The 72,089-nt window shown below is 45.3% G+C and overlaps 2 long non-coding RNA genes across 3 annotated transcripts; one reads left to right on the forward strand and one right to left on the reverse strand.

The window, feature by feature from the left end:
- Nucleotides 1–17,618: 17,618 nt before the first annotated feature.
- LOC148162441 (uncharacterized) lies at nucleotides 17,619–47,414 on the reverse strand. The gene is made up of 5 exons (XR_015766858.1): nucleotides 47,347–47,414; nucleotides 33,095–33,183; nucleotides 22,126–22,233; nucleotides 20,365–20,470; nucleotides 17,619–18,356 (listed from the first exon to the last, which is right to left on the reverse strand). It is a non-coding gene; the product is annotated as an uncharacterized LOC148162441 (long non-coding RNA).
- On the forward strand, nucleotides 32,490–47,772 carry LOC148162442 (uncharacterized). Of its 2 annotated transcripts, none has more exons than XR_015766856.1 (3): nucleotides 32,490–32,601; nucleotides 32,869–33,145; nucleotides 46,670–47,772. It is a non-coding gene; the product is annotated as an uncharacterized LOC148162442 (long non-coding RNA). The 2 variants fall into 2 exon arrangements; XR_015766857.1 differs by having other exon boundaries at nucleotides 32,983–33,145.
- The last annotated feature ends 24,317 nt before the right edge of the window (nucleotides 47,773–72,089 follow it).

Here is a 72,089-nt window from a genome sequence, read left to right on the forward strand (position 1 = left end):
AATCATAAGTGGTCTTATCTCTTGAGTTTTCTGGATCTAGGGGGATAGGCAGATCCAGGTACTGTTGATATAATGTGTATATTGTCTTAGAAATTTATATGATTTATTATTCTATGAAATGTTCTCTTTAGATGGACAAAATGGCTTTTGAATCAATGGAGTAAGAGAAAATTGTGCTATAGAGGGGTCCAGCATGAGAGCTGGAGTCCAAGCTTATGGAAAAATTGATTTATTTGGGGACACTCGTTTAGTTCTCAATGTTGTTGTTTTTACCTTAACACAGCAGAGTCTACTGCATAAAGGCAATGACGAGCTATGGAAACGGAAGCTCTGTAAACAAGCCTGTTATTAATTATTATCATAATGATCTGAACAAACCTGCTGAGCTTTTTGATGTTTGCTCAACTCCAAGGATTAAGATGCAAATCGGGGTGTGATTTCTATCATTGCTGCATTAGGATCTATGGTCCATTTATCCCAGCTACGAGTGACCAAAGGTAACCTCAAATAGTCACCCCAGGAGGTGAAATGCCCCCTCTCCTGCCCCCTCCTCTAGCTCACACAAAACCTGGGGAAAGGTTTTCTGGATGGAATTCAGCCAGAATGGTGTACTTTGCCTCTACTCCAGAGTCATCAAAAAGATTTTCTTAGTGCTTCCCTTCAAGTTGAATCCCCAGTGGCCATGGGAACTTGCCAAACAAGATACTTTCCAAGAGGAATATCTTCACAACAAAATTTCTAAAAGATGAAAGAAAGTGGGGGAGGGGTACTCAAACATAAAAACTCCGGGCATGAACCCAAGATCTAAACACATGGCAAAATGATGTCAGGGGACTGCTTTTAGTCCTTTAGGAAAGGAGACCTAGGTTCAGATCTCAGCCCTGTTCCTGCTTTGTGTATCACCTGAATGAATGGTGGGGTAGTTAGGACCATAGCATTTAGAAACAGATAAATGTCTGGGTTCTGTTAAGTGCTCTCATGGCCTGGCTCACAAAACCTCATTTCTTGAAAATGAGAATATTAATATATATGTTCCTTGTAGGCTGGTTGTGATATAACAATATATCTGTAACCATTAAGTATACATTGGAAGGAAGGTGTCTCACAGATGGGAGTTGTCTGTGAGCTCAGAGCAAAGGTAATGGAGGCAAACACACCACAGTTATAAGCCCCCTGTGACCTCTGCCCACTCTTCTGCCTCCCAGGGGCATGCAGCAGGATTTCCCTGCTTTCCAGACTCTATCACTCAATTTCACTTGTACTGGGGATCTGACCATGCTGATGGGCTAGCCTGGGGAATAGGGTCTAGCCTGGGATTTGAACTCCTCTGAAGTGCGTAAGGTGATAATGTCAGGAGGTCAGATCCTTAACACTCTCAGGGTCTTTCCCCAAAGTAGATTCCTTACCTTTTACTATCTAGATCAAATTGTTTGTATACTTCTACCACATCCCCTGTGAAAAGCTTCCCCAGTGACTCCAGTCTCCTTTAGGACAGACATCAGCCAGTGGCCAATAGGCGTCTGTGATTTTATGGAGTCCTGGGAATACCATCCTTACGCCTGCCCCACAGCGACCCTTCCCCACAGCGACCCTTCCCCATGCCAGGCCTTTGTTTCAGAGACTGAGAAACAGTCCACGACCATGAAAGAAGCCCAAAGAGGCTAAGAGAATTGTTAGCGGAGTGTCACGAGGAAATGAGAGGAAAACATAAAAGCCATACGAAACAAAAGCGTAAGGGATGCCCCATCTCTTGGCGCACCAGTGAGAGTTTTGTAAACTGTCAGGTGTCTGTGCAGATGGATGGGGGGCGGGAGGCGGCTGTTACATCACGTGATGTGAGCTCTCCTGGTCTCCTGCATCAGGAGTCTGATGGGGCAGGCTCCTTGGGAAAACCCGGGACTCTAGTGGGCAGCTGGGTTGCCAGTTGTCCTCGAGCCGAGGGGAGATGACTCATTTCAGATAAGCAAAGGGGGTGTCTCCAAGGGATTTATCTTTTTGCATCTACCCCACCCTCTCCCCAGGCCTAGCAGAGTACCTGACACAAAGCAGGCAGCCCGTGGACTAAGAATTTTCTCTCCTTCTGTTAGTTTCCTGGGTACTCCTAAAGATCCTCCACATTATCTTTTATTCCTCTAAACATCCTTCAACAACCCTTTTGTGATTTTTTTTTTCTGAGAGAAGGCTACAGCTCACTTTTGAGAGACCACGGACCATGCAGACTGTGCTATGCCTAGTGGCTCCTTTAAGACAACCAGGAATCTACCTGCCGCGGCTGCTCCCTTAAAGGAAGTCTCTCTTTAAATCTTTCGGTATACACAGGTTGCATGTGTGAACATACGCTCAGGCCCCATGTTTGATGGAAACGGCACTGAATCATTTTGCAACAAAGGAAGGGCTTTGGATGCTTTGGGGGGGCGTGGCTGAGTGGCAGGATCTGGGCAAACCAGTTGAATGGGTGTGTCCTCGAAGCAGCCAATGGCCTACTCTGGAAGGAACTGGCCCAGAAACCAGAAGGAATTATGATTACAGACGATCTAAAGCATTTCTGCCCATAATGCTGGGATGCCGCATTCTTTCCAACACACGGAAAGAGGATCCTAGCCAGTGGACGGCCTGTTGCTCACCAGACAGAGCTACCCACACCTTTCCACTTCGGCCCTCCCAGCCAAAGAGCTCTTCACCGAGCTTCTGACCAGCCATTTCAGGTCTTCTCTTCAAGGAGCCCCAGTGGTTCCCAGAGTTGCCTTCAGGTCAATTGTAGGAGCAAGGAGACGGGAAGAGATGGTTTTCGAAGTCCCGACTTCAGCTATATATAGCAGCTCTGATTTTGTTCTGTTTCATGTCTTGGGATTCTTTTAATGATTTAAAAAAAAAAAGAGTTCCTCTGCTTTAAAAACATTCGAAAACAATTTTCTTCCTTCTCCATTTCTTTCTTTCTTTCTTATTCATTCATTCATTCATTCATTCATTCATTCATAGACAAACTGGGTCCAAGAGATGAAGAGTGAACCTGATCCCTTCAAGGTCACCAAAGATTTACATGTTACCAAATTCAACCCTCTTCCTAGTATATCTCTTGACAGAATTTGACCCAGTTTACCAATCTCTTTGTTTTGAAACATTTTCTTCCCTTGGCTGCCAAGAACATATCTTCTGGAGTTCATCCTTTCACACTGGCTGCTTCCCTGGTATCTTTTGCTGGGGCCCCCACAAGCCCCCTCCAAATACGGTCCTTTCCAGGTCTCTGCTCTGGGATCCTTCTTTGACTGTATGTTCTTCCCAGGTGATTACACCTGCCCTCATAGCTTGAAATGTTGTGTGAATGCCAGTGATTCCTGCTTGCATATCTACAGTTCTGACCTCTTCCCCTGAACTCAAGACTTGTATATACAACTTCCTGTCTTTTCCATTTGGGTATCTACTAGGCATCTCAAACTTAACATTTTGAAGACAGAAGTCTTGAATCTCCCACCTCTAGTCTATACCTGCCCCGCTGTCCCCATCCAGTAACTGGCAGCCTTCCATGCCACCTGGGGCATGAACTGGAGTAGTATTCCTCAGTGTGGAACGTGTTGCCAACAGGATTGCCTCAAACACGGTGGGCAACAACTTAGGAATGCTTGATTCTCCTCTTTCTCTAACCCCTACATTCAATTGATCAGCATCAGGACTCGCTCATCAAGTCCGACTTCCCAGACACCATCTGAACTCGTGCTATTCACAATGGGATGGCCTCTTATCTGGTCTCCTTGCTCATTCTCCTGCTTCTACTTATCTCACAGTCCATTCTCTCTTAGACTCCTCTAAGAATGTAAGTCAAACCGTATTACTCTCCTGCTCAAGACCTTCCAGTGACTACCTGTTGCGCTTAGTCTAGAATCCATGCTCCTTCCTTAATGACCTCAGGTGGTTTTACTCTTACCCTCTCTTCCCAATTCCCAGGCACAGGGGCTTTCTTCTGATCCCTGGAGCACTCCAAGTTCAGTTTCACAAGGGACGCTTGCAGTAGCTGTCCTCTCCGCCTGGACCCTTCTTCCCCTAGGCCTCAAACTCCCAATGTTCTTGCTGGCCTTCAGAAATGCCTTCCTTGACCTACTTTTTAAATGTAGCCTTTCCACGTACTTTCTCACATGTTTTCTCATTTTATTTCAATCACAGCATTAAATTATCCAACTTTTTCTGCTTTCTGTTTCTCTTATTCACTGTTTGATGTACTATCTCCCTCCACTTGAGGTCCCTGAAAATAGATAGGAACCTTGCCTACCTGGTGCAATGCTTTCTCCCTGGTGCCTAGAACAGTACCTGGCACATAACTGATATTCAGCAGGAAAATCCTTAGCAAATGAATGAAAGTGACTTGTCTGAGGACTCACAGCCCCTGGTAGAACTAAGACTCTGAATCAGGCTGCCAGACTCCCACTTCACAGAGGGACTCATGAGACTGACTTCAGGTGTCTGTTCAGGACAGAATGTTTTATGGATTTACATAATGTCTTCCTTCCCATGGAGCTAAACAAATAAATAAATAAAGTTCCCTGAGATATAATCTCTGGAGTCATGGGGATATTTTACTGCCTTGAAAATAATCTACTTGTTCAATAAACATTTATTGAGGGCCTATTACACAGAACTGTCAGGTACCAGGAATATAGCCATGACTAAGACACAGTCCCCACCCTCTTCTCTAGACAAGGAGACACCTAAGCAGATGATGACAGTATTCAAATTTTAGTGGACAGAATAATAGCTACCACACACTGAGCATTTATTATGAATGGGCACTCTTCTGAAAGTTTTGAGTGCTTAACACATCTATTTCTGACAGCAAGCTTATGGGGTATTTACTACTCCTCTCCATGTGTTACAGCCAAGGAAACTGAGACATAGGTTAGGTGATTTGCTCGGGATCAGAGAAGTAGCAAGTACTGAGCTGGACTTTGAACCCTGTGGAGTGCATCTTCGTAGTCACTATGCCGAACTGCTTCTCTCATGGGGGTGTGTGGGAAGTGAGCGTAGGGCATTGTTCCCTCTATCCCTGGTGGCAAGGGAGATGCAGGGAAGGCTTGACTGTGGAGATGACATTTGAGCTTGGATCTTGAAGGATGAGAAAGGACTCCCCCATGGGAGACCGTGAGGTAGAGGGCACTGCCCCTGAGCTGGGAAAGGACCTGATGGTCTCGGAAATCTGATGGTGTTCCAGGCAGCTGGTACAAGGTGAGGGGGCAGGAAGGGATGGCAGGTAAAGCTGGAGAGAAATGCAGGCGCCAGGGTGAGAGCTTGCTTCTCCTGCAGGGGAAGGAGTGTAAGTTTTCAGTCCTTGGCAATGCGGAGGGCAAGTGGGGATGGCCAAGCTGGTGAATTACACCAATTCCTGCTTTGGAATTGGAAGCCAATTCCAGGCTTGCTTTAGAAATGCTGCAGGGTTCATGCAAAGGAGGGCTGAGAGAAGTGGAGAAGGTGATAGCAAGCCTAGGAAGTGCTTGCAGTGGTCCGGGCAGCAGGTGCAGAGGGACTGCCCGGCTCTCGCAGGGGAGGTTGGGGAGTCTGAGACTCCCTGTGGAGGGACAGGAAGGACAGTAAGCTCAGTGTGCCTGCCTGAGGCATGTGTGGGCCATTTCTCCAGCCACCAGGGAGGTTGGCAAAGTCTCACCGGCCCCTGGCTCAGCTGCCCCACCCTCTGACTCCGGGCTCTGGGGACACAGCCTCCTTGGCCCTGCGGTGGCTGCAGCCCTGCTAGGAACCGGCTACCATCTTCCAGGTTATGGCTGCACCTTTGCTCAGCCCAGAAGTGATGTCAGTGCATTTCTGTCCCGCCTGTCCGTCACTGTTCTTTCACAACAGGATTTACAGACACTCTGAGGTCATACAGAACATGTTAACATATTTGGTAGATTAGTATCATTCTGAGGTTCCTGTGTTTGGTCACAGGGGATGAGTTCTTTTGGCATTTAGACAAGAAAGCACCAGAATTACCATGTTCTTGCTCCACATTTGATACATGGAAATGACCAGAGAAGAAACTCTCACTACCCATGGACCTTGGCAGACCACCCCTTGCCTTCAGGAAGAGCAGTGGTTCAGACTTCTCCCATAGCACTCAGGATCAGTAGAAAGAAGGGTTTGGGGTTATGAGGTTTTTTTAAATGGAGCTATTTCTGCCTCTCCAGTTTACTCTATTAAACTGGTCACAATGAATTTATTTTTTATTTTTTTTAAAGATTTTATTTATTTGAGAGTGAGCAAGAGAGAGAGAACATGAGTGGGGGGCAGAGGGAGAAGCAGGTTCCCCACTGAACAGGGGACATGATGTGGGGCTCGATCCCAGGACCCCAGGTTCATGACCTGGGCTGAAGGCAGACACTTAACCGACTGAGCCACCCAGGCACCCCATAGTGAATTTTTTATAAGAAAAAAATCCTAAATATAAAGAATTCCACTGACCTTCCGGGTGTAAGAGTTGTTCTCTGTGGTGAAAACCTGACTGGAGCCAGCTGTGACCAAGATGTTTCCTTATCAATTGTCCTGCCATGCATAGAAATTGCCCTTCCATCACCTTCCCTTACCCCTCCTCACCTGAGCATTTCAAAGAAGCTTCCCTGTGTCACAGGTGCGATCATCTGGGACTTTAGAGGAGGGAGGGCTGACGGTGATTCGCTCTCAGTATACCCTGATAGTTTTAAAGAACCTCTATTTTTTTTCTACTAACCACCTGGAAGATGGGATATTATCTTTATTTCAATTCCTGAACCCAATGCCTAAAAATATAGTTGCTATCAATATGGTGATTTTAACAAAATCTCACTGTCATCAACTTGGTTGTTTTTGTGAGTCAGTGTTGTTTTGTGATTCAGCCTGTGCAACACATGCTTGCATGGAGCTGCAGAGGTTTTCAGACTTGGGCACCTTTTACCAGCCTGGGGATTCCACAGATCTTACCACATTAGGGACAGATGTGAGCCATGATGCTGGAGCTCAGTGCGCTGGGAGGCTGTTGCAATAGATTAAACTGGGGTTGGAGTTGTTTAAGGCAGAACTTTTAAAAACATTTAAAAAGTTTGAAACACAAGTTGTAGGAGACGTTTTAAGGAAAAAAAAATTCCATTATGTACGATCTTGGAGATATGGTACCTTTTTTTTTTTTTTTTTTTTTGGTCTTGGAGAGTCACAATGCAATAAAGAAACTGTGTTTTGTCCAGTTTTCTTTACACATGGCATCTGCTTATACTTGTGATAACCATAGAACTATGGTGCATCTGTGCATCTGTGTGGGTAACAGTGCGAGAAACTTGCATGAATGATTTTTTTTGTTTTTTAAGAGAGAAAGAGAGGGTGTCCACGCTCAGCATGGACCCTGAGGCAGGGCTCTATCTCACGGCCCTGAGACCACTATCTGAGCCAAAATCCACAGTCGGATGCTTCACCAACTGAGCCACCCAGGTGCCCTGTAATGAATGATTTTCTAATGTTTGCCTAAAAAATGCAAGATGCAAGACCACTGTCCTATGTGTGGATGTTCCATTCAGGTTGTATTGCCATTAGTTCTTTTCCTATGGGTTTTTCGAAGCTTCAGGTCGTAGGTTGTAAGTTCATTTTCATGACTCTTTCTAGTCTCACTACCTCCCATACCATGGCATTCTCCTTCCTCATCAAATCTGTGGGACGAATGGTCTAGGTTTTCTCGTATCTCCTAGTCACCTTCCGCTTGCTGGTTAATTACACTGCGCCACCAGCAGGCGCCTAACGCTGCTCTCTTGTGCCACCAAAAAGAAGCTTCGTGCCAATTCCAAAGATTCTTCTAAGGTGCCTTTACCCTTTCTGAGCCAATCAATAATGTTACAAAATAATTCAACTCTGGGAATGCCATCCTCCTCAAGCTTTTAGGACGTTAAATTAGCTCTTCCTAGTATCTCAGCTGTCCCTTCTTTGCCTCTATACATCCCGCTTGTCTCCTCCCTCATCCACATAGTACATGAGCTACCTATTAAACATCTGTTACTCACTTTATACTTTATTCACTTTCATTTCACCTTCACAGTGGAGATTGGCTGTAGTGCTCCATTTTACTGTTGAGAAACCAAGGTTCAAGGGCCTCAAGATAACTGCTTAAGGTCACGCAGCTAATAAGTGGCAGATAAAAAAAACGTATTTGGATTTGTCAAACTCCCAATTCTGTATTATTTTCTCTACTCCTGTATCTCAAACTGGGGTATGAGTATCCTGGATGAGGGGGCAGGTAAAATTGTTGAATCTACTAGATTATCTATACCGCTTAAGCATTATGGGGAGAAAGTAAGTACTTTAAAGTATTTTCATGGTAAAACAAGCCAATCCATAATATGTGCTAAAATACATATTTCAAAAGAACTTTTTAATTAAGTAGGCTCCATGTCCAGTGTAGAGCCCAATGCAGGGCTCGAACTCATGACTCTAAGATCAAGACCTGAGCTGAGATCAAGACTCAGATTAGTTAACTGACTAAGCCCGCCAGGTGTCCCTCAACAGAACTTTTAGGATGAAACTTGCAACTGCAATGAAATGTGCCCTTTAAAAAAAAGATTTTATTTATTTATTTGATACAGAGGGAGAGTGCAAATGGGGGGAGGAACAGAGGGAGAGAGACAAGCAAACTCTGCACTGAGTGTGGAGCCTGACACAGGGATCACTCTCATGACCCTGAGATCATGACCTGAGCTGAAATCAAGAGTCAGATGCTTAACCAACTGAGTCACCCAGGCGCCCCTGAACTGTGCTTTTTGAGTTAGCTTTGAGCCAAGTACCTAGAATCCCAAGGATATCAGTTTATTCTTATTTACCATCCAGGCTACACCACAGAAAATACACTTTGCTCATACCCCGCTACTCCCCATTGCAAGAACCATTATGTAGGGTTCTAAGCTCAGTTCTTGTCCCTAAACATTCCTGTAGGGACTTCATTCATCCCATGGTTCTATTGCTAGCTTCTATTCTCTCTTTTGATGTATGCCACTGATTCAATTATTCTTTCCTCCATGAGAACTTTACTGTACATCTTTTAACTTACAGGACATCTCTATCTCCCTGTGTGTCCAGAAACAGCAAAAAAACATTTAAAAATGACATTCCTTATGTATCCCTCCCAACATGCTCCTTCTCCATGAGTTTTGCTGCTGTTTTCCCAATCATTCCTACTTGAAACATTGCACGGACTCCCTGGTAATCCACATTGGCCTTATCCTAACATCTGTAGAGTTTGGAACATCAGTTCCCTGGTGGTTGGCCACCCTCAGTCAGTCCCTCATTAGTCCTTGTTTAGCTCAGTGATTCTCAAACGGGCAATTTTGTCCCCCAAGGAAGAGCTGGCAATGTCTAGAGACATTTTTGGTTGTCCCAGTTGACATCTGTTGGGTAGAGGCCAGGGATGCTGTACTGCTAAACCTCCTACCATGCACAGGACTGCCTACACAACACTGAGCTCCAACAGTCAAAATTGTGGTTGAGAAACATTAGCCTGGTCTATGAGAAAATGTTACCTTTCTCATAGAAAGGAAAGGGTTCTTTCCTTCTGAAGTATCACCCTCCATTTGGTTGCCGGCATGGATCATGCCACCATTGAAAACTTTCAGTGGTTCCTAGCAGATCTCTCATCCTGTCATTCAAGAATCTCCAAAATAGTTCTACTCCTTCCCTTCATTGCATACTGCCATACGGCACCTCTTACACTAGATCTTCCCCCAGCTGTGTTCTCTACTGTGGATGCCTTGATTTTTTTCTCCCTTGCCCTCACCCCTCCTATCACTGCCTATGAAAACCCTGCTCCTCTTTCCAGCCCAAATCCAAAGACTGCTGTACTTTCTAAAGCCTCTCCGGATACTCCCAAAGGTGTAACATCTTTCTTAACTCTTCCCTGGGTGGGATGCCATCATCAACAAGTTGTATTTCCTTGTGGGTGGCAACTGGGTCTGGCTGCTCATACCTAGATTCATACAACACTGAGCCTCATCTGGCATGTTTCAGGATTGCAATTGAGGAGGGAGAAGTGGGAGAAATGTGAAGGGAATGGGCATTCATACAGAGAGGAACAAAGAAGAGTGTGGAGAAGGAGAGTTAATAGCCCCATCACTGTGCTGAGAACTGGTGCCTTGGCATCATCTGCTTTTCCAACTGCCATCTTCCATCAAGGGATCTCTACAGCTTCTCCAATTCACTCCTTCTTTCCTGCCCTCCTTCCTTCCCTTTCTACTTCCCTCTTTCATTTCTTTTAGGACATTCATTCTCAAAAGGGGGACTAGTGATATCACCACCAAGGGGCTAAAGATTGCTTCTTGGAATGGGCAGAAGACATGAACAGACATTTTTCCAAAGAAGACATCCAGGTGGCCAACAGACCCATGAAAAAGTGCTCAGCATCGCTCGGCATCAGGGAAATACAAATCAAAACCTCAGTGAGATACCACCTCACACCAGTCAGAATGGCTAAAATGAACAAGTCAGGAAATGACAGATGTTGGCAGGGATGCGGAGAAGGGGAACCCCCCCTACACTGTTGGTGGGAATGCAAGCTGGTGCAGCCACTCTGGAAAACAGTATGGAGGTTCCTCAAAAAGTTGAAAATAGAGCTACCCTATGACCCAGCAATTGCACTGCTGGGTATTTACCCCAAAGGTACAAATGTAGGGATCCAAAGGGGTACGTGCACCCCAATGTTTATAGCAGCAATGTCCACAATAGCCAAACTGTGGAAAGAGCCAAGATGTCCATCGACAGATGAATGGATAAAGAAGATGCGGTATAAATATACAATGGAATATTATGCAGCCATCAAAAATGAGATCTTGCCATTTGCAACGACGTGGATGGAACTGGAGGGTATTATGCTAAGCGAAATAAGTCAATCAGAGAAAGACAAATATCACATGATCTCACTGATATGAGGAATTTGAGAAACAAGACAGAGGATCATAGGGGAAGGGAGGGAAAAATGAAACAAGACAAAACCAGAGAGGGAGGGGCACCTGGGTGGCTCAGTTGGTTAAGCGACTGCCTTCGGCTCAGGTCATGATCCTGGAGTCCCGGGATCGGGTCCCACATCGGGCTCCCTGCTCAGCAGGGAGTCTGCTTCTCCCTCTGACCTTCTTCCTTCTCATGCTCTCTCTCTACCATTCTCTCTCTCTCTCTCTCTCTCAATAAATAAATAAAAATCTTAAAAAAAAAAAAAAAACCCAGAGAGGGAGACAAACCATAAGAGACTCTTATTAATCTCAGGAAACAAACTGAGGGTTGCTGGAGGGGAGGGGGGTGCTCAGTGCAGAGTTGGCTTGTCCCTCTCCCTCCCCTCTGCTCCTCCCCCTTTTTGCATGCTCTCTCTCACGAATAAATAACATCTTCAAAAAATATTAAAAATATTAAATTCTTTCATTTGTAAATAATAAAGAAAATATAAAGTACTTCAAATTTGGTTGTGATTTTCTCATGTATTACTTTATTCATTTTGTCTATAAGGAAAATGAGCTTCAGAGAAATGAGGTACATTAATTCATCAAGATCTCAGTGGAGTGCCTACTAATTCACAGGGTTTCCAAGGTTTAAGAGAATTACTGCAAGGAAAACAGGAGCAAGACTGGTACATGCTTCCCACAATGATACTAGCTACAAGAATCAGCAGCAGCAGCAGCACCACCACCACTACTCCTGTTTTTTACCTCATTCCAGGTTCTGTGATTAGGTACTGGGAATAAGCGCACGCTCTACGGGTGAAGCAGGAAATCACCATAGAATGCATAACTGCAAACTCTGGTAAGTGCAGGGAGCCATGAGAGTGTGTAAAAGGAGGAACTGAGGTAGTGGTAGAGAGGCGAGGGCAGGAGGAATGAGGAAGGCTCCCAAGGGCAGTGATAATAAACTGGGATCTGAAGAATGAGTTGAGTTAAGTGGGTGAATTAAGATGTGAAAAGTGCTCCCTGGGGAGGACCAAAGTATGTCAAGGTTTCTGAGCAGAAAGGAGCATGGAGAGTATTTGAAAGACAGAAGCACCAGCATGCCTGGAGCCTAGAAAGCGAGGCAGAAAGTGGCTCAGGGTGAGTCTGCAGAGGCACCCTGGGCCTCGTAGACCATAGCAAGAGATTTAGTTTTATGCTGAGATAAATTGGAGCTGTTGAGGGTTTTGAGTAAGGGAGTGATGTGCTGTGTGTGATGTGCTGTGACTTAGGCTATTGTGGGGAGAATGGATTGGGGGGAGGATGAACAGCAAAACTGGAAGGGAGGTGATCAGTTGAGAGTTCTTGCAGTAGCTCAGGCCCAAGGTGATAGTGGTGGGGACAGAAGATACTTAGAAGGCAAAACCAGTGAGAATGGATTACACGTAGAGTGTGAGAGGGAGGCGTTGAGGACAACCCCTGGGCTTTGAGCTGCATGGATGGTGGTGGCCTGTCAAAGGCCACCTAATTAGCAAGCAGCACAGGCAGGCCTGGGATCCAAGGCTTACACCAATGACCCATGACACATCACAGCTGCTTCCCAATGGCTGTGGTTGATCGACTTCTGCCCCATTGCCTGTTGAAACATTATACCCTTGGATATGGACCTCATAGAAACGTTCTTCCCAAGGTGGAAGCTTCTAATAATCTTGGACTTGGAGTTAGGGGAGCTGGATTAAAATTTCTGTAGCATGGGCAGGCCACTCCAAATTGCTGAGCTGACATCCTCATTGTATTAAACACAGATGGTCAAAATACCCACTTCAAAGGTTAGTTCTGGGGACAGGGTGGTAGAAGGGAGCCAGTCTACAATGAGTACATTTGAACTTGAAGCCTGGGAGCTGCATTCATTCTGCTTCTCAAGTTATGGTTGTATCTTTTTCTCTATAGGCTGTTTTTGCGACATGTGGGCCAAGAGGAGCTTTTGGTTGGATATTTTTGTTCTGGAGTCCCAGGTGAAGTCGGCTGTTAGAGGCTCAGGAAATGTGTGCTGCAAAACCTGCCCCCCACTCTGTCCCTCGCCGTCAGCAGGTGGGCCGCTAAATTGTTCTGTGTTTGAGGTCCAGACATAAAACACCATAGTGAGTTAAGAGCCTAAGTAAGGCAGATAATCTCCAAGTTACAGTGTGTCAGAGTCACCTGTGATGACTTTTTAAAAACACAGATTGCTGGGTTCTTACCACCCCACATATTGTAATTTGGTAAGCCAGCGTGTGGCCAAAGGATCAAATTTTCAGAAGCTCTGAAGGTGAAACTAAGGCTGGTCATGTAAGTGCTGCCCCGAAGGAAACACAAGCCTAGAGTGTTGCCGATTTGGCTAGGATTCTTTGAGGGCAGAAACCCTGTCTGGTTCCCTACACCAGGGCCTAGTGGGGTGTTAAACAAACATTTGAGCTCAATTGAATAAATTACTGAGTCTTGTTAAATTGAATTACTGTACCATGGCCTTATTTTCCTTCCCATCCATCCCAGGTCAAATGTTGACAAGTCTGCTACGATTTTAGGAACAATGGATTTTAGAGAGAGGGGTAAGGTTCAGGAAAGTGTGTGTGTGTGTGTGTGTGTGTGTGTGTGTGTGTGTGTGTGTGTGTGTGTGTGTTAGGAGCTATGGAAATCCCAGCGTACTACTGAGCAGGCTAAGAGGATTTGGGATTCTCATCCATGAGGACCTGCTGCTGATGGGACTCCATTCTAACTCTACCATTCACTGGAAATTTTCATGGAGATACAGAATGAAAAGTAAATGAAGCTAGACCCAGGTTTAATAAGGCACTATCTCCCCCCTGATGCATTCTCCCTGAGAACAGGGAGCCAAACCCTAGAGGTCCCCTCATGCTCTGAGGGCAGCATCCCAAGGGCTGCAGCTCCCTCTGGACCACAAAGGCTTCCATTCTCTTGCCTGTGCAGCAGCTCATCCTCACATCTCCCATCACATCTCCCTTCCTCCTGTACTGAAGTCTTGTATTGCTTGTGAGAGTCAAATGTTACAACAGCTGGAGCAGAACATCCCACCAGGCTTGCTTTCCTGCCACCATAGGCATGGGCCTCTGACCAGCTCTCCTATATAGCACATGTCCTAATAGATATTTGAAAAGCAAAACTTAAAACGAATCGTATACTTGGTAGACATATGATTTCAAAATACCATGTACAAGAGGATGTACTTACAGGAAACACAGGGTAAAGAGCAAAAAGGTCTCGGAAAGGACAAGGAAGGCAACTCTGGGGACTAGTTTTTTCCTTTATCCTAACCAATTTTCCCACTAGTGTTGATTCCTGTCACCTCACCCCTTATTCCCACAATCGCTGTCCCACTTCTTTCTTCCAGACTGGTTCATGCTTTCTAAAGGAACTTGATTTTGCCTGCAACCTTTGATTGATCCTGGGGTCAATGTCAGCCTTTGCAAGGCCACCAGATGGACAGGAGGAATTTGGGAGCAAACAGAAGAACAAGGTTTGAGCCCTGGATTCCCTATGTGAGTGACCATGGATGACATCATCCACCCTAATAAACACCTATGTCATGCTCTATGCCTTCCAGAAGTGGAGTGAACATCAGAGCAAGGAGAAGAGTTTAGAACTACATCCGTGATGCAGAGGGAGTTAGAGGCCTGTTTTTATTATTATTATTATTATTATTAGGGCAGGCCCTTTGAGCAGGAGGTAAGCTTGCTGGCTTAAAGGTTAACTTTAGCATCAGAATTCCTCCTTTACAATTTTTGGGTTTTAAATAAAAGTGTGTTTGTTTTTCTTTCTCGTATCCTGTAACGTTGTAAGGCACCCTACCGCATGTCTGAAAGTTCTGTGTAAACACATTTGTCGGGTGGGCAACTCGTATATGTGAAAAGCTGTTGCATGCAGTTGACAGAGCGTTAGTGAGTCACACCAGTGATAACAATCTTTCTGGATATGATGTCACCCCTTGCATTCTGGGAGGGACTTGTTTCCCCAAACCAATAGTTACTCAGCAGAAATCTCCTGTTTTTCTAAAATGTGGTCAGTTTTGGGATGAATATAAAGCAGTTCTGAGATGCCATGGAGAGAGGAAGGCCATCAACCACTTTTCTTTTCTTGGAAATACAGTCTGTCTCCACCTACCCACCCTCCCAAACTTCCCTGTCTGAATCCAGTCCATGCTCAGAACACACCCTCTCCTTTGCAAAGTACTTTGGAACATCAGCACTTTAGGAAACGAACAACCAAGCTCCCCAAGGCCCGGGCTACTACTCAGTGATCCTATTTGCCAGAGAGGTTGGATTGAAGAGCATTCTGGGTTCCACCCAACCCCACATAAGTAAGAAGTGCATTCTCATACAGAACAAAGGGAAGGCATCCTATCAGACAGGATTTTACCATGTAGGAGTAAACCAATGATTTAACCCAGACAGTATGACCCACAGAAACTACTACTCTATCAACCTATAAACCCCATTTCTGACATTCTGGCATCAGCCTTATTATCCAAACATCCAGACTCTTAACAGTGCTCACGTTTGGCTTAGAACACGAGTCATTTACCAAGAGCTGCTATGCACCTTACACTGTGTTAGGCACAAAGGAAAAGGAGAAAGCATATATTGAGTGCTGTGGAATGGCGTTAGGTTCTGGAACATGGCAATTGTTGAAAAGTGCTATTATCATTGTTGTTGCCATTGTAGTTTATTGTCGTTGTTGTTGTTGGGTGTCATTGTCCCTGGGCAAGTTCTCTATCTTGCACCAGTAGTGTTTGACGTCTCTGATTACCCCCTTCTTAAACCTCTCTCCTCTTAGGTTCTCCTCCGACTTCTTGAACCATACTTTGTTTCATTTGTTTTTATAATACATATGTATCTAACTTACCTATTGATCTATCTCTCTCTCACATATTATTACTGTCTCTTCTCTCTGGCTTCACCTTAATCTAGTCTGGATTGTAGCAGACACTTCTTTAATCTCTCTCTCTAGCCTGTGAGCCCCTTGAGGGCAGGGACCAAGGCCTATGTGTCTCCATATGCCCAGAGTCTGGTAGATGCATATATGCCGAGTGCATATATGATCAGTGAATCAATAAATGAATGAATGACCTAGCATGTTAATCTTTCCACCACTAAGCTTTCCTTCTCCAGCCAGTCGTGCCCAGTGAAGGAATAGCTACCTCCTGAAAATTCCATCTTTATCCACTTATTTCTTGCTCAAACATCTAAGTGTCTCTCCTTTACCCTGCAGGCCAACTTTCCAGCCACACCCATCCTGTTATCTTGCTCTGTCTAATGTCCTGTCCAATGCCACTTCCTACTCTTGTCTGCATAAATCCTGCGGCCAGGCAGGTTGGATTCCTGTCAGGCACTGAATTTTTGTATACTCAGTCTTTCTAGATCCTTGCTTATGACTTTCCAACCTTTCTCTCTGACTATCCAAATCTGACCCATCATTCAATGCCCACCGATCAGGTCCTAGCAACAATATAGCCCATATAGACACAGCCCCTTCTCAGAACTTCCCACACCCACACTGCCTCTGCTTTGGCTCCTCATCAAATGCTGCCCTGTATTATTATCTGACAGTCAGTTCATAAGGTCTTGATAGTAGAAGCCATGCCTTATGTTTCTTTTGGATCTGGACCATTTTTGAGGAGTCTTGTCAAAGGAGTCCTATCAGAGTGAACTAAACGCAACATAAATTTTACAGAAGAGAATGCTAGAACATGTAAAGCTGAGTTTGGCCCTTCTTGTTTCCATCAAATCACTAAATTTACTACTTTGGATATGGAGCAGATCAAAGTGAAGTGTTTGGGTCTCTAGTATATCTTGCATAACAGATCCTAATGATGATGATGAAAGTGGTAGCAGCTAACATATTTGAGTACTCACTGTTCTACATGCAAGGCCTTGTGCCAAGTATTTTAATATTTTAATTTCATCATAAAAATCCTTAGAAATATATTCTATTATCCCACTTTGCAGATGAGGGAACAAACCGAGGCTTCAAACATTTCTCAAGCCCATTTCTCAAGTATCAGTCATAGACGTGGGCTCATGCCCAGTGCTAGATTCCGAAGATACAGAGATGAACCAGACAGTCTCTACCGTCAAAGAGTTTACAGACTAGATGGGAAGAGGAAAATAAAAAATTATGATTCAGTTTAATAAGTTCAATGCCAGAGTTATTACTAGCCCTTCTTCTATCATATGGTCACTGAAGTGACCAACCCTCTCCAATGTCCAAACAATGCTTTACAAATCATGTCATCACTTAACTTCTGCAGTCTTCTTCCCAGTAACCTATAATCCCAGTTTAGTCATGACAAAGCATCAGCAAATTTCGGTAGAAGGATATTGTAGAATATACCTGACCAGTAGTCCTCTAAACTATCAAGTTAATTAAAAACGAGGAAAGCCTGAGGAAGTCACAGCCAAGAGGAGCCTAAGGAGACACAATGATGAAATGTGATGTGGTGTCCTGGATGGGGTCCTGGGACAGAAAATGGATATTTCAGATAAAATCTAAGGTAATCTAAATAAGGTATGGACTTTAGTTAATAACAACGTACCAATCCCTGTTTATTAATGTACCATACTAACGTACCATAATAATTAACATAAGATGTTAACAATAGGGAAACTGGATATATGGGGACTCTCTGCACTATCTTCTTGGTTTTTCTGTAAATCTTAAACTGTTCTAGAATAGAAAGTCTACCAACAGATAATAATGTTAACCCTTAAAATAAGGGCTGTGAATAACTGTCAGGATAGTGAGGCTGGTAAGGCAGGGAATCTGAGCAAAGGAGTCCATTTGGGTTGGAAGGTAAAGAGGGGAAGGTGGTGAGCTTGGTTTTGGAGATCTTGTCTTGGAGAGTAGGGTGGGAAGCCCACCTCTCTGATAGGAGCTGAGGAGCTTGATTCGGAGTTGAGGGGAGTGGGAGAGGAAACCTGGGTTGAAGACACACACTTGGGAGCCATGGTGCGTGGAGGTGGTAGTTGAAGCACTTGATGTCCTAAACACCATTTTGGAGATCAGCAGCCAGCAACTCTGTTATTACTGCATGATGGATGAGCCAGAGGAGGCTGGGGGAGAGCCAGTTTGATTATAACTGCAGAGCAGCTGGGGCCTTTCATCCTCGGGGGGAGCCAAATCATCCTTGTGGGCACAGGCGCTGGTTTGTTTTTTAAATTCTGGAAGGCATTTTCCAAGGCAAACTCTGGATATGATAATTATGCTGGCTGGTAAGTTGATCTCGCCTCAACTTCATAGACAGGGATCCCACAACAAAATGCTTCCGTGGTATTCAATGCTTTGGCTTTCTTTGAAAAAGGAAGATTTTAATTCTTTCTTCTATAGTAGGTGTAGGGTAATTGTGTTAGATGAAACTATTTTGATAACCATCTTTCTCGAGGACACAGCACCTCAGTAGTTTTTAAAAACCTAAGTTAATTAGATATCTGATGTTAACAAAAGCTTCCATTAAAAAAAAAAAAGGCTGCACCCCCCCCCCCCAGACTCTTGCTATAGCAGAGGAGTCAATGCTAAGTACAGCTTTTCTCATCAAACTGGCACTTTTGTATAGTTAATCATAGATGTCTACAGCCTCTGAGATGGAGGAGGCAACCCTTCCCCCCAACTCTTACCCCCAAGGATGAAAGCCCCATCACCAGGGTAAAATCTCTGCTTTTCATGTGACAATCCTAGTGAGCTGGGTCTTACATATACTAAGATGTTAACTTTGCTTGGCATTCAAGGATGGTCTGGTTTGTAGGAAAAGGCCATATCTCAGATACACAGGAGGGATGGTCTTAGTTAACTCTAAGGTAAATATCCTGGGAAGAATGAAAGGCTGTGCAGAATTTATCTGGCAAATTTATCCTGGCAAAATGACTAGCCTCCTAGAAATGCTCCCAGCAATGGATTCTCAGAAATGTAGAGTCTCCTGACTATAAGCAAATGAAGTTTAGAAAGGGCTGCTATATAAATCCTCCCCAGACATGCAAGCATGCACATGTTTGTTGCATACAAACACACAAAACCCCCTTTTGACATCCAAGTTGGGCAACGCAAGGGCAATTTCATTAACTTTCTTTAGTTAGAGAAAGAAAGAGTTGGTAGCTGGAGAGGCTAGCGGGCAGCTTTGGCTCCTGGCAGAAGGCAGAGTGGGCTCCGGGGCCACCAGCAGCCTGTGTCCAAGCTTCCGCTCACTTCTCACAGGCCCTGTAACCACAGGTGTGCTGGCTAGCTCCTCGGGGTCTCGGCTTCCTTCTTTAAGGAATGGGGATAAAGATGAACATCTCAGTTCAACTGAATGTCTTCCAAGTGTCAGGCACTGGGCTGGGGCTATAGTGGTGAACAACAAAAATACAATTGCCCCGCTCCGAGACAGGTACATTTCAGGGAGATTGCTGTGAGTATCCAGAAATTTCCAGTATGCATGTGGCTGGGCACATGGTCACCGAGTACACAATGTTATTGTCATTTCTCCCACCCCAAACTGAGTACTTCAACTTAAATAAAAGTACAGCCTAACTACAGGACATTTAGCAGCACTAGGCCTAGGACTGAAGTGTATTCGTTTGTGGAGCCTCAAAAGACTTCAATAGCAAACACATTACAAAGGCAATGGGCTTTGGAGCCATCAAGAACTGGCCCTGAAATCTTTGCCTTGGCCTTCACTACCTGCATGACATTGTCCAATTTGTATATTCTCTCTGAAGCTGAATTTCCCCCTTTGTAAACTGGAGCTACTGTTAGAGATACCTACCTGAGGCTTACATTATAGGTGATAAAGGAAATATTATATATGAAAATGGCTTGTTCCAGGGCAAAGAGATACCCACGTTAGCAATTCTTGTGTCTTTTCATTACTATCACTGAGAAAACACCAACTATGACGGCATCCCCCATGCGGTGCCTTTGGGGCTGGTGGTCTGGACTGATACAGCAGTGACATTACGCATTTCATAGGCTTTAGAATGACAGTCAATCACTGGAAGGATTTGTAAATAAGTCCTGACCTAATTAAGAGCAGATCCAAGGACTGTGACTTACTTTTGAGTAATAGCAGCACAGACCATGGTGCAGAAAGAAAGCTCTAGAATGGTCTTTCCCAAGGGCACACGAGCCCTATTGGTAGTGCTTTGCATCCATTGTGACCCCCACTTGGTCTCCTTCTCAGCTGACTTGATTCCTCTCCATTTCAGGGACTGAGGGGAGGGCATTTAAGAAACACACATGTACCTCAGTCTCATGAACACCCCTCACCAGTAGTCAACCAGCATTGCAATTTGAGGCCAATTTCTTTTGGGTCTTATAATCCAAGATGAGTTCCAGGCTCACCGGAGGACCCACCGCAGGGCTTGGGGAACTTTCATGATCCCTGCAAACTAGCAGTTTAATCCTGATAGTCCTAGAGACATGAGCCAGTCTGAAGGGTCCGCCTCACCTTTTCTTCCGAGAGGCCATGGCCATGGCATGCTCATGCCAGCAGGATCTTGGAGAGTCTCAGATGTTCCAGAGTTTTTAGGTGAGCTTGCAAGAATTCCACCTGTCTTAGAACAATGTAGTAGAACTCACCAGTTCTGTTATGCCAAGCTACTATACTTTCATGAATTCATCGGGTTTCGTTCATCGATTGTACCCCGGTACCTTTGCACGTGTTTTTACTCTGTGGGAGGGAACTATTTCTCCTTTGCCTGCCTATACATCCCTGTTCAGCTTTCAAAACCCAATTCAAGAGTCCCTCTGTGGAGACAGCCCTGATTCCCACCCTCTCTCTACACCACCGACAGATGTGGCTTCAAATCCCAAGACTTGGCCCATTTAGTGAGTTCTCAAGAAGTGATTATTGTTTTCTCAAATTCTTGGAGTTGACCTGGTTTCTTCTCCAGTCTCTGATAATTAGAGCAAGTGCAATGTGGGATGCTGGAAATCAACTATGCAGTTGTGAAACCTTTGATTTGAAGCAAGATTCTAGGTTGCTTAAAGGCGAGTTATGTAAGCTTTGCATTGTGCAACGGGCAGGAGGACCTCACTGCGAGCTGAGATTGGGAAGCGATTGCTGGTGCAGCAGCACCTCTGCCTCCTTCCCACCGGGGCCATCACACCTCCCAGCCTCAGCACAGCTCAGGGTTCAAAACAGGCACTCAGCACAGATGTGCTATATCTGGGGGACAGGAAAGCAAGCTCGGGGAGGGACGGGGGAGCCTGGGAGTCCTTCTCCCATCTTCTCAAGGACACTTAGTGATCCACTTAAAGAACCCATCTTGGCTGCCCTGGAAGCATTTCCCCAGTTTCAGATAGTAATCAGGACAGAGAGGCAGCCACATGATTGATGATGAGGCTGACTTGCTTTAGAGGTAGGCGTTTGGGTGAAAGATGCCATCAGAGCTCCAAGCGGTCATTATTACTAATCAAATGTAGGTTTTTTGATGATATGAAAAACATTGTTTAATATTCTTGGAAAACTAACCATTCCATAATAATTCCTTCTACGTTTTCTATTTGGAAATCCTTCTACTAAAGATTTCTATCAGAAGAAAGAGCTGAACCAAAAGAGAGAGAACTAGGACCTCCACATAGCAAGCCAGGCCCACGGGGACTAAGGCGCTCGTTGTCCCTTGGAGATATGGAGCAATTGTTGGGCCATGGTTTTCAATCCATCTCTACCCCTCTCAATGCTTCCCTCCCCAGGGGGCCTTGCTTTGCCCTCAACCAGAGGTGGCCTTTCTTCCTCCACACCTTGTTTGTCTTTCTACCATAGCTGTTCGTGTGTCTTAATACTCTTAGTAAATGAAGAACTCCTTACTTTCGGAGACTGTGACCACATGGCTTGGTGGAAAGAACATACACTCCGGAGATAAACAAGCTTGGGTTGAAATTTTTATGTCATCGATTAGCTGTGTGACATTAGGTAAGTTGCTTAACCTTTCTGACTTGGTTTCATCATCTACGAACCAGGGATAACACAGCCGCCTACTTTGCAAGTTAGTTGCAATGATAGAGTAAGACCGTGTGAATGAAGGGCTTTGCAGCTCAGCTTAGTGCTCTGGGATTAGACAGCCTCCCCCCTTGCCCCCGCCCCCAACTAGCTGGTCAGTCCTGTCAAGTTACTCAAAGTTCTAAGCCTTTTGTAATATAGGGCCAACAGGGCCCTCCTCATAAAGTTTGGAAGGATTAAATGAGTGAATAGATATAAAAAGCTTACCACAGAACGTGACACAAAGAGAACGCTCATTAAGTGCCGGCTGTCATCCGTGCATCCGTTTTGTATGCCTTCCTTCCACCTTGATCTTCTGAAGCATCCAGCAAATGCCTGACAGAGACAACAGATACACTTGAACTGAAATGACGTCATGTTGCATGGCTCATCACGTGATCACTTGAATGACCATTTCCCCTATTCCAGTGTCTTCTAGTGTCAAGGATTTTTCTTAGTCTTCCCTTGAAATCAATTTCTATATTTAAAAGGAAGACCTCAGCTAAAATGTCAAGATTTAGCTAGTTTAGAGGAGAAGGGAAATAAGGGTTTTGAGTGAACACACAGGAGAGAGACAGAAAAAGAGGAGGAGGAGGAGGGGAATGACTAAAAGGTGAAGGGACAGAGAACATTCTGGAAGAGGAATAAACATTCTGAAAGATGACTGCTAGATGAATCTTGCACAGATTCCTATGTTCCTCCTACACTCATTATAAAACCATGGCTTGGATTTTAGAGATATGGTCACTGTCCCTAGGCCGTGATAGTGGTTGGAGGATGGTTGGCAGTTGGCATATTCCTTGCCAGGAACATTTGGCATCCAGGAACCTGCAACCAGGATGGATCGGTCCCACAAGCATGGCTCATAAGGAGCCCAGTAAAGTCCCTGCTAGCCCCACTAGCTGGCAGCCACAATGGCTCAGAGCATGCATCTCCAGAAACCAAGTGTTTCATTCTTAGTCAAAATTTTGGGGAGACATGGCCAGACCCCCTTCACACTTGGTCTGGCAGCAGAGCCCAATCAAAGGCAATTGCTGGGCTCTGGGCCACGCTGGTCTTGGCCAGCTCCCTCTGCTTCCAGTGAGTCAAGCCCAGCACGTAGCCTGCAGAGTCACTTTAGAGCCCTGGGTCTCTGTTGCAATTAGAGCATGTAATTGGAAAATCCAAGATGATTCTATTTGGGAGAATTCTCTTTTCACCAAAACCCAAGCAATTCTTAGAAACCATCCAGAAATCCGGGCCTGTAGCTTTTTTTTTTCTTCTTTCTGTTTCAGAACTATCTCTGGGGAGCACCGACCAGGAAGAGAACACTGTGATCCTTTAGATTCCTGGATGTAAATAGAAATCTACATCTACTCTGGAAAGGGCTTCAAGGTCAAGGACATGACATGTTTACCCAGGAGATTTCATCATACCAGAACTTTCAACCAAAATGTTAGGTAACTACTTTAGTCTACCACCTGACCACAGATACCATTTCCTTAAGGATCCCACAGGAGACGCCACCTACTCATCCACAGACTCCAGATTTTTGGAATTCATGCTTGAGAGTAAAAAGCAGTTTAGCTTTTCCAAAACTTGTTATACAATAGGTCATGTTTCACTTCACTCTTCGACTTGTAAATCTCCTAAGAAAATGCAGGGCTTTGCGTTCACCCCTTCCCTGAGATGTTCAGGAAATAGCATACTTGTGATTTCCTTATGTTAAGCAAAATTTCCTAACTTCCTTTCTTCCCTCCATCCCATCCAGGAGTTGGGCTTTGCTCTGCAAAAAGAAAATCCTCGTCCTGTGGTCTTGCCCCTCTTGACTCTGCAACAAACAGTATGTTCTTATTTTGCTTATGGTCCCGCTTACCAGTCCAAAGCTGGAAACAAGTACTTCCCAGAGCTTTTGTTTGGTCCCCCTGCCCCCACTTTTCTTCTGTTTTTCTTCTAGCATAACATTTCTTTTTAAAATTTAGACATAACATACATGCAGTAAAGCTCACACATCTCAGGTGTACAGCTCAGTGATTTTTCTGCTTACATGCACATTTGGTTAACAACCACTCTGATCAAGATGTGGACCATTTCCAGCACGCAGGAGTCTCCTGTGTGTCTCCTGCCTGTCAAGAGCTCCCACCAAGGGTAATCACTATTCTGACGTTAGTTGTATCTGCTCTTGAACTTCATATAAATGGAATCATACAGCAGGTACACTTTTGTGTCTGGTTTCCAGTGCCTTTCTACTGGGAATTCACCTTCTTCCTTAACATATGAGGGACACTGAACGAATATTCACTGGGATGAATGTGAAAAAGCTTCATGTATGAAACTGATTTTTTAAAAGGACATCTTATTTATTTATTTATTTATTTATTTTAGAGGAGGGAGGGGCAGAGGGAGAGAATCCCAAGTAGGCTCCATGCCCAGCGCAGAGCCTGATGCGGGGCTTGATCGCACCACCCTGAGATCATAACCTGAGCCGAAATCAAGAGTCAGACTCTTAAGTGACTGAGCCACCCAGGTGCCCCAAAAGGACATCTATTTTAAAGAAAATAGTTTCAAGTTCAGATCAGATCTTCTCTTATAAGGAAAATAAGGATATTAGCAAAATCATTGGTCATAGGTAACATTGAAAAAGAATATGAAATATTCCTTGGTCCTATACCCTTCTCCTCAGCAGCCACAATAATAAATTCTTCCAGCTGAGAGGTTCACATTGGTCTTTCTTTTTGAATTATTATTTTCAAAGAGGAGCCTGATGCCAGGGAAGGGGCACAGCTCTGGAGTCAGAGCCTGGGGTCGAGCCTGGTTCTGTTGGCACCACTGTGAAGGTAGCACAGTGGAAAAGATCAGAGAACCTGGTCAAGAGGCTTCTGAGTTGTGTTTGGGGAGTTTCTCACCATTTCAGCCTCAATTTGCTAATCCACAAAAATGTACTAAGTAGATGAAAGGATAGAATAAATAAAGGTTCTAAATTTACACTGAGAACTACAAAGCACTAAACACAGATTACTTCCGTCAACTAGTTGCAATGGGTCACTTTATGTATCAAATTGGCTGGGCCGTAGTGTTCAGATATTTGGTCAGACATTATTCTGGATGTTTCTGTAAAGGTGTGCTTTGGAATACATTAACATTTAATTCAGTGGACTTTGAGCAAAGCAGATTACCCTCCATAATATGGGTGGGCCTCATCCAATTAGTTGAAGGACTTACTAGAACAAACTCTGACCTCCCCAGAGCAAGAATGAATTCCTCCAGCAGGCAGCCTTTGACTTTGAACAGCAAGTCTTCCTGGGCCTCCAGCCTGATGGTCTCTCCTGTAGATCTTGGCCTTAACCATGCCAAGCCTCCACAACATACACACCAGTTTTTCATTTAGTTTGCTGATACTAATGTGTCTTTATTTTGTTTCCACTTTTATTTCAGAGGCCATCTAGCTTCTTATTTCTTTTATAAATCACTGAGAAATAGATTTAAGTCACATTTTTTCTTTGCTTTTCATTATTAAAGATATTTCAAGAAATAGTTTTTCTTTCCACTACTGTCTTGCTCACCCTCCATGAGAGAGGACAGGGAAATAACATTTTCACAAACACACTGTGCATTGCACTCTGAGTTAGGTTGTTAGTGACATGTAGAGATATTACTTCTTACCACCCCATGGATTTGGGGCATGCTTTGCTTATTGGTCATGTTTCTACACCTATGGGCTCACTTCTGGACACACTCTAACCTCCACGACACCAGGGTCATGCTTAAATTTTCCTGGAAGATTCAGCGTAAACCCAGGACACTGGTTTTACTTGAATGGAGTGTGCTTAGCTTTGTCTGATACCTAGAATCCCTGTTCCTTCCCACTGTAATAAACTGGTCAGGTCAAAATGTCAAATTTCCTGACATATCTGTGGTCCTTCCCTCACACAAAGTTTCAATCCAGACTTATTTCTTCTAACACTGTGCCACCACCCCCTGCCACCACCACCATTTCTTGGTCATTTAAAACCTGACAGCTTCCCAGGCAAAGGGAAACCCATCCTGCCTTACCGCTCTATAGGACCTGTGGACAGGCAACTAGTGGGCTTTGGGGGAGAAATTTTATCTTCTTCTTTCCTCCTAGTGAAGCACCCCACCCCCACCCCCCACCCCGCCAGCCCATGACGACCAGTTGCGTGTCTCTGATGACTGAAAACCAGGTCCGGATGCTGTCAGACAAAAGGAAGTGGGACCATTGTGGTCTGTGTCCTTTGCCATAAAAACTACGGGTCATATTCTGGGATTGCATCACTGACACATGCATGATTTTAGATTAAAAAAAAGTCCCATGTGATCAGAACTCTGTGGCTTTATCATTTTCATCTAACTTTGTTGCATCACGAATTGAGAATATGATGGACGGAATTGCAGCTGATACAGTTCATCTCAGGCCTCCACAAGCTCTCTTCCTAGCCCTTTCTTTTTTTTAAAGACGTTATAGTAGGAAACAATTTCCCAGATTTTACATGTGCTTTTTCCTGGGGTTGATCAGAACTCTATAAATATTTCCTTTTTTATTTGTGGCAGGTCTTCTTCAGTTTGTTGATGACTATATTGGTCTGACATCTGTAGACTTTGAAACATGCTGATCTAAGTCATTCAAGCAACTATTGATAGCCTAAAATGACATCCTTTGTTGTGTGGCTTTGGGTGGTGACTTATACTCCCTATACCTCACTTCCCTCATTGGTAAAGAAGGGACAATAACACAGATCTTTCAGTGGAGTTGTTTACAGGATTACAATGAATGCTTCTTAAAATGCTTTTTATATTACTAGCTCTCCCACTTACAGATACGTTACATATATCTTTTTATGTATGTCGAATATTTTATTTAAAAAATCGTGATTTTGATTTGAATTTCCTTGATGGCTAATGATGATGAACATTTTGTCATGTGTCTGTTAGCCATTTGTATGTCTTCCTTTGAGAAGTGTCTGTTTATGTCTTCTGCCCATTTTTTTGACTTATTTGTTTTTTGGGTGTTGAGTTTGAGAAGTTCTTTATAGATCTTGGATACCAGCCCTTTGTCTATAGTGTCATTTGCAAATATCCTCTCCCATTCTGTGGGTTGCTTCTTTGTTTTGTTGACGGTTTCCTTTGCTGTGCAGAAGCTTTTTATCTTGACAAAGTCCCAAAAGTTCATTTTCGCTTTTGTTTCACTTGCCTTTGGAGATTTATCTTGAAAGAAGTTGCTGTGGCCGATGTTGAAGAGGTTACTGCCAGTGTTCTCTAGGATTTTGATGGATTCCTGTCTCACATTGAGGTCTCTCATCCATTTTGAGTTTATCTTTGGGTTTGGTGTTAGAGAATGGTCGAGTTGAGATACCACCTTACACCAGTTAGAATGGCAAAAATTGACAAGGCAAGAAACAACAAATGTTGGAGAGGTTGTGGAGAAAGGGGAACCCTCTTACACTGTTGGTGGGAATGCAAGTTGGTACAGCCATGTTGGAAAGTAGTGTGGAGGTTCCTCAAAAAAATTAAAAATAGAGCTACCCTATGACCCAGCAATTGCACTCCTGGGTATTTACCCCAAAGACACAAATGTAATGAAAAGAAGGGCCACATGCACCCCAATGTTCATAGCAGCAATATCCGCAATAGCCAAACTGTGGAAAGAGCCGAGATGCCCTTCAACAGACGAATGCATAAAGAAGATGTGGTCCATATATACAATGGAATATTGCTCAGCCATCAGAAAGGATGACTACCCAACTTTTACTTCAACATGGATGGGACTGGAGGAGATGATGCTAAGTGAAATAAGTCAAGCAGAGAAAGTCAATTATCATATGGTTTCACTTATTTGTGGAACATAAGGAATAGCTTGGAGGACATTAAGGAGAAGGAAGGGAAAAATGAAGGGGGGGGACTGGAGGGGGAGACAAACCATGAGAAACTATGGATTCTGAGAAACAAACTGAGGGTTTTAGAGGGGAGGGGGTTGGGAGATGGGTTAGCCTAGTGATGGGTATTAAGGAGGGCACATATTGCATGGAGTGCTGGGTGTTTTACGCAAACAATGAATCATGGAACACTACATCAAAAACTAACGATGTACTGTATGGTGACTAACATAACATAATAGAATTAAATTAAATTAAATTTAAAAAATAAAAAATAAATAGTGTTTATAAGGTACTTGATGTGGTGCTGAATACAGTAGGTGCTCAAAAAATGGTAGCTACCATTGTACTTATTACAAGTTCAAATTATGGGTTTATGTACGAGAAGAACTGTCTGAGATAAGCATGGAAAGTATTCTGTTCAAAACCCCGTCTGACAATGAGCTACCATAGCCTCCTGGTGCTGAGAGAAAGTACCCAACCATCTAGAATTCTACACCAAATGACATTCTCCTTCAAGAGAAAGGCAGAATAAAGATTCCAGAGTAAACAAAGATGTGGGGAGTTTACCATCTGAACTAAAGGATGCACTTCAGTAAGAAGGAAGCTGAACCCAGAAGGGAGATTGAGATGTAAGAAACAAGAGTGAGGGAAGACATTTTTAAGTGTGTTGGCCAAAGTAAATGAACGCTAATTTTTTTAAAAGATGAATTTGGAGGGTTAATTTCAGAGGGTTTAGAAATAAGAATGCAATATTAGAGAAATATTAGAAACCAGCAACATGAAACACACAAGTAGGGGAATCAGAGTTAAACACTGTAAATTTGGGGTACCTGGCTGGCTCAGTCAGAGAAGCATGCGACTCTTGATCTTGGGATCATGAGATTTTTATTATCAAAGGGATAATAAAGAAATCAACTGACTTTAGACTTGCTGAATTCTATGTTAAAAGTTACAGGTAACCAATAAAAGAACAGAGATAGAATGTATAACTTCCAAGCTTGCATGTAAGAGAGGGAAATAAAACCTGACCTGGCCAATAGAAAGGAGAATAGAGAAAAAGGAGCAGAAAAATCATGGCAAATAGAAAATGTTAATTGAGATGATCAAAATATTTCCAAATGTTACAAAAATGAAAATGGACTAAACTCTCCTCCTCAAGCACCAAGTTTCAGGTTGAATTTCAAAACAAAGCCAAAAGGTACCTGGGTGGCTCAGTGGGTTATGTGTCTGACTTGGTTTCAGCTCAGGTCAGGACCTCAGGGTTGCGAGATCAAGCCCCGCATCCAGCCCCAGGTCAGGCTCTGCGCTCAGCAGGGAGTCTGCTTGGGATTCTCTCTCTCCTTCCCCCTCTGCCCCTCCCCCTTCTCTCATGCACATGTTCTCTCTCTCTCAAATAAATAAATGAGATCTTTAAAAAAAAACAAAGCAAAACAAAACAAAAAACCCTGTCTGAGGTATCATAGGACATCTGAAGATGTGTAAATGGCAACTTCCTACCCCAGGGAACTTACAATCTGGCTGTGGTGGCACATAAACATGGCTAGCAGATCAGGACACAGGCCCAGTCTGTCCTCTAGAATAGTGCTGCCCAATCTCTTTCGCGTCATAGAACACAGAGAAAATGACGATGTTTGTATGGTGTATGAGGGCAGGTTGGAAGGGACCTGGTGGTGCTTATATAGGGCTTGATTTTTTAGTGCTTATATGGGGCTTGAGTTTTTAAAAATCACGATTTTTTTCTTTATGTAATAAATTATGATGAAATATTAAATAGTGAATTTATATAAAGCCTCCAAATAAAAGTTTTTAAATTTTCCAGTAATTGAGCTTACACCCATTAATATGACTCTTAAAAATCACAATCCTTTGTTGCAAATGATTTCACAATCCCTGAGCATGATATTTTAATAACTGACTCAAACTTTTGACCATAGACTAGAAACTTTTTACATAGAGGTAGTGCAAATTGTAAAACATTTTTATAACCATTAAAATTTTCCTGCAGCTGAAATTATATTTAGAGAACGTAAGAGCTCTTCCTTTTTTTACTGGCAAATATTCGATTGTTTATAAAAATGAAATAGATTTCAAATCCAAACCCCTCTTTATGTCAAGGGTTTCAGAGTAATGAAGAAGCTCTAATTTGTGCAATAGGCAAACATTCTTAGAGCAGATACTCCTTGGTCAGCTAATACACCACTGAAAAGCCCCTTTAACCACCAATAAAAAGAGGTATCTAGTACCTGTGACATTAGGGAATGGAGCTGCTCCTTGGCATTGTACCCATCAGAGCGCCCCAGTGGGCCTTCCCAGGTCTGCCCTACCCTGACTGACCATACCTTAGACTATCGCCCATGCCCCCTGAACCTCTACCACAGCAGCCTTTCCAGCAGCCCCATAGGTCCCTGTCCACAGGACAGTGATGTCACAGGTCCTGGGCCCAGAACTGAGCCTAATCCACAGCCCCATGGGGTCTCATGTGGAAGATGGCTCACTGAATGTGATGGTGGTTAGGGATGATTATAGTGGCTTTGATTACGTGTATCTTTATCTGCAAAATGCACTGGAGTTTCATAAAAGGTGAGATATACCCAGTAAGTGGGCCATAGCTGAGAATGCCTTCTCTATGGGAGGTAGTAGGGAAAAGCTTGCAAACCATTGACGTGGAGACCAGGACTTTGGAGACAGGTAGGGTTGCAGTAAGAGGGTGTCAGGTTCAAGTTCCTCCCTCCCTGGGGGGCCAGCCTCACCTTCCTCCTGCCCTGTGCCATGGTTTCACGGATAACTACTTTGGGTCCTTCATTTTCATTTCTTTAGAGTCTAGGACTAAGAATAGAGGCATTTGGAGGAGGGGAATATAGACATTCCTTTGGAGAAAAAGAAGCATACTACTCGGTATAAAAGAAATCAAGGGCTGAGATTCTCTGCGGGTGAGAGGTCCAGCTCTCAAGTCTCAGGTTTAGGCCAGAGAATTAGATTTTCTGTTTGGGCAAATGGTCTAAACCCCCACATGCATAAAAGCGTTGCTGCAGGAAAGTGCTTTTCTTCACTTGAAGGCAGACTGTCCCTTCTGTATCTTCCATGACTCAGATGGATTCTATCCAGATTCCCTCTGAGAGAGAACACGGCTTAGTGGTTACCAAGCTGGGTGTAGGTCCAAACTGGCTTTTACTCCCCCCTTGACCATGACCTTTCCATGTGACCCCTAATCTCTAAGCCTCAGCTTCATCAGCTGTCAAATGAAAACAATTTGCCTTATTGCTTTACCCTATATCAGAGTATCTCAACTCTGGCATTAGTGACATTTGGGAGCGGGTTCTTTCCTTGTGGTAGGGGCTGTCTTGAGCCTTGCAGGATGTTTAAGAGCATCCTAGTCTCTACACGAGAAGCAATAGTCCCCCCCTCTCCCCCGCCCCGGGGTTGTAAGAACCAAACCATCCCCGGACATTGCCAAATGTCTCCTGGGAGAAAATCACCTCTGGTTGACAATGACTACTCTCTATATTAAGTGAAACATTTGTGAGACACATGCCTGGCACGTAGCACTGTGGTTATGCCTTGGGTTCAGACCCATCTTTTCCATTTCTGAAAAGCCACTCAAACTCTCTGAGCATCATTTCTTCATTTCAAAATGGTAGACATCATCCAGGTCCACCTCACGGGACAATTATGAAAATCAAACAAGCTCTGAATACAAATGCCAGGTCAGCCATCGAAGCTGCTGAGAGCTGCCTTGACACCCTAGTACTGGGTGGGGGATGTTTTGGTAATGAGGCTGCATGGCTGAGTTGAAATCCCTCCTTAACCCGCAAAGTGACTTGCAATATGGAAGCACTCAATACATTTTAGCTTCTATTGTTATCCCTCCGTCTTCCAGGTGAGGAAGCTGAGTCTCAGAAAGGTAAAGGAATTTGCCCAGTGTTACACAGCAGGGGATACGGAGTCAGGGTGGAATGAAGAAAACATCAACCCCAAAGCTGGGGCTACAGCCACGGCATGTGTGTGCTTGCCAATGACCACAAATGCCACGATGTAAATGGCAGCAGCCCCTTCCCCTAGCCAAGGGAGCCCCCATGTATAAAACAGGTCTCTGTTCTTATGGTTGGGGTTGTACCACAGGACAATGGAATACAATAATTTAGATGCTTTTCTCCTGCTTTCAATTCAGAAAACAGATATCTCCTTAAGAGCTGCTTCAAGGAAACTGAAGATGAAAGGTCAGAGCCAACCCCACCTCCAGGCTATGAATCACTCCCTTGGAGGGCTGAGCTATGCCTTCCACATCTAGCCTCTTATTTTTAACTTTGCAAATTTTGGTTATTCTGGCTTCCTAGGGAAAACCCCTCTGGTGTCTGCAGCCTCACTCAGAGTCTGAGTGGTTGTTGTGAGCATCTAGCAGGCAGAAGGGGAGCACAGAGTAGGCTGGTCCTCTTAACTGGCTTCTCCTGGGGGAAGATCCTGATCTCTGGGGCTCTAAAGCCAGAGCTCAACAGCCACCATCACTCCTACCTCTTGTCCCCAAACATACTCAGTTGAGTTGCATTCTAGAGGGAAACTCTCCCCCCCCACCCTGGGTCTTGCCTGGCCTTGGAAATCGTGCTGAGCTGAGGGTGCCTTCACGGGCGGCTGATTTGTGGTTACATAATCTTAAGAAGGGCAGCCTACCCAGGGCACAGCGTCATAGCCAAATCATACACTTCTTCCTTCCTAAGACTCCACTCTGGGCCCAGGATTTCAGGATTCCAGGCAGCTGAGAGTGCAAGCAGCACGTGAAGATCAGCCGAAGCCCTTTCCAACAGAGACCCGTCACATGGAAGAAGAGGAAGTTTCGGTGAGCTCCTGTCAGTGCCTCCAGGAGGATGCCTGGCAAAGTCCTGAATGTGTCGGGGAGTGGAGTGTGGGGAGGGGTGAGTGGAGTGTGGGGAGGGGAAACGTGAGCTTTGGAGCCAGAGAAACCTGGGTTTGGAATCCCCGATCCAGGGGCACATGAGCTGTCTGACCTTCACTAATCCTTAGGAAGAATTAGCTTTGTCTTTTTTTTTTTTTTCCCCCGGATGCTGAAACATATTCAAAAAGACTTGTTATTTAACCTCTCCAGCTCTCTGTACAATCTGGCGATGCTACCAAACTCCGTGGGGGGAGAATGTGCAAACAGAACATCACACAGCACGCGGGAGTGCTCAGTAGGTGCTGTTTCATGTCCTTCCTGTAGCAAATCTTTGTGGAGCACCTGCTGGAAGCCACCATCCTGGGCCCAGGCCCCGGATGGTCACCGCTCTGCACAAGACAATGCCACAAGACCGGGCTATGCAGTCGGCACTCACCTCTAACATGGACTCCTCTTCCCACCAGCAGGCCACATGAGGCCACACGAGGCAAGTCATCTCCCTTTGCTGAATCCAGGTCTCCTCACCTGTAACATGGGCAGAACATTCCCAGGATCGTGGTGACTCCATGAGATCACACGCCTAACGCAGTGCCTGGCACAGTGAATGAGTTAATAATTCTTTGCTTCTTCCTTTCTACCATCTGCCAAGAACTTGAAACTGCTCAGATATAGGGAACTTTTGAAACTCTTCTCATTGTTGCCTAAACCAGGACAGATATTGCCTGCCCCTCCTACCAGCTAAGTGAACATCAGTAAGATTGGGTGCCCCTCACAACCGCTGATACAGGTCACCATTTCTATCTTCTGTCTTAGAGGTACTCAACTCTCCCCATTAAATCACCTGGGGACCCTTAAGAAATAATCAGTGCCCAGGGCTTTCTACAGAAGATTCTAGTGGACAGCCAGAATGAAAACCACTGGTTCTTTTCCAGTGGTTCATTTTTCATTTGAAGAGGTGAAAGCTCAGAGAAGTTAACTGAATGAAGTTAACTGAGTTCCTGGAGTCCAGGCTGGTTGTCCATAGCAAAACAATCATCCCATTACCACATGTTCTCTCTCTTTTGATTTGGTTGGTTTGTCTGATTCAAAGAGTAAATGAGACTTGAGGAGGGAGTCCCCAGAGTTGGCCATCACAGAACAGAGAGAGCAGTCTCTCTGACTGGCTCAGAATTTCATGGAGTATCTTCACTCCACAGATAATTCCTGAGACATCTGCCATGACCCATGCTCTGGGCTAGACCTGGTGATGCAGTGTGAATGAGACACAGTGCCTGTTTTCGAGAAGCTTATGGCTGGCTGTTATAAGTTGAATTGTGTCCCCATCCAGAATTCATAGGTTGAAATCTTAAAACCTAGTGTATTTGGAGATAGGATTTTTATTTTGTTTTATTTTTTGGAGATAGGACTTTTTAAAAATAATGAAGTTAAAAATGAAGCCATTAGGTGGGCCCTAATCCAATACAACCGGTGTCCTTACAAGAAGAGGATGTTAGCTCACAGAGAGAAGACCGTGTGAATACACACGGAGGAGAAGACAGCCATTTACAAGCCAGGAGAAGGCCTCAGAAGAAAGCAAGCCTGCCAACACCTTGGTTGTGGACTTCCAGTCTCCAGAACTATGAGACAATACATTTCTGTGGTTTACACCACCCAGCCTATGGTGCTTTGTTATGGCAGCCCCCGCAAACCTCAGACACTGATTCTAAAAAGGAGACAGACAAGGAATTGGTCAACAAAAATACTCTACAGTAAACATCAGGATGGCCATGAGCTGGGGTTGCTATGGGAGCCTAGAGGAGGTCTCCAACCCTGGAGGGAGGGTGTCAGAGGCTGACTGAGGAGGTTCCACTGGGGAAGAAAGATTCAAACCGAGTCTTAGAGAACAAGGAGGCATTTGCTGGGGGCAGTGGGAGAGTGGGATGCAGGAAAACAGACTAGGGATGTGAAGATGCAGCAGTTTGAGAGAGGACAGCCTGCTGAACCTGCAAGGTGAGTCAGGGGCTGGGGGCATCATGCTGAGCTGACAAATGAGGCTTTGAGGTAGGCAGAGGTGGGTTATCTGAAGCCTCGTTATGTCCAGGTAATGGGCCAGGCTTGGATAAATAGGAATCCAGGAGGGGCACTATGCAGGGCAGTGGCAGGTCAAGTTTCATGAAGTAGCTCTGATGATCCCTTGGAGGCTGGATTTGAGTGGAAAGACTAAAGGCAGGAGACCATCAAGGGGCTGCTGCAGCAGCCCCTGAGAGAAGTGTTAAGGGTCAGAACTGGTGATAGGCCCAGGGCGTGTAGAGGCCCTGGTGAGTGTTCTGGTGAAGCTCTGGCAGAGAATAAGGCAGCTTGGAGACATGGTTTCTTAAGACTTCGTGATGAAGTGAGAAAGGTAGAAGAAGTAGGAGGAGTCAAGGATGACTCTCAGGGTTCTGGCTTGGACATGTGGGTGGATGATGGTGTCAACTGCTAGAGAAGAATTGTCTTTCCCTCCTGTCTTCGTCAGCTCAGGCTGCCATCCCAAAATGCCCTAGAATGGGAGGGTGAGCAACTGTCATTGATTTTCTCACTGTCCTGGAGGCAGCAAGTCCAAGGTCAAGGTGGCAGCGTAGCCGTGATGAGAGCTCCCTTCCTGGTCTGCAGATGACTGCCTTCTCATGGTATGCCCACATGAGCTTTTCTTGATGTGCGCTTGGGGGTGGGGGGGGGGAGGGAGAGGGAGAGAGAAAGCTCTCTGGTGTGTTTTCTTAGAAGGGCACCAATCCCATCAGATCAGGGCCTCATGATTATTACATAATCTCATCTCGCCCTAATTACTTCCCGAAGGCAGTATCTCCATAACTTTGGGGTTAGGGCTTCAACATATGAATTTTGGGGGATTCAGTCAATTCATAACACCTCTCCACTCAAAAGAGAGAAGTAATAGTGCCCCTATCCCAGCCTGCTCCCTGTTGAACCTCTGATGCCTTCAGGAGGAAGCATGTGGGTTTACATCCATTCATTTATCCTTCCACCCATCAGGGGAGCTGGTGGAAAAGGAGCCTCCGTAGGCAAGTTGGGGGTAAGTGAGGAGTTAAGGGTGAAGACTTCTTCTGACACAAACAGGTTCCCATCCAACCCACGTGAGGCCCTGACCTAGAAATGGGATGTCGGCTGAATCGGATGCACCCCTGCCCTCAAGGATCTCACTATTTTGTAGATCCAGGGGCAACGCTCTTGGGAGGGTGGCTTCAGGTTATGAATGTCTTGCTTCTGGACATGAGGATCCTTAGGGGTGACCCCATCACTCTCCTCTTTGGGACAGGCATTCATCTAATGCTCCAGGCAGGCGACGGGCTGCTGGCCTGACTCCTAAGTTCCTGGTCTGAGTGAGCCCAGCTCAGTTTCTCAGGCTGACAGAAATTGTAATCCAAGTGAACTGGAAGCGTTTAACCTGTCTGACAGAGCATTTGCTAAGTCCAAAGACATGTAGACTGAAGGTCACTGAACAGGAAGACATTCTTCTAAAAACCAAAAGAACAGGTCAAAGGCTTTCACCAGAGCAGACTCTGCTTTCCTTTGCTGCCACCACCCCCCCCCCCCGCCGGGACCTGTGTTTGCCTAGGGTTATCTGTGGGGTCACTGGGTCTTAGCTCTGACTGGCTGTGAAAGGAAGAGAAGCCAGGGCTACTGTGGTTCAGGTCCTTACTTGCTCTATCTCATTTGCACTCCTTCTAACTCCTTCTTTGTGAAGTGGTTGTTGGAACCCATCTTGCAGTGGAAGAAATTGAGGCTCTGAGAGGTGCAGTACTTTGCCTAAAAGTAACATGCTAAACTTGCCTTTGAGCCTGAATCTGGTTGGCTGCTAAGCCTATGCTCTTTTCATCATTCCATATTACCCACTGGCACACACACAGCACTTTCCATGGCTCATAATACTTATCCTGTTCTCCTGTAAGTCATGGCGACTTAGATCCAGACTTTTCCTCTCTGGTGTAAATGGACAGTTTGGGGGCAATGACCTTCTTGCTTAACCCTTCATTCCCCACCAGACCCAGCAAGGGACACTGTAAATAGTAGTACCCAATAATCGCTTGTTTTTATTGATTTAAACACCTAGAGGCACGTATACCCCATGGTTGGTTCTACCGAAAGGCCAAAACCCACCAACCGTGTGCGGCATTTTCCTGTACCCTGAGCTGATTGAGTCTCACCACCCCAGCTTTCTTTCTTGCCCATCCTCTTGGGTAGCAGGAGCATCATTCAAGCAGTGAATTCTTCTACCTGGCAAAACTCTAATCAGAGGTGCGAAGAGATGCTGTTATCTGGGGAAGGTTATATAGGACAGTGGTGCTTTGGACTCTACAAATTTCCAAATCTATGTTGCAAGGTCTGTTTTCAATCATCAGGCATTGTAGGCATCTCCTGGGGCTATAAGAAGAATGCTCTCATTTCAGGACAGAGTATAGCCAAGAGCCAACTTGGCAAGGGCCAGAGGGATATAAATTCAGAGTGACAACCTAAGGAACATGGTTTTAATAGAAACATACTTCTATTTCTTCTCCAATCACATGTCGACTGTCTGTTTGCATGGGGAGACCTGAGCTAAAATGAGGATTGTCAGAATTGGTAATTGAGGGGCTCTGCTTTTCCCCTAAAGCTCTCCTGTCCTCCACATGACAACTATGAGAGATCACTTGGGTGGCTGGGGACTTCGTGAAGTCAGCATTACAGAATAGCCAGGGCAAATGTAGGTATGATTTGCTTTATGCCATGGGTACAATTCTGACAAAATTCATTCAAGAAAGTGTGAACAAATCCATGGACTGTATTGGGTACATGCTAGGTGGCAGTGTTTCAAAGATGAATAAAATACTTCATTAAGGAGCTTGTGGTCCAATGGAGGAGACAGACATGTAAAGAATTACCTACATTAGAATTACTAATGTCACAACTGACATCTTTGGGCAGGGGCTGGGGGGTGGAGAAAAGGCAACTTCACAGAGAATGCTTGGAAAGGCTGAACAGGAGACTTCAGGATGAATGAGGGGGGCAAGAGCATTGCAGGAAGATGGAGGCATTAAAAAAGAGTACAATGTTGGGGAACTAACCTACTAGAGCTTATCTGCACCTAAGGGCATGTTTTCAGGCATGGTGAAGTAGGAGATGCCTCTGGACAATTGAATGGAGGTTAGATTACTCATGGCCTCGTGCATTACACCAAGAAGCTTGAACTTTCCCTTTGGCAACAGCATGGGAATAACATGGTCAGAGGTACATGGTGGGATACTAGCCCCGGTGGCTCTCGCATGAGGGCTGAAGGAGACCGGGATCCAGGAGATGAAAGGATAAAAAATGGGGCCAATGTAGCGGTACAGGAAGGAGCTGATGGAGACCTGAACAGGACAGGACAGTGAGACTGGAGAGACAGGAAGGGCCAGGGAGATAGCTAAGAAGCACCCTTCAGATACTGCCAATAAATCACCTGTTGCCTACCAAAGACCCTTCCGGGTTACCAGGTCCTCAAAATGGACATTGTCCTTCCTGCAGGATGTTTTCATCAAAAGAAATGCAGAGGTTCAGAAAGGAATGCATTCTCACGGACATATGGGGTTCACTGTTTATAGGGCTCCTTCATGTGCATTCTTACTTGTCATTACAGTAAGAGAGGCACACATTATTAGTATTTAAAATTATGTTTGGGTTTTTCTGATTCTCAAAAAATATATAGAAACAGTAATTGTGGAATCCTTAAAATACTTAAAAAAAAAGGAGTAGGAAATTAGAATTGCCCTAGTATCCAGACTGATAATGAGTTAATTTGTGGGTAAACCAGTCATTTATAACCCAACATTAAGTGAAAAAATACAAAACGACATTTCAATCCCAATTTTATAACAACAACAAAAGATATTTTTCTAGCTTTTATTGTGGTTACAAAATTGGGATTGAAATATAAATAAATTTTACTCTTTTTTCTTGCATTGCATTGCAACCATTTTTAATGTTAATAAATCAAAACTGCAAGCTTAATTTCACATTCCTGGACAGTACTCCAACATACGGGTGTGCTGTAATTTATTAACACAGTTATCTTCTAATAGATGTTGAGGGACATCTAGGTGATTTCCATACACGGACATTTTTGCTTTCATCAATATGCTTTGCTAAACACCGTGTAACATGCATTTCCCCCTTTTATTTCTCAATTTTTCTTACAGCAAATTCCTAGAAGTGTAATATCTGGGTAAAAGGAGATGTGAATTTCAAAGACTCGATACTTAATTGTTGATTTGTCTGCCACACCTACCCACAGGGAACGAGCCAGCTTCTATTATCCACCATCATCAGCACGGATCATTATCTTTTAAAAAGCTTTGTCAATCTGATACACATAAAACCGTATCTCCACCTTGGGTTAATTGGAGTGTCCTTACCACTAGTGTGGTTCAGTGCTTTTTCTCGTTTTATAGATGAGGAAGTTGAGGGTGTGTGGCTTGCCCGGACAGTGGACCCAGGAAGCCTCCGAGGGTGGACGGAAGGCACCCCATGCAGACTCCCGGGGCAGCAGACTTCCCAGTGTGTGATTGATACTGCCCCTTAGGTGTGGGAAGAGTCGCCCCAACTTCTCCGTGTTGACTGGTTTTCCTTTCACTGGTACCGCACCCTCAGGAGCTGCAGAATACGCCCTTCCTCGTGAGGGGCAGCGGCTCCCTCAGCCTATCAGAGGACCCCGCCGCAGGGACAGTGCATGTTGTGCTCTGGGCGGAGGCCACAGGGATGGCACATGCTTAGGTGGCTGGTTTCTGTTGAGCTCTTGGAAAGAAAATGACACAGGGAACTGAACCCCGTGTTCTTTTGAGAAAACAAGCCTGGGCTATCAGGCCACTGCCAGAAACCCTTCCTTGCTGCCTGGGTGCAGACTCTGCAGCCTGGCCCACAAGGCCCCTAGAGCCCCGCCTGGCCCACCTCCGCCACAGGGGCCACACCGGGGTCCGTCATGCCAGTATTGTTTGCTTCCGCTGCGTGTTTTCCTGGAACCTGCCTGTTTCTTGTCCTTCCGGGCTCAGTTTCAATGTGGCCCTTCTTCTTCAAGAAGCCGTCTGCCTCTTTGGTGCTGGCATGGCCTTCCGAGCTTACTCCACCTAAAGTCCTCCCCTGGGGGTAGGATTGGTTGTTTATGTGTTGCTCTTTCTTCTCCCGCGAAGGCAACACGTCTTACTCGCCCCTGAGCTGAGAACAGTCCTGGCCACGGGGCTGCACATTCTAAAGGTGAATGGACTGAATGGGTGTTGGAAATCCCACAGGGAACCTACAGGATTCCATGGGAGGTGGGCTGCAGATTCCTTCATTCACTCAACGTGTGCTCACCGAGGGGCCACAGTGAGCCCGACGCTGTTGGGCACAGCGACATAACAGATGTTCCTGTTCCAGCACCGAGGAGGTCAGGTTTCCAGCAGCCGTGAGTGTTGGCAGCCCTCAGCCGTGTCTCTTTATGGGAATGTCCTGAGCTGAAGAGAAGTGCCTAGCCCAAGCTTTCACTTCCTCTTTTAGGCAGCATTCATCCAAAACAGGTCCACGGGAGGGTCTTGTCTCAGTTTGAGACAACTCTGAAGGGCCATCTGCCCAGTCCTGTTCCCCCCACTGTCTCACAGGGCTTGATCCCGAAGACTCTCCCCAGGAAACTTCTTGGGTGCACATCTCCGGCTCAGAGTCTGCTTGCTGTGGATCGCACCCCGTGACACTGGCAAGCAAAACACACATGACACCTGTTCTCACAGAGCTGTGAAGCTGGCTTTGTCATCAGACCCACCTTTGTTTCTCCCCAACGTTTCTCCTAGAACATCCAGCCCCATTAGAGGGGTGCTCCTGGGTGCACATGCCCATATGGCCCCAGCAAAACCCTTGCAGCCATACCATTCCCTGCGGTCACAATTAAGGCAAGAACAGGATTGCAACATTCGTATTTGTTCCATAAACCTGGTATGGAGTGTCCTCTGATGCCCAGCACAGAGATACGTAAGGTGCAGCTCTTGACTTCTAAGACCATCGTTTGAATGGGAAGATGGACAAGTAGCCAGACAGTTGGGGACATATGGGGACAAGGGCCCCAGTCAAGTCCTACAGAGTGCTATGGGGGCCCAGAGGACGTGGTGATGGCCTATTCAGGGGGCCAGGGAAGGATTCCCAGAGAAGCAGAAGGAGGAGAACAGGGTGAGGGTGGTGTTGATCAGATAAAGAAGGAGAAACGAATTTCAGATTGAAGAAATATGTGCATAAAAGCACAACTAGGGTTGAGTGAACCAGCACATTCATGTCCGTCGTTCACTGAGCTCTACGACACCTGAATGAGGGTGTCTGCAGTGATCCTTATCCCTATTTTATAGATACAGTAACTGAGGCCCTGGGAAGATAACTAGCTTATATGTAGCCAGTGGACTTGAACCCGAGTCTTCTGATTCCAAATCAATGGCTCTGTTTATTGCCCTGGTCAGCAAACACTGAATTTTTCTCCAGTGGCCAGCACTGTGCCCAGTGAGGATTAAAAGGCATGTAATAGCAAGACTCAACTCCTGATGAGCTTGCATACTGCATAAAAAAACCAAAACAACATGATAAGGTCATGGACCAAGGCTGGACTAAAGGTTCATGCAAATGCCCTGGGATCATGGCAGAGGCAGGCCCCAGAGAAATGTGCTTAGTCCTGTTTAATATTTGGTACCAGTGATTTGGACAAAGACATATAAAGTCCGCTTATCACATCTGTGGCTGACATGCAGCTGGGAGGGATAGAAGAAATGATTGATGACAAAATCAAACTTCTAAATGATCTCAGTTGGCTGGAACAATGAGCCAAATCCAGTGAGATGAAGTGCAGCAGGGGGCCCTGTGAGGGCCAGCATTTCCCTTCAAACAATCAATTGTGCGCGAATAGATGGGAGCCCAGCCCGGCACCCCCTGCCTCCCCCGTCCCCCCGCCATAAGGGAGAGATCTAGGGACTTCCCCAGGCCTCAAGTCTAACTTACACCAAGTATTTAAATTAAAAGTGTAGCAAACTAGCACACCTTTAGTCTGTGTGAAGGTTATGGTCAGAGCTGTGGCACACATTTAATGGGACATTTCGTGAATCACTTTGGAGGTGGCCTGATCTGGGGGGTGGTGGGGCAGCATCTTCACGTGGAAGGAGGAAGTTACGCATGCATTTCTTCATCTGAACAATTCTCCTCCTGCACCTGCCATACGACTGGTCCTGGATAACGTGGTATGTTGGTCGAGGACACACTGGGACCTGGCAAAGGATTGAACTTACATTCTGCCGTTCATCTGTGTGTGGTTCTGGGAGTCACAGAACCTTTGCTAGGCTTCAGTACTCTTATAGAATGGGGGCACATCCATTTCAATTTCAAAGGGTCTTGTGAATAATGAATGAGATCATGCATGTAGAATGCTAGACACAGGGCTTAGCCCGAGGTGGTATTAAAAACATAACACATACTGTTTACTGTCCAGAAAAATCCAGAGACATACGTAAATAGGCAGTGGGACCCCAGGTCCCTTAGACTTAGGTTTAGAGCCAGGCCTTCAGTCTTCAGATAAGTTTCAGAAAGGATGATTTATCTTTCTGTAATTACGCCTTTCTGATTTGGGTGTGTGTCTGTGCATGCGTGCATGCATGCGTGTGTGTGTGTTCAAGTGCAGTAGAGTTCAAGATTGTGGAAGGACCCAGGTCTGGAATCCCTGGGGCATTAAACAGGTGAGAGAGACAGGCATCCACCTAACATGATGCTCCATGGCGGGCCCGGCCCGTCAGGTACCAGAAGCCATCTGAATGTGGGTAAAAGTCAAAGCTATACTGGCTGCCAGGGAGACGTGGGCCTGATTTCCAAATCCAGGCCAGGGCGTCCTCAACCCACTTTGATTCAAGTTGGATCTCCAGGCCCCTGGGGCTCGGTTTCCTCATCTGAAAAGTAAGAGGATTAGACTAGCTGAGCGCTTTCCAGATATGCACACTTGGAAAGGTGCTGCCTGTGTTGAAGTCAGCTCCGTGACGTTCCACTCAGCTACATTCCGAGCACTCCATGTCAGGCTAAAGGGGGAGAAAGTCCTCCTGGCCGTGGGTAGCCAGGCAGGAAAAAACAAAAAATTACTGGCAGGTCCTTTCCTGTCAGCTTCAGCAGCCGGACTCCTGGGCCACGGTGTTGAGTTCTCCTTCCTGCTCTGGGGGAAGAAAGGAGACGCAGCTGCTAACACTCCGGTGAACTGAGCCTCTCACGCATTTCTCTGAGTGTGCCCAGGATATTACAAGTTGAATGAAGCAGTGAGAGTGTATGATTTCCATTTCCGTCAATAAATCTCTTTGAAACTGTATTTTTGATGACAGTGTTAATAATGAAGTGACAAACGAGTTGGAGACTCAAGCTCACTTTGTATTGTAATATGGTGCATATATACTTATCTCAATTGACAACTTCTGTCAAGAGAAATATTATCTACAGCATAATTAGATGCAACTTTACATTGTGTTTTTATTTCAAATTAAAAAAAAATGTCCTGTTAAAATGACAGTGTTAGATTGCCAACTGTCTTTTTCTGGAAAAGATGGTTTTTCTTTCTGAGTTAATGCCTTTCCCTTTGGAGGGGCTAGGGTGTTAAAACTGTCATCCTTTTATGAAATGACATAGCAACTGGTGGAAGATATTTTTGTTTTTATTTTAAATTATTTCTAATTGTATTACTTGGAAGAATAACAGGTTAATAAACTTATGGTTATTTCCCTCTTTAAAAAAACATTTCCCTGGTCCAGGAAATACAAACAAAACAAAACAAAACAAAAGCCCGAAAACAAATTTAGAAAGAATTTATGCATTATATCCCTACAGTAAGGAGGTAGATTTAAAACCACTAAATAAAATACATGGTTGTGATGGATGGTTAATTTTGTGTCAACTTGCTTGTGCCACAGGCTGCCCAGATATTTGATCAAACATTATTCTGGGTGTTTTTGGATGAAATTAACATTTAAATCAGTGGACTGGGTAAATAAGATCGCCTGCCCTCCAAGATGCAGATGGGCCTCATTCAATCAGTTGAAGGTCCAGCTGAGTAGAACAAAAACGTTGACCCTGCCTGGAGTAAAAGAGAATTTCTCCCACCTGACTACCTTCAAACTTGGGTATTGGCTTTTTTGCTGACTTCAGACTTGAACGAAAACATTAGCTCTTCCTGGGTCTTGAGCCTGCTAGCCTTCAGACTAGAACTAACCATCAGTTCTCCTGGTTCTCAGGACTTTGGACACAGACTAGAACTGAACCACTGGTCTCCAGCTTGCTGACTTACCCTGCTTGATCCTGGGACTTGTCAGTCTCCATAATCATTACATGAGCCAGTTCCTTCTTTTATATATATGTATAATTTATCCCTAACTCCCAAACCCAGTGTATTTAGAATCAACCAGGCTACATTTCCCTCAATATACGGCTCAGAAAATGTCACCAGAGGTCCCTAAATAGCTCATGTCAAATAAAAAGAGCAACTGCTCTCTGAATCCACTTCTTTGGGACCTTCTGCCTCCCTCACTTAGCCCTTCTGTTTCTTCCGAGTAGAATGACCTCCTTCCCATTCCATCTTTATCGTCAAAATCTTACGTGTTTTTTTTTTTTTTAAGATTTTATTTATTTATTTGACAGAGAGAGAGAGACAGCGAGAGAAGGAACACAAGCAGGGGGAGTGAGAGAGGGAGAAGCAGGCTTCCTGCCGAGCAGGGAGCCCGATGTGGGACTCGATCCCAGGACCCTGGGATCATGACCTGAGCCGAAGGCAGATGCTTAATGACTGAGCCACCCAGGCGCCCAAAATCTTACGTGTTCTTGAAGGCCAGTTTCAAATGTCATTGCCAAAGGAAGTCTCTGTTTTGCCTCCGCTGACTGCACGTTGATTACGTCCACACAGCACGTGGCCACCATGTCTTAGCATCGGGCTCTGCTTTACTGTGAGCTTATCTGTCTATTTCTGTTTCTTCCCTCCCCATTGGGTGGACAGACAGTTGCTTAAGAGCAAGAGGTATCTTTCTCTCTTCCTCCTGTGCTAGCGTAGCTAATAAATATGGGACAAGTTGAATGCAATTGAACAGTTCTCCTGGGCTCATCTGACTGAGACAACCCATACAAAATTGTTGGGTTGTAAATTTGAGCAGGAAATCTCAAGACATCAAATGTCATCTCCTCTGCGCCATCTCCCTACTGTGGACTCAGGATAAGCCTGAAATGGCCCTGTCTGGGAATTGGTTTTCTTTGGCAGCACCCCTGAAAAGGCCTCAGGTGTGAGTGGGAAGGAAAAAAATAAAGTCCAGTTTTCAAATCTGGAAAAAACAAAACAAAACAGTAGGAAGTGTTGGGGTAGATTTTTTTCTGAAGTTTATGAGGAAAATGTGTTCACCACCCCCACTTAGATTTACCCAGCAAGCTTCTTCCTGTAAGACGACCCACCACGGCCATGCAGGACCTGGGGGCTACCCAAGGCAGTGGCGCTGGTACTAATCAGCTAATTACAGATGGATATGCATACAGCTTAGCATGGCATTCAAGGCTCTTTTAGCTTAGTCTGACCCTAACCTACACAGTTACAACCTTATTCCTCCTCCTCTTCGGCTTACTAAATTCAGCTCAGTGCAGCTGAGCCAACATTTGCCATGTCCTGCACTATGTCAGGAAACCAGAAAGGCATTGAAGATGCCAGGATGGAGAAGATCCAGGCCATTTCTTCAAGAGGATCAACATGAGGTGGTTCTCAAGAAGGAGAGCTGTTCACCAAACAGGGAAGGGAGAAGACAGAGGAAGTTAGGATGCTGAAAACAGCGACACCAGACAGAGCTGGACTTGCTTGTTGTAGTTCTTGTAGATGCCCAAGTGAAGTGCTTATAAAAATAGATTTCTATTTACTTTCTAGGGATTATAATAACATTTTTAAAAGATTTTATTTATTTATTTGAAAGAGAGAGAGTGGTGGGGAGTGGCAAAGGGAGAGAGAGAGAGAGAGAGAGAGAGAGAGAGAGAGAGAGAGAGAAGCAGACTCCTTGCTGAGCTGGGAGCCCAATGAGGGGCTCAATCCCGGGACCCTGGGATCATGACCTGAGCCGAAGTCAGATATTTAACCTACTGAGCCACCCACGTGCCTCAATAAGATTTTTAAAAGTTACATTTTTTTGTTGTTGTTGTATAGTAACCTTATTCAAATTACTTAATCTTTTCAAGCCATGCTTACTCAACTTTAAGATGAATGTCAACATACATAGTAGCTTCTCAAAAAGCGTTTTGCAACCAGAGTGGATAAGAATGCTCCACAGATTTTCAAATAGTATTTTATTTCTACCAGTTTGTGTACACATGGTATACAGCAGTGTTTGATAGGCTGTCTTCCTGGGGAGGGGAAAGGAGGGGCGCACAGGAACCAGGACCTCTTCCAAGTCACATTCAGGCGTCACTTGGTGACCCCACATAGATCACTTTATTTTTCTATCCCTCCCTCATGCCTGACACAGAAGACAAGGAATATTGTATCTGCCTTATATCTACCTCCTCCAAAGATAGAGAAGATGATTTAGAGCCCAGGAGACAGTGAATACCTTTGGGAAAATGGAAGACAAGATTTTTTTTGTCATTCTCTCTCCCTCTCGTTCCTTTGCTGTTGCTCTTCTTTGCCAAAGACAGTTTTTCATGACATGTTTTGAGTTTTCAAGACTGGTAAGACCTCCAGCTTGGAAAACAAAAGTACTTAACTGCTAGAATGCCCTGGTTTAGATGTCAAACTCAGAGAAGCTTGATAAATACCTCGAGGACGAAAGATGTGTGTCTACCTTGGAAGTAAGCACAGCCCTGGGGGACAGCTGTCCCACCCGGGAAGGGCCCTGGGGCCCAGCTACACCTGGGTTTGGATTCCTGTGCTGCTTTTCATCAGGTGTTTGACAGTGAGCAAATGAATTCACTTCTCTGGTTCTTACTTTTTTGGTATATAAAATGATCATATTTTATCCATCTCTCTTACAAGGTTTCACAACCACATAGACTCTCCAGAGAATTGCTCTTGTAGCTCATGAACTTGGAAGATGACGTATGGAAGGCTTCTGAAGCTCTGCGCATCTTTGATGCCCCATGGAGAAACATCTCTATCTTCTCTAGCTTCACTCACTCCCATGGTGACCTAGTGTTTCATGGCCTCAAATACCATCCACATGTTTGTAGTTGTCATCTACCTACACACCGCACCTCCTCTTGAATGTCTAACAAGCATCTCAAACTCAACCTGCTTCACCTACAAATTATCCCTATCTTGGCACATGGCAGCTTCTTCCAGCTGCTGAGGCTCAAAACCTTGGAGTCTTTCTTGACTCCTCTCTCTCAAATCCACGTTCAAACTATCAGCAAATCCTGGAGGCTCTCTTTATTTTTACAATATATTCCAGAACCCCACCCCTTCTCACCACCTCTCTCATTAGCATTCTGATCCAAGACACCATTTGCCTTCACCTGGGTTCTTGCAACTGACAAGACTCTCTGCTCCTGGACTTGCTCATCTAGAAACTCTTCTCCATACAGCAGCTAGTGCCATTCTATTTTAAAAAACGAAGTTCAGTCCTTTCACTCCTCTGTTCAAAACCTTCCCGAGATGCCTCACTTCTACAGAGTCAAGCCCAAATTTTCCCACAGTCCCCACGGCCCCCGTACCTCTCTGACTTCTGGCTCCTTCCACTCCAGCTACACTCGTCTCTTTGCTGCCCCTGGGTACTCCAGGCTCTCTCCTGCTCAGGGCCTTCACTACAGTGGTTTCTTCTGCTTTCAATACTAGCTTCCCAAATAGTTCCATGTCTCGCTCTCTCACTTCCTTCCACTTTTGTTCAAATGTGACCTTCTCAACAAAGCCTTCCCTGACTACCCCCATTTAAAACTGCACCCTGATACCAGCCCTCCTGATCCCCTTCCCTATTTTTTGGTATCCATAGCACTTTTGACCTTCCAACATGCTATATTTTACTTACAGCTAGAATGTAAACTCTGTGAGAGCAGACAGTTTTATTTTTTTGTTCACTGATGTATTCCTCTGCAACCATGCCTGGCCCCTAGTAGGTACTTAATAAATATTTGTTGAATGAATGAATGAACAGCATTTTCTATCCTGTAAATAACAGTAAGGAGCATCAGTTCATGTACCCTTGAAAACAACCACTGGCTACATTATCTTCCATTTACAGACTAAAAAAACCTAAGCTCTGAGAGATTAGATAATTTGCTTCAAAAGTGTGTGTATGGACAGATTAAATCAGGTCTCACAATCTGCAAATCCATGCTCTATTGCGTTGCATTTGAAAAGCACCCTAAAATTTATGTTTAAAAATTTTTTTTTTTTTTTTTTTTTTTTTTTAATTTCTGGCCTTACCTCCTTGCGTCATTCCTTCAGACTCCGGCGTCTCTGAGGACGGTTAGGAGAGAAAGGATTCTGTGCCCCACACACATCCCACAGTGATCTGTACATGTGCTGAGCCTTGGCTCTGTTACCAGAGTCTTCTCTGTCCCCTCTCCACCGGGGCATGAGAGTTTGAAAAACCAGGCTGGGGAGGGCTGGTGTCTCATGCAAATGTTGGCAAGTCCCTTGGCTTCATGTCCCAGTGCCTGACACCTCCTCCCCCTGTCAGGCAGCCTCCCGTCTCTAGGCTTCTGAAACAACTTTTTCCTTCCTTCACACAGCTTTTGTCTTCCTGCTCTTAGCTTGACGTTGTGTCTGGCCACACAGGCCATGTTGGCTATTTTTACTGACAGTGGCCACCAGCGCATATGTTTCCTATTACCACAAACTGTTACCTTCATTGAAACCAGTTTGCAAATGAGTGGACTACAGACAACAGGGAGTTCAAGTCCACGTGGCCACTCACAGGGCTCCCTGGATTGGCCTGGATAGGTATGTTGGTCTTCATGAATGTCCTTGAAACCAAATTGGGTTGGACAAAATACTGATTAATTACACAGATTTTTTTTTCTTCTCCTTTCCCTCCATGCTCAATTCAGTAGGTTTTCAGTAGGGTCGAATTTCAAAGACAGGCTGCTTTTTATAGAGAGACAAATTTGAGTTGTGTTTCTTTCCATTTGGGGAGCTGGCTCCATGATGATATCTAAATGGGACGTGATGCATGTTAACCCCTTGCGGAGTGACAAACGATGCCAAGCAGCTGTCCCATGCAGAGAATATGAGTAGATGATAGGATGTGCTGGGTCCCAAGCACCTCCTGCCTCCAGGAAGACGGGTAGAGACACCCAGAGCATCAGTGCTATTGAGAGCACCTCCCTCGGGATGGAGAACACCTGAGAAGTCACAAGACATTTTCAAACACAGCATCTCATTTGAGTCTCATAGCCTTGCTTCAAGACAGGGTTTTTCATTTCTATCTTCAAGGTGAGGGGAGAGAAATTTTGAGGGCCTCACTCACTTTCCCAGTTCTCCGTGCCTAGTAGGAAACTTCGGCCTGGAGCTCACACCCCACACTCCAGTTGCCTGAATGGCCTGAAACCAAACCAGGCAAGGCTTGTTCAAAGGCACAAGCTAGCAGCTTGCAGCGGGGCCTGATGGGGCATGTCTCATCGAAACTGGAAGTTGGCATTGAGAGCCAGGCTCACTGTGGCTTCTGAAGCTGCTGCCTCTCCAGCTGCATGGCCGTAAGAGGGGTGGAAAGAAAGAGCCTCTTCCTGCAACGTAGATTGGCATCCTGAATTATGGCAATGCACTGCACACAGGCCCTCCAGAGCGGCGGGGAGGTAAAAAGGAGAGCTCTGGAGAGGGAATGAGTCTGGAGCTCGGGGCAAGTTGTTAGGAGACCCCTTCCAGCCTGAGCAGCTATAATCTGGGACCTTCCTACCCAGCCCTCCAAGGTCTTCTGGCCTCCGGTCTCCCTTGCCGACCAGGTTCCAGCTCTGCTGTGTCCTTTTAGCTTGTCAGACATACACACAGCTTTTTCCCACTTCAGGGTCTTTGGGCATGTTATTCTCTTTACCTAGAACACTCGTCCTCTAGTTCTTTGCCAGTCGGTTTCCTACATAAATGTCCGCATCTCAGACAGTCCTTCTTTGGCCACTAAAATAGGTTGAATAGTGACCCCCCCCCACCTTCAAAAAATATGTCCATGTGCCAACATCTAAAAATTGTGGAGGTGATCCTGTTTGGAAAAAGGGTCTTTGCAGGTGTAATTAAGTTCAGGGTCTTGAGACGACATCATCCGGTATTTAGGGTCGGCCCTAAATCCAATGACAGGTGTCCTTAGTCCTTATAAGAAGAAGAGAGAATGTGGAGACCGGCAGAGAGAAGAAGCCAGTGTGAAGATGAAGGCAGAGACTGGAGTTGTGCAGGTCCGTGCAAAGGAATGCTGACAGCCACCAGAAGCAGGACGAGGCAAGGAATGAGTCCCACCTGGAGCCTTCAGACCGTGTGGCCCGCTGACACCTGCCCGTCAGAAGTCTGGCCGCAGAACTCGGAACAGAACTCTGGTCTTTTGAAGCCACTGAGTATGTGGTCATTTGCGCCAGCAGCCCCACCTGTGGAATAAGTAAGTTCTGACTTTTCTGGCTTCATGTCACTCCCCATGTCCCTCCACACTTCATGGCTGTCACGCTCCTCTCCCCACTGCCCCCTCCCTCCTCAGTTCCTTTACACATGCAGCTCCCTCTGCCCAGAGGCCACCAGCCCCTTCCCTACCTGGCAGACTCTAACTAGTTCTTCCAGACCGATGCCAGAGCCTTCTAGGGGAAGCATGGCCGAGTGTCCGTCCCCATGGCCCATCGTTCCCATCTCTGCTCATGCGGTGTCTCAGTACGTGGCTGACTTCCCAATAGGCTCTGAGCTCTTTGGGAGGCCAGGACCAGCCTCATTCCTGTCTGTAACCGGGCACCCGGCACTGGGCCTCGCACTGACAGGGCACTCCCCACAAGGGCAGTAAATACTGACTCTTTGCAGAAAATGGCTATCATCTTCCACTTTTTAAAATAGGCCTTTTTTTCCCTTTAGAACAGTTTAGGTTTACAGGACAATTAAGAAGATTGTATAGAGTTTCCATATACCTTGCACCCAGGCTCTCCCATTATTCACGTCTCACGCCGGTAGGGTACATAGGCTACAGTGAATGAGCCAATATTGGTGCACTATTATTAACTACAGTCCATGTTTTATTCAGATATCCTCGGTTTTTACCTCGTTTGTGGTTTTCATGGTTCCCAGATCCCATCCAGAATACCGCATTACATTTGGTGGTCATGTCTCCTTAGGCTCCTTCTGGGTGTGACAATCTTGATAGTGCTGAGGGGTACTGGTCAGGTATTTTATAGGCTCTCCCCCTCTCGTAATGTAATGTCTTTCTCACGAGTAGACCGGGGTGATGGGTTTGTAAGAGGAAGCTCTCATGGATGTAAAGTGTCACATCATATCATCACGTCATATCAAGTGTGCATCTATCAACATGATTTAGGACCATTGATACTGACCTTGATCACCTCACCAAGGTAGTATCTGTCAGGTTCTTCCACTGCAAAGCTATTTTTTCCCCCTTTTTCATACTCTGTACCCTGGAAGGAAATCACTATCGGCCGCTACAATTTGTTCTTAAGCCGTCATTATGCTTTGATTTACTAAGTGGTGCTCTAGAAACATCCACCATTGATTAATTGTCCCAACACTCTAAATGGGAAACTGAGGGTCGGAGGGGTTAAATTATATTTCCAAGGTCATAGAGACAGTAGGAATGGAGACGAATTCAGTTAGATTGGACTCCAAATGCCCTTTCTATACCGCTTCCCCAGAGTACTAATTAGCTAAATCCTTAACATGGACTTCCAAGTGTCCCAGGTCTTGCTTTGCTGAGAGTGAAATGGAAACCTGTATCGAGAGCAATAATTTACCATCTATATTGCCTTTGGAAGCATCTTAACATGCAGATTTATTCCATGTACCAACATAAATCTCTTTATGCACCCCCAATACCATGAGCAAGAGTCATCAACTCACGTCAGCTCTGCCTGGAACACTGAGGGCATGTGGGACAGTAGCTCTGGCAATCTGGCTCAGGTATACTGCACATTCAGAGCTGAAAGGCATGGGAGGACAGAAAGTGCTTTAGGATTGTTGTCAAGGCTATAGGGAAGATATGCAGGATAACATCCCAGAATATCAGTGTTTAAGGGACTTGGAGGTCCAGAGAATGGTAGTGACCACCACAGGCTCACTGTTCAGGGAGATATTGGCAGAGCTGGAACCAGAAACGTCTTTAGTTTGGCTCAGGACTCTTTTTATTTGAGAGAAGTGGCCTCCAAGAAGCGAAGTCATGGTTGATCATTGTTCACACTCAGCAGGTTCCATTGGTAAGAAGAGGGTCTAAGAAATGGGTTTTCCATGACTGGTGAGCTGTTGTCTTCATAGCACTCTGGTACCCTTTGGGGGGCCATGTTGGGACATATAACCAATCCCTTACGAGCCTCATGTACCCTTCATGAGTAAATCCTTAGCCTCTAGCTTAACCAGGACTAAAAGGTGAAGGGCCTATAATAGAGCTTATAAAAAGATTGGAAACACTAAAGAGAGAGGGGGACTCTCAATGATCTAAGATCTATTTTATCATCCCTTCTGACTGGGCAAACATCTTGCTTTTCCCTGAGGCCATTTCCAGAGCTTGGATGCGGAGCAGTGACAGGATTGCAGGACCACTGATCTATATGACCATGAAGAAAAACCAGGTAACACAGGTTGGATCCTTTTACTTTTATAGGGTTTGTGGGATTACAACATCAAGGGACATCTAAAACTGTTCAGAATAAATTCCTTTTAAGATATTTATATAATAATAACCTCCAAAGTATCAAATATGTGTAGAGAAATCTCTCTCCTATATTATCTCCTGTGTGTTTTCCAGTGAATTTGACAAGATTGTCTTCATTTTACAGAGGAATAAATGAAAGCTTAAGGAAGTTAAGTCTCTTATTTGAGGCTATGGAGCTAAAACTGGATTCAAGATTTCAATCCTGATCTTTTGACAATCTGATGGTGATCATCTTGGTTTCTTGTTTCTGTTTGTAACACACACCTATTGATTCTAAATATCCCATGATGCATTCTAAATCCAGATATTCTAATCAGTAACAACTGAAGAGGCAGTTTCAGGAGATGGATAACATATTTTATTTCCACAAATTGAAAAATAAAAGGGGAGTGGGGAGCTGAGGGATTTGGGGGTGGATCTTAAGGGGTCTTGTTGCTCCAGGGAACGCTAAAGATGCCAAATGCCTTCCCTGAGCATCAGCACAGTATTGACTGAGGTCAGTGAAGTATGCCTCACTTTGGAAATAAAAATCACTCAGACAAGAGATACCTGAAAAAAGCTGGAGAATAAAATGCCTAGCACATTGCTGTGCCTATGGTAGGTTTAAATCACTGCTGCCTTGGGGCGCCCGGGTGGCACAGTCGGTTGAGCATCTGACTCTTGGTTTCAGCTCAGGTCATGAGCTCAGGGTCATGAGATCGCACTCTGTGCCCAGTGCAGAGTCTGCTTAAGACTCTCTCTCTCTCTGCCCCTCCTCCCATGTCCACACACACACACACACACACACACACTCTCTCTCTCTCTCTCTCTCTCTCTCTTTCTCTCTCAAAATAAATAAATAAATCTTTAAATCAACGCTTCCCCCCCCATTGCCTCCATCTCATACACAGTGCCCTAATATTACCACTCCCTTTGACAAATGGAGGGGTAGACTTAATGGATGTTGTTTTGTAAGGTTCCCTTACTGTGGATAGAGGCCAGCATTCCAGTGTCCATTATACAGACAAACAAGGAGAGCTGTCAGTGGCAGGGGTCCTGGCCTGATGGATGTGACCTCAGGTCCGTGGTGGGGTACAAGCCCAGGCCACCTGCATGCTTCCTTCTTGTTCTGTGTCAGAAAAGGAAAGAAGAAAAAAAAGGAACAAAGAAAAAGAAATAAAGACAATTAAAGAGATAGGTTGAAGCAATCACCGGTTTACCTTCTTGGGACTTTCCTTTCTGGGACGTATTTCAAACAAAGTTTTTTTCAAGTATAAATATAGGGGCCAATTATGCAGAAGGAATCTCTGGCAGTAACAATGATAGAGAGACACAGCGCTCGGTGGGGCCGAGAGTGGGTGGGGAACTTCTTTTGATAATGGATCAAATGGATACAGAAGAAAGACAATGACACTGTGACAGTCAAGTTTTGGAGACAATGACTGAACAAGTGATGTCTTGAAGAGAAAACTCGTAAGACTATAGATATAGATAGAGGTAATACAAAAAAATGCAAATAATTGTTTAAAAGTCTAAATTCCAAGCAACGATCTAACTTCAAAGTGAGAAACCAAGAACTGGGAGGATCAGACAAGGGGTTTGCAGGAAGAGGCCTTTTCTTCCCCCTCCTGGGAAGTTGCGGGACAGGCACTGAGTCCAGGAAGGCTACCCTCAGAAAATGCTCCATGCTCACGAAAGGGAAGGTGTTGAATCTGAGGAAAATGAGGGCGGATTCAGCGATGACAAGCAAATTCCATCAGCCAGTAAATGAAGCCATTCACACTCCCTTTTTCAAGATTTGTTCTTGTTTAAAAGAAATGAAAAGAGCTCTCCTTATATACTCTTTCTGGTTACGGACATGACAGCAGAGGCTGCCTGCCTGCCCCACTCTGATCCTCTCTCTAGGGTCCGGGAGTCAGGGATGAGGGGGTATGGAGGGGAAGGGGCCGAGGTTCCTTGGAGAACACTGATGGAGAAACACTGGTAAGGAAAACTGACTTACAATGTGCTGGACACCGCGCACCATATTTTCACATGGATCATTTCATTCCCTCCAGACCACTGCCCTTTGACATGGCCGCGTATATTTTCCCCATTTTGGTATTGAAGAAACTGATTAAGTAATTCATCCAAGATCGTACCACTCATTAGTGATGGGGCGAGGATTCGACTCCCGGTTCTATGTTCATAACTATTGTGGTAATTGCAACCCTCTAGCCTTCCCTGAGCATCAGCACAGTATTGACTGAGGTCAGTGAAGTATGCCTCACTTTGGAAATAAAAATCACTCAGACAAGAGATACCTGAAAAAAGCTGGAGAATAAAATGCCTAGCACATTGCTGTGCCTATGGTAGGTTTAAATCACTGCTGCCTTGGGGCGCCCGGGTGGCACAGTCGGTTGAGCATCTGACTCTTGGTTTCAGCTCAGGTCATGAGCTCAGGGTCATGAGATCGCACTCTGTGCCCAGTGCAGAGTCTGCTTAAGACTCTCTCTCTCTCTGCCCCTCCTCCCATGTCCACACACACACACACACACACACACACTCTCTCTCTCTCTCTCTCTCTCTTTCTCTCTCAAAATAAATAAATAAATCTTTAAATCAACGCTTCCCCCCCCATTGCCTCCATCTCATACACAGTGCCCTAATATTACCACTCCCTTTGACAAATGGAGGGGTAGACTTAATGGATGTTGTTTTGTAAGGTTCCCTTACTGTGGATAGAGGCCAGCATTCCAGTGTCCATTATACAGACAAACAAGGAGAGCTGTCAGTGGCAGGGGTCCTGGCCTGATGGATGTGACCTCAGGTCCGTGGTGGGGTACAAGCCCAGGCCACCTGCATGCTTCCTTCTTGTTCTGTGTCAGTTGGTCTTTGCTGCCCAAAGAAACTTCCATAGATATGTGATTTAATAGGCGGACTAGTAATTTTACCTCCAGGACGAGTTGCTTTACTGCATAATTCTCATACATACAGGATTACTTATGAGTAAGACTGAAGCACTTATGGGACTCTAGACTTCAATGTACAGAATGTATATATGATAAATCAAATGAAAAAGGAACTGGCAGTAAAAATGGATAGGGGAGGTAAGCAGCTGGCAGAGCAGAAGGGAAGGTGTTTGCTGGTGCTTTACATATCGTAGGTTATGAAGAAGGATGAAGAAGTTATGAAAAAGAACCACAAGAAAGAGTAGCAAATTATAAATATTCACCATCCTGCTCTCGTTCCCTCTTCCTCAGCCCATTAAAGGCAATTCTTTCCCAACTCACTTCCCCTTTTCCACTTATATCAGGCAGGAAAGCGTTCAGCTTCAGGAAACTGAGACTTTGAAACAGAGTGGTGTAAATACTCAGAGGGTGATTTTCTCACATATGTTAAGTCTGGCTTCTGGGATTGGCTCAATGTTTCATCAATGTCCAGACCAGGGGTCATGCAATTCCTTCAGCCTTTAATTCATTCAGAGCACCTCATTGTCAAAAAAAAAAAAAAAAAAAAGGCTGCCACAGCTCTGGGTATCACAGTTTTTTCAAGGCAGGGAGAAGGGGAGGGGATAACATAGACCACATATACCCCTTTTATCGGAAATTCTAGTATTTCCCCACAAGCTGAAAGAAGTATGAACAGAGATTGACTTATAATATGATCCACTGTGGCACCATTTATGGAATCAAGTAACTGGAAACAAATTTTATGTCCAAAGAGAAAGGGACTGCTTAGGCATATATTGTTACATCTTTACAATAGAAAATTAGGCAGACAATACAATATTTTTAAAGATATTAGAGATATCTTTAAGATACTGGAAAATGCTCTTAAAATTTTTAAGTGAAAAAAGCAGAATACAAACTATATGGTTTCAATTACAATATTTAAAAATAGGTGTACAGAAAGAAGATTGAAAGGGACTATTCCAGGATGATCAGCGTTTTTCCTTTTCTTTCTTACTCTATACTCTGCCTCTTCCACATCTTCTCCAGTGACCCCCACTTTGTCCACTCCTTGATTCCCACTTCTGTCCTGCCAATAAACACTCACTCCCATGTCTAGTTCTCAACCCCTGACCTATGCAGAGAACTTCATATTGTCAACTACAAGGGTGACGCAGATCATGCCCCAGGTTTTGCCTGCTGTATAGGAGTAATTATTTAATAGACAGTTAAACCTTTTCCTTTATAGAAGTCTCCAGTGTGGATGGTAAATTATATGTTCTCCTTGATTTTGAGGGATGAATAGGGACTCTGAGTGAGGCCAGGGATAGGAATGGACCCATCAAGTCCCTCCAATTTGCTAAGGTTCCAATTGGCCAATATGGCACTAGGTGCTATGGGACATTCAACAAAGCAAAGAGTCTCAGAGGGATGGAGACACAGATTCAAATTTGAGCTCCAGCTCTGACAAGCTGCATGCATAACCTCTGGATCTCCAAACTTTGGTGTCCTTTCCTGCAAACCGAGCACTGTAACGCCCATCTCACTCAGCCATGGCCTGGAGGAAGTGAGAGAACCCACGCAAAGTGCCAGAGGGTCTGGCCTCCTGTCTGGCAGGCAGAAGCCAGCTACCACCCCCCTCCTCTCATAACCACTCTGAGGTCGGGAACCTCAAATTAATCCCAGGGATCCCCTAGGCTCTCCTTGGTGCAGAAACGGTGAGGGGGTATCCTAGAATCAATGTCGGGATGATTCAGAGAAGCGGAGTGGTGAAGGGCATAATCATATCGGATTTATATGCATGAACACGCAGGGAAGAATGTGGGGGGTGGTTAGTGACAGGCATTAAAAGGCTTTAAAACACATGGGTGTCACTTCCATCAGTCAGCAGTTCCCCAGCTATGTGGGATATCTGCTAGGGGCTTCTGATATGCTCGTGATGTCTATTTGAGACTGTCCTTTGGGAAAGGCCTAGGGGGAATTTAGAGGGGTCACTGAGAAGCCCCGTGTAAAGGATACCCCATCGCAAGCCTGTGAGGAGCAAAGAGCCTGTGTTGACTCATCCTGGGTCCAGCCTTTGGACCTGAAACCCTGGTATCCATTTCCCTGGGAAAGAATTAAATAATTTTTGAGCAATAATGCAAAGAGAACAGCATTGTACCCAACTTCTGACATCTTCCCCTTGATTGTAGTGAGTCAAGAGTCTTAGAAGCCAGATTTTGTTGAGAAGAGAACCAAAAAGACTTCAAGATCCCCGAAGCTCCCTTATTCATCAAGAGCCACTTCTAGTGTGTTACCCTGAGCAACTTGGAAGATGAGGTGGGATGGGCTCCTGGAAACAAAGAAAAAGAAGAAATGATTCCATTGGAGGGTTCATGGGATAGAGGTAGGAACAGGATCTCCAACTCAGTGCTCTTACTACCAGCACCATTTGCGGGAGTCAACACTGCGGGGGGGGGGGATATTATTTCAGTATGAGAGAGTCAGAGGATTGCCTTGCTTCCTTAATAATAACGGGAACAGCACTGATAATAACATTAACAGCAATGAGAAGAGCTTACACTATGGGCACGTTATTGGGCCAGGTGGCGGTCTAAGTCCATTCCACACATGATCCACTGAACTCTTACAGCAACCTTCTGGGGCAGGTACTAGTACTAGCCCCGTTTCAGAGAGGAGGAAATGAAAATACAGAGAATTTGAGATACATTTTCCAAGGCCATTGGCTAGAAAGTGACCAAGCTTGGTTTCAAGCACAGAAAGAATGATCCAGAGTTCATACTCTAAACCTCAAGCCACCACCGCTTCCTGGTCATGACATGAGATTATACTCTTCTGAGGCTTATTATGAGCCAAATTCTGTTTCATGTTTACTACAAATATTATCTCATGTGATGCTCAAAAACTCTACGACATAGGTGCCATTGTCATCCCACTTCACATGTGGAACAGAAACAGAGGGAAGCTTTAAAACTTTCACAAAATCATATAGCCAGCAAGTGCCACAGAAGGATTTGAACCCAGACTGTCTGGATCTGAATCCCTGCTGATGTGGCAGAGCCTCAGGATTCTGCAGGGCCTCAGGATTCTGTGGACATCGGGAAGACACTGAGCCCTAATGAAAAAGAGAAGGGCACTCGGAGCCCATCAGCCCCAGCAGGAAGCAGCTCTGGGAAAGACTTGGTCCTCTGGTTCGATGATCGCACTTATCCACACCTCCCTGCTCTTCTCTATCACCGTCAAGGCTCCCCTGGACTAATGAAGGGTAGAGCGAAGCTCCTGCCACTCCCCCCACCCCCCCGCCTTCGCTCTCCATCATCAAAACTCAGCTGGAGTATTGGCTCTCCTTCTATTCTCTATCCTCATCAAGGTTCAGCAGAATTAACAGGAAAGTCTCCCAAATGACGGGTCTCTGGTCCCTCACATGTCACTTGAAACACGAATCTGACCCGCATATTTCTCAGGTGACAAACCTCCTTCAGCGGTCTGCACTTTCTATAGCAGCACTGCCCAATGGAACTTTCTGTGGTGACAGAAATGGGCTATATCTGCCCTGGCCAATATAATAGCCACTAGACCTTTGTGACTATTGAGCACTTGAAATATTCCCTCTGCCACCAAGGAACTGGATTTTTAATTTTAGTTAGTATAAATTTATTTAAATAGCCTCATGTGGCTAGTAACGACCATATGGGACAACGTAGGTGAGAGGAGGAAACCCCACATCCTCAGATGGACCCTTTCTGACCTGGGCACTGTCTGATCATTTAGCCTTGAATGTTTTGACCCCCACCCCCTCCCCCACCGTCCTTCAGCTATAGCTACTTGCAGTGTCTCGATCCAGTGAGTCTGGAAGGCCCTTCGTGCTTTCCCTCCGCCATCAGTCCCCACGTGGGCTCCAAGCCCCACCTCAAATGCTCTGCCACCAGACAGCCTGTCCCAGCATCCCCCGCCAGAGCTGGCTCTCTTCCCGTCATGTGTCCCCAAAGCTTACGCAACACTTCGCCCTCTTTCTTCCGACACTGAGCCCGCTGCCTCTTTCCCCACCGGCTTCTCCCCTGGCTGGTCAGTCCTGGAGCACCTGGGACCATGAGGCATTTACCTCTACATCAGCGTGTCCTAGCCAGGGCAGGGGCTCATGCACTGAATGTCAATTAAATCACCGAAATGAGTTTTTGGGGCGGTGGAGGTCTTCCATTGATCAGACCTGATCCACAGGGACAGCGGCCCCTGAAATTCTCAGATGTGTTAGAACTGGGGTGTAAGCCAGGGTGTGATGTCAGCAAACAGGAGGGAGGGGACGAGACGTTATCTTCTGGCATGCTCTTCTAAATTCTAGCTAGACTGCTCCCCTGAAAACCACCCATCGCCCCGGTCCCTGGCCTCTCCACCACACATCTGGCCACCTTCTCTCCCCTCCCTGCCACAACATGTCCTTGCTCTGCTGGCCTCTGCCAGACTTTGGACTTGGTCCCACCCCCTCGTACCTCCAGTGGAATTGGATGCCGTTGGTCTTGGCAATGACCTGGAGGCTATAGTTGTTTCTCTACCAGCACTAATTAGTTACTGAACAAACAGCAAGAGAGCCCCAGGATAGGCCCGCACGCAGAACTTTCAGACTGGGTGGAAAATGTCAAGATGTAATGAAACTTCTGCGCTGAATCACGTCTGGAGAATGAAATGCTAGAGGGAGCCAAGACCTGAAACACATGAGAAAAATAGGAGAATGGGGCACAGTTCTGGGAGTTTCAGCGCCTCTGCAACATGGTTGGGGCGGGGGGAGACATCCGTGTGGCCGGGCAAGAGCCAGGACGCCGCTTTGCGAAGCCTTGCCTTGCTCTGTGTTCTGCTGCACGAACCCGTGGTGCTGACTGAAGTTCTGTGTCTTAGGCTGGTTCAAAAGAGGTAAAAGGGTTGAAGATTCCTTTAAAATGTGGAACACCTAACATGGGGCAGGAAGTTATAGCCATATGGGCTGCCTGGTGTCCAGGGCTCATCTCAAACACACTCACTTATCATCAGAGGAACTGCAGCCCAGACAGGGGAGGTGACTTTACTCAGTGCACAGAGCATGTCAGTAGCAGGGGGTTCTGGGCCTTGAATCCAGGTTCCTTGGCTCCTAGGCAAGCGCTCTTTCTGCTGAAGCTCAACAGAGGGATGTGGGTTCGGGAAACACAAGCTGACTTTCTTTTAAACTGTCTCTCCTTCCATTCTCACAAATGTCCCCAGCAGAGAGGAGAGCCAAACACTTTGCTCTCAGCTCTGATGTTGCCACACCTTCTTGGGGGGGGGGGGGGGGACTGGGACGAGCTCAGAAGCTCCAGGCCAATGACCTTGGGTCAAGTTCAGGTTCTTCCACTTGTTTGCTCCTGCTTGGGTACATGATTTCACTTTCTGGACTTCAGCTTTTCACCTGTGAAGTGGGGTGGTACGCCTTAGCTCACGGACAGTTCCTGGCGAGTAAATGAGATAATGGATATGAAGGTACCTAATTCAACAGCTCTGTTTATCAAACAGAGCAGCTGCCCTGTGCCTCCCCTGGGGATTCAGGGGTGGGAAATGGGTGCCCAGGAGGTAGCAGGCATCCGTCCCGGCCAGCTGGTGGAGGCGGTGTGGGGGTGGGGATGCCAGCGAAGGTGTCCCATGGGCCACAGACTCTCAAACCTGAGGAGTTGTCCCCCAGCCCCCGTGCACCCCGTGCAGCCTCACTTTCCTGCTGGCTCTGCGGCACCCCCTCCCCATCTTCCCAAGCATCTGGAGCAGCTGACTCAAGCACCAATGAGATAATGTTTTTATTTGCTCTGTTTGTTTTTTGTTTATAAAGCTGGGCTCCTGGGAGAAGCCAGATCCAAAGGCAGGTCTGAGAAGTGAAGGTCAGCCCTGAGGCTGACCACAGGACCACAGGGCCCAGGCCCAGCTGGGGAAAACACCAGGCCACCACACCTAGTGGGCCCTGCCCTTGCTCTGTGACAGCCCTTCTCCTCTGTGCCCAACCCCGGGCAGGAGGCTGTGGAAGGGGGAAGCAGAGCCAGGAGGACCCTGTCCCGGAGACCCTCAAGGGCTCACGACAGAGGCTGGGAGACTCGTGCCTCACACAATATGATCAAGCTATGATGACAACAAAAGCTCATTGGCTCATCTGAGGATTAAATTAGTTGTAGCAGGTCCTTGAAAAAAGTTAACAATTATTCTTACAACAACTTTAGAGCTTTAGGAGCAGCAAGGAGGCTCCTAGGTTCATCTTGGGGGTGGGACGGTGTGGTGGGAAGGGCGATGTCTGATTGAGACCAGGGGGCCTTCTTCCTCTAGGCTGGTGTGGATCCTCATCACATAAACAAGTCCTTTCCTCTATCTGCTGTGTGCTGGGATTCCTGCTTAGGCTCTGCTTCGAGGAGATCCCAGAGACATGAAAGACTCGATCCCTGCCCCCCAAAAGCGCTTAGGTCTGGTGAGAAAGAGGACACATGAATAATCACATGACTGTGTGAACTCTGCAGGAGCACTCTCCAGCATCACAAGCTCCTGAACCTGCCAGAGCCTCGGTTTCCCCAGCTGGACCTATATCCTTGGTATCATAATCATCCTTATCCTACAGGGCTTTCGTGAGGATGAAATAAAACAGTCTATGCAAAGTGGTTAGTAGCCCAGTATAAAGAACAGAATGAGGTGAAGCCGCTCTGTTGGAAGAACAGCTAGGGAGCCGTCAGAGCCTGGGTCACCGCCTGAGGAAGCAGAGCTTGACATGAGGGTTTGTGGGCAGGTAATTGTTTTTTTAGATATAATCTCAGGGGACACTAGTTGGGGGGCTGGGAAGCAGGGGCACGAGGAAGAAAGGCCAACGCAAGGGTGCTCTATCTAGCCAATCATCACTAGGGGCAGTGGGGGCTGGAATCTGCTGGGGCCCTCCTAGGAGCATATAGGAAGTGCTTCATAATCGTCTGAGGACGAAAATGGGGTCACTAATCCACCTGCTTTCCTCCCACATTGGTTAAGGACCGATCCGTGGGATGTGAACTCCCGTGCATTTCCAGATTTGCCCAAGCATAAGTGCTGAGCAGGTACCCGTGGACGCTCTACCTCATGACGTTTGAGAAACCCTAGGGTGGCAAGCAAGCGAGGAAGTGGTACAGCTGGGGGACAGCACCTCAGACCCCACCAGCAATGGCTGCAGTGCAAGCTGGGTTGCAAGGGTATGAGGTGGGACACAAGCGGGAGGGAGGAGAAAGTCAGCACGTAATGGGTATGCACACGATTTTAATCCCATGTTCCAACTGAGGGAAGATCCAGGAAGAAATCTGGTTTCAGGCCTAGGTCTCACCTCTGCACTGAGACTTTGGGCAAGTTGCTTTACTTCTCTGTGGACCAGTTTCATCTTGGACGGAGCAAGGAGAGAACTGGGGCTTAAGAGAGGAAAATGGCATTGGATATTCTAAAGGCTGTACACAGGCAAAGCTTTTTGTTTGTTGGCTTGTTTCAGTAAGGGATGCTGGCCCGCAGCCTCCAAGAGTCCATTGGCTCAGGCTAGGATGAGAAAGCTGACGGCAAAGCTCTCGTGGTAAAGATACGAGGTGAGTGAGAGCAGAGCAAAGTATGAGGTGCTGGACAGCTTTGGACCATTATGCCCATGGGTTTAGTGTGTGTGCCCACATGGCCCGTGTTGGTGCCACAGGTTTGGGCGGCAGGGTTTGAGGAGAACCTTGCAGAGTAACTGTGCTTATTGTTATGTTGTAGTTTCCGAATGCAGATTGGCATAGAAAAGCATTCAGAACATACTGAGATCAACAGGGCAGATTCAAGCCAAAGGGCAGTCTGCCATTCTCACATTGTAGGTCACCTGGAAATTCCAAAGGGCTCCAGATGATCTTAATTTCTTATCTGCACTCAACTTCTCGGAGTCCCGATTTTCTCAACAGTAAATGGAGACCAAATAGCAACTGGCTCCCAAGTGGTTGTATGAGGATGACACAGTGTGGACAATGTGTGGCTGGAAGGCACCCATCCTGGCGTCAGCCCCCTGGCAACTGCGAAATGAGCCGCGGTGGTGCTGGTGACGGTAATGACATTGACGAGGCTGGCGATCCATCACTCCCCGAATGCACTGCTGCACCTGGCTTGTAGATCAAGCTAAGTAATATTTGTTGCAGAACAAATAAAACCAGCTCCTCCAGGAGAACAGAATCGGGCAAGAGGGATGAACATGTGGAGTGAGTTACTTGGGAAAACAACTGCAGCCAAGACTCTAAATGAGTTCATGAGGAATCAGGTTTGTTTCCTTCTAAGAGATGGATGAAAAATATGGTAAAAAAAAAAAAAAAGAAAAAGAAAACCCAGGAAACTGGGATCCTGATGAGCCAGAAAGAAGGGCAGTAATTGAAAAAAGCCAGATGATTTCTTCTTTTCCTTAGCATCGGGTCCATCCCACAACATAATAGGGAATGGCTTCCTGTGAATGATACTGTGGTCATTTCACTGGGCTGGGCTGCAAGGCATGCTGGGACCTCAGGGATCTTTTGGGATCCTTTGAGATCTGCTGGCTGGCTAACTAGCAAAGAGGTGAGATAAGGTCAGTCCTTGAGGAAGTATGGCAGAGAGGAATGCAGGGGATTCTGAGACTATCTAGTGCCTTGAGTATAACTTGTCATGTGCACTGTGACTACCCTATGCCAGGGACAACTGATTAGACCAAGATTCGCTCTCTGGCTAGAATCTCGACATCACGTAATGAGCAGCAGCCTTGAGAATCTGGTTTGACCATCTACCCTCCAGGAATAGTCCATTTTATATGCTGATAAAGGGACATGATCAGATTCTCGCTAGCGAAGTTTTGAATATGGTATATAGAGAAAAATCAGTGAAAAAGAATAGCAGAGTAACGTGAGGGTAGAGGCAGAAACAACTGGACACAGAAAGACACACAGAAAGGAAGCCCTGGAAGATGGAATACCAGAACAGGAAGCCCAGTGACTGCTTCTAAAGACAAAAATTCCAGGCTGCCTGCTATTGTCTCTCGTGCCACAGGCCATCATGGGAGCCATTCTCCTTGAAGCCTGGCAGAGCAGCAGTCTGTTTCTGGAATTTCCTTACTTCCCTGAGTATCACAAAACCTCTGTATCCGAGGCAACCTGACTTTTTGTGATTTGCAACCTGAAAGAGACACTTGTCTAGGTGTTCTGTTTCAGGCTTGCGGGGCGCCTACACTGAGGTCTACAGGGAAGGTCTGCCGATGAGAGCCCTGGGCCAGGTGTCTTCATTCCTTCGATCCACACGCACCATGGTTCACTCTGGGTCGGCCTGGCTTAGGAAACAGCCCCATCCATTGACAGAAGGCCTGGGGTGGTGGGGAGACCCCAGGACTCAGAAAGAAGTCAATCTGAAAGAGATAGGTCCTCAGGACCCCAGCTATAGGCCTAAGATGTCAGACCAGAAATTTGTCCAAGCAGGAGATGGGATTCATGTCGGGAGGGAGAGGGAGGCCTGGGATATTAGTGGGCATCTTTTTTCTTAGACGGGGGTATGCTCTAAGCAGCCAGTGGGCGCAGAGCCACCCAGCAGCTACAGCGAGGCTCCCCAGACACTAGGCGCTGTTGGCAGGTACCGGTGGCAGGTCATTGCTCTTGGAGAGGGGTGGCAGGAGCCCTCTCAGAGTTGCTTTGTTGTTGTACCCTGCTCTTCAGTTACAAACAACACTGCTAAGGTGACTCAGGCAGGGTAGGGATGGGCTTGTAAGCTGAAGGCCCCATGTGTTGTTGGAGAGTTGGCCTGGGAAGGCCCGGAGCTGACAGCGGCACTTGGGTTTACCCATTTGGTGCAGACACCAGTGAGATATATTCTCTGCTCTTCTTTAAGCTGTGGTGGCAGTGAAGACCATGTCCCAGGCTTCTCTGTATTTCCAGCATCCAGCAGGGTGCAAGGCATATGGGAGGTAGTCGGTAAATCATTTCTGAATGTATGAATAAATCCTTTGGAGCTGGGGAAATAATACCGTCCTAAGAAAAGCACAAATCTAAGATTCCCAGTATTATACTCTTCAACGTGACAGCTTCTCAAGTAATCATAGGCAGGATTCATGAGTACACTTCAGGCTTGAAGCAGAGGCAGCTGCGATGTGGAAAAAACAATTTCTTATCTGGAGATTCTGGTGCAAATCCTGCCTTTAGCAGTTACTAGCTGCGGCCCTAACAGAGCTCTACCCAACATCTGTGTGTCTGTCTCCTCATCTGTGAAATGAGGAGATAATGCCCGTTCATCGGGTGACAGAGGGCTTGGTGGGACAACATGTGAGAAAATAGCCCATAGCACAGCTTGATAAATGTTTGTTGAATGGCAAATGCCATTGTGGTGACTAAAGTTCACCATGGCTCAGTTCTGCTTTTTTGCCTTGACTCATCCCCCTGTTGTCTGCCAGGAAGCATGCTGTGCTCAGCCTGGTTCTTTCTTAAACTGAGAGGGACATTCACAAGGCTGGCTGGCATCCGGGAGGAAAGCCACCCTTGATCATCTACTGCCCAAGCTTGGGAAACGGGCAGTAATAGACAGACTCCCAAAGGGGGAGTCCTGGACACTGAACGTGGGAATCTGTCACTGAAGCCACTTCATGGGGGAAAGTATGGGCACATTCAGAGGAGAGGATTCAGCAGAGTCAGCGGACTGGCGTCCCATGGAGGCAGGGGATTCTTATTTTAGCCATGCCTCTGAGCTTATACAGGTATCCTTTGGGTTAGGAGCCACGGGTTTAGTTTGCTAAATACACAAATAAGGCAAGAGACAGGCAGAGATGAAGGTTACATATTCATAAAATGATATACTGGGAAAAGGCCATGATAATTACCTTATTATCTTTCCTGAGAAAATTGTGGACAAAGCAGCAGATTTCAACTGCAGAGAGCATGAGGACTCACAGGGAGGACTGACTGCTGGAAGATTGCAGGCTGGGATGCATCACTGCAGAATGGGATACATCACTGCATGCATCAACCGGACAGCCTGAGCCAGGCTCATTCTGTATAGTATCTCTCATCCATGCTGGAGTCCCACATTGTAGAGGTTATTATGCCTATTTTAGTGAAATGGAAACTGATGCTCATGTTTGTTAAGTGGTTCACCTAAATCCATGACACTGTTGAATGTCAGAGCTGGGACTTGTGCATCCGAAGGGTATTATTCTACTGAGTCACACTGTCCAGGGGCCATTCTGGTTTATAAATTACACTTCAATGTAAATGTTATTATATACTTATTCCATCAAAAGTTGGAAGAGCAGGACCCTTTTATTTAAAGAGGGTGTTAGGAATACTCTAACCAATTTTCTGTTGTACCCCATCACTCTATGTATTAGGCATGTCACCACAATGATACAGTTGCCCAATTCATGGTTCTATTGAGAGATTCTATTAATCTTTGATCTCTCTGAAGCATGACATTCCTATACATTCATGTATATTACAATGGAAGCCCTACTAGGCACCAGGCACTGGGCAAAGGAGAACCACTGGCCCAAATTGCAGGAAACCGAGTTGGTTTTAGTTGCATAGACATGTTAAGTCTCTTTTTGTGTTGTAATTAGCTAACATTTGTGGTGAACTTCCTAATTCAAACAGCATCTTCACACTCATGCTCTCATTTGATCTTTGGCACAATCTGTTAAAGACACACAGGTCAGAGAGTGTTACATTTAAGTCTAGGTTCAGAGAGATTTGAGTGACTTGTTTCAGATCGTTAAACCCGAGAAGTAAGGAATTGGCTTTCTGTCTCTTAAATCTCTTAAATTCAGATTGTTTATGATTTCGAATCTCAATTTCTACAAAACTTGAGATGCACATTTTTCTTTTCTTTTTTTTAAATCAATTTTTAATTTTTCAACCACAAAATGTATGACTATGATTTTTTTAAAAAATCAACTACTACTAAAGGTCTTACAATAAAGAATGGTGATCTCTCCTCTGTCTCTATTTACAGTTCTGATGCCATATTCAGACATTTCAACTAGTGTAACCGTTTTTTAATATATATTTTTGAGTGAAATTTGTATGCCATTTTTTAATATATCAATTTGAGACTTCTGCTGAGCTAAACGTGATTTGTTGCCATTATCCTGCTGTGGGACTGAGTAATCAGTTCTTGCACACGATCATCCTGATGGGTGTGAAGTGGGATTTCATCACGGTTTTGATTTGCGTGTTCTGTGAGGGCTAATGATGCTGGGCATCTTCTCATGTACTTATTGGCTACTTGTACAGTTTCTTCAGAGAAATGTCTATTCAGATCATTTGCTCATTTTTAAACTGGGTTGTCATTTTACTATTGAGTTGTAAGAGTTCTTCATATATTCTGGATACAAGTCCCTTATCAGATACATGAATTGTAAATACGTTCTCCTTAGCTGTGGGTTATTTTTTCACTTTCTTGATAGTGTTCTTTGAAGTACAAAAGTTAAATTTTGAGCATGTCCAATTTATCCAATTTATGTTACTTGTGCTCTTGGCATCATAGATAAGACTTTGCCTAGCCCATGGTAATTAGAATTTATTACTATAATTTCTTCTAAGAGTTATACAGTTATAGCTCTTATATTTAGGTATATGCAAATGCTGAGTTATTTTTTGTATATGGTGTTATTAAATTTATCTTTAGACTGTTTACATCATTTGATTTATAAAATGATTTTTCTGTTAGTATTTCAATTTCTTTTTTCCTATTAATATTTCAATGACCTATAGTAGTTGTTTAGAGAAGTTGTTTTTTTATATTTATTTGCAAGCAGTAACCATTCCAAACTCTATTAAGTGTTTATTTTTTTGTTTTTGTTTTTGTTTTTCTTTAAGGGTTTAAGTTAAGGGGTTAAGAAACAGAAAATGGTAACTGGTTTTTAAATACCTTTGTTAATATCTATCTCTCTTTGTACTTTATTTCACAGACTTGAACTTCTAGAACAGTGTTAAATAATAACATATGATAGTAAATGTCTGTGTTTTGTTCTTGAATTTAATGATAATGCACCTGGTGTTTAATTATTAATTTTTAAATTGGCTTCTCACATTCTTCTTCTTTTTAAAAAAAATTTTAAGTAGTCTTCACACCCAGCATGGGGGGTTTGAACTCATGACACTGAGATCAAGACCTGAGCTGACATCAAGAGTCTGATGCTTAACCAACAAAGCCACCCAGGCACCCCAATTTGTCACATTCTTTAACATGTAAGAACTATCCTTCTATTCCTTCTGTACTATTCCTAGTTTAATCAGGACACTTTGGTAAATTTCATCAAGATGATCATGTTTTTTTTCCTTTAATCTGATGTAATGATGTAATGCGGTTATCAGCATTTCAGTATTGAACCATCCTTGCATTTCTGGACTGAATCTTGCTTGGTCAGATGTCTTATTCTTTTAAGATTCTGCTGGTTTGGATCTGCTCACATTTTGGTTATTATACTTGCATGGATGATATTGCCCAACATTAGTCTATGCCAAATCCCCTTTCTTTAGCTAAGCCAAACAACATGAAGAAAGTAAGGGGGAGGTGAGCAAGAGAAGGCCTAGATGAGATTTCAAGATTTCATTTCTATTCATTTTGGATAACCCAGTCACTGCCCATCTGACAAGGTGCTTGTTCCATATCACAGTTTCTCACTCCAAGATCCTGCCCCTATTTTAACAAAGCATGGAAAGAAAGTGCTGAAGCCCCACAGAATAGTCTCAGTAACATAAAACTGCAATAGCACAATAGTTATACCACCCTTTATTAAGTGTCTTTAACGTGTCGTACTGTACTTGACACTACATATATTATTTCTTCCTCTCCTCTTCCTCCTTCTCCTCCGCTTCTTCTTCTCATTCCCCCCCGCCTTTCCTCCTCCTCCACTTCCTCCGCCCCTTCTTATTCTTATTCTTGGCAGGAAAACATATTGTCTAATTTGTGTTTTCTATTTGGCAAGAGGTTGGACAATTGTCTAGAGTACATGTTCCCTCACCTTGGCGAGTTTATCAAAAGCTTTTTGCGGCAGCCCCGCAGAGAGAAGGCATCTAAAAGACACCCTCATACCTATTCCCACCCTCAGGCCTTTGTTTGAGATACTTCTTGAGGGAAGTTAGTGTTTGGGGTGAAGAAGAAGGCAGAACTGGCCCTACAAGGTAAACAAAGATTATCATCCCAGAGCCTGGGGGTGAGGGACATGCTTCGGCAGGTCCCATAAGTGACAGGAACTCATGCAGCCTCCTGAGAAGTGCCAAGATCTCTGACAGAGTGGTGCATGGATACCACAGAATTGACCCCTGAGAGTCAGGGGGATCCTTGCAAAAAAGCCGAGTGCTCATGTTTAGCATGATGGCAGAGAGTTTCCTGTTTGAGAATGGAAACATTTTCATTTTACCATCTCAGTGAATAGTTATGGAGTTGAGAACAGAGTATATTCTTCTATTTTCAGGCACCATGAAAGACCCTTCAATCTTTGTACATAGCCCAGAAAGAAGATGAGTTTGCCCCCAACTCCACCTTATCAAAGTAGTGTTTTGCTTTTTGTACCTCAGTGTTGGGGAGCAAATTCCCGTCTTCTATTTATACAACTCTCATTCGAAACTTAGGAAGCTTTGGGGGTTAAAAAAATCATTATTCCCATTTCCAAATAAAGAAACTAATACCCAGAGAGGTTAAGTAACTTGTCCAAGGTCATGATATCATTTTTTATTTTTTTATAAATTCTTTTTTTAAAATATTTTATTTATTTATTCATGAGAGACAGAGGGAGAGAGAGAGGGAGAGAGGGAGAGAGACAGAGAGAAGCAGAGGGAGAAGCAGGCTCCCAAGGAGCAGGGAGCCCGATGCAGGACTCGATCCCAGGACTCTGGGACCATGACCTGAGCCGAAGGCAGATGCTTAACCATCTGAGCCACCCAGGCGCCCTCATGATATCATTTTTTAAAAGAGAGAGAGAGAGAGAGAGAGAGAGAACATGCAGGGGGAGGGGCAGAGGAAGAAGGAGGGAGAAACTCAAGCAGACTCCATGCTGAGCACAGTGCCTGACAGGGGGCTCAATCCCACAACCCTGAGATCATGACCTGAGCTGAAACCAAGAGTTTGATGCTCAACCAACTGCATCACCCAGGTGCCCCAAATCATGATATCATTTTAAGTTGTCCCGAGTTCAGAAACCATGGCTCAATGATTACACTATGTTGCCTTACTTAAAAAAAGAGAGAGAAAGAGAGCTATTTCTTACTGGAGGGACTACTTTGTGTCAGGCAAAAGGCTAAATGCCTTATATATATGTACCTAGGTATATAGATATAAATGGATATATAAATATATGCATTTATTAATTAGTTTATATAATCTCCATTCCCTGCAAGAAACTTTCAAGGAAGGTCTTCCGATTATATTAATCATCTCATCTTATCATAAAGCAAAAGATGGAGAATCATGCTGGCAGTGTGCAGCCCCAGCTTTGTTGCTAACTCTGCACTTTAGTTCCTTCATTTGTGACATGAGAATAGCAAGACTTGCCTTTCCATATTATCAGAGGTATTGAGTGAGCTATTGGAAATAGCAGATCTTGCTAACTGTAGAAAGATGTGCACACGTGGATCTCGCCTTCTATTGAGATTCACAGGCTGTATTGGTCATCTCAACTGAGAGCCTCTCTCAGCAGTTACCAGGATACGGAGACATACATTACAATGCAGAAGGGACCGAGACACCAGGAGTTGGACACCAGCCTTAGAAACTGATTGTTTACATTTGTTTGTAGTCTCCTTGAAGCAGAGGTTAGGTCATAGTTCTTCGGACCTGGCAAAGTCAGCTGGAAACTGCTCGTGGCCAGGCACCCCAACTGATTGCTTCTTTCCAGTCCTTCCCTGCATTCAGGGAGGACAGACGACAAGATGCGCTCTCATCACCACACCAAGGAATCTCCCTCTGATGGCTCTTCCAGGCAGCAGAAATGATGAAGATTCATGTGTGTGGTCCATCCCACAGGACCCAGAAGGTTCTCTTCCAGGGGAAATCAAGCCATCACGAGGAAGGTCCAAAGAGACTTGCTGTGCAGGTGTCTACACTCAGAATGCCTTCAAGGCACATGTCTGTGGTCTGAGGTTTGCTGCTTGGTGTTGGCTATAGTCGCTCAGGGCAAACTCTTAATCCGGGCTAGTGAGGAAGGGGTCTAAAGGACTTGTGAAAGAGTTACTACAGTCAGCCTCTGGGGTCACAGCTCTGAGGTACCCCAAAAAGGCAGCCATATGATGTCACAGGCAATGGGAGGTCCCAGGAGAAAAGCAGTAGGAAATCACTGAGATTTACAGATAGACTTCTTTTTCATCAATCCCGGGAAAGTGGGTCTGGGAAAGAAGGCATTCGGGAGACAGCAAGAATCACCCTGAGGATAGAGACTCAACTTTCACTCTGCTCATGCTCTACTCCAAGGTACTGGGCAATGCCCAGGGCATACTTGCTATGCTATAAATATTGGTTGGTAACTGAGTGAATGAGTCTTTTGGCAGCGAGTGGGGGGTAGTCCCACCTGCTGTCAGATTTTGTATAATTTAGCTATTTCTTCTTGTGGAGGAATAAATACTGAACTGACCCATGGTTTTGTTTTTTTTTTTTTTTTCCATCAAGAATTACGATGCAAGGTATGAAAGGAGAAAGAGTCTGACGCACAGAGTCAGAAGTCCTGGGTCTCAATCCTGACTCTTCCTCTGACCAGTGGGGCAGCCACGGA

The sequence above is a fragment of the Eumetopias jubatus genome, unplaced genomic scaffold (assembly GCF_037043125.1).
Source record: "Eumetopias jubatus isolate StellerSeaLion01/CBP00866 unplaced genomic scaffold, mEumJub1_p1.0 scaffold_15, whole genome shotgun sequence".
In the NCBI taxonomy this organism is placed as follows: Eukaryota; Metazoa; Chordata; class Mammalia; order Carnivora; family Otariidae; genus Eumetopias; species Eumetopias jubatus.